Source organism: Solea senegalensis, linkage group LG15 (assembly GCF_019176455.1).
Source record: "Solea senegalensis isolate Sse05_10M linkage group LG15, IFAPA_SoseM_1, whole genome shotgun sequence".
NCBI lineage: Eukaryota > Metazoa > Chordata > Actinopteri > Pleuronectiformes > Soleidae > Solea > Solea senegalensis.
In genome coordinates this window covers 4234457-4306545 of record NC_058035.1, presented here as the reverse complement: position 1 = coordinate 4306545, position 72089 = coordinate 4234457, and the positions used below count along the sequence as shown (strand labels likewise).

Below are 72089 nucleotides of genomic sequence, written 5' to 3'. Positions count from 1 at the left end.
CTTTTCTGAGGTTTAATGGCGGTTGGCAAACAACGATTTGGTGCATTACCGCCACCATCTGGTATGGAGTGTGGCTCGAAACGTTAATCCAACTGAACTATTACTTAAAAGTGAAGAAAAATAAATAAATACATAATATATATATACATATATATGTATGCATATATATATATATATATATATATATATATATATATATATATATAGATATATATAGATATATATATATATATATACATATATATATATACACAGATATACACACTACTTTTCTGACATTCTCTCAGTCTCTCCATATACATCTAACCTGCCTACTGTATGTCACACCCAGACAACCAATTGACAAGCATTACAGAAATGAATGACACAATGAAAAGAAATAGTTACAAATAATATTACAAACATATGAATCACAGTCAAATTTACTTTTTTAATGAAAATAACTTATTTATTATTTATTCATTTGTTGAACAGATAAACTTATTTACAACCTAATGTTATTTTAGACCGGGCTACACTTATTTTATAATATTATCTATTTCTATATTTATTTTGTACTTGGTTTTTTGACTTATTTCACCTATTTCTGCTGTGAATTTGTTGTGCCTGCGCAACACTTTGGTCAACTGAGGTTGTTTTAAATGTGCTATATAAATAACGTTGACACTGACACTGACCATATATCTATCTATACAATATATAGATACATGTGAGTACTTTAAAACGTCGCCTGAGGTCACATGACTCACAATCAGTACACAAAAGTAAACACATGGACGAGACAAGAATATTTACAGAGTGTGGAGACCTCCGGCCAATAAACATTTCAAAAGGACAGGAATAAGAGATGCCACTTTCTCATCAACTCAACTCATAAACATCAAAAAGTCAGATGACCTAATTGAATTGCTCATGATCAAGCATTAGTTTAACTGGATTATCCTAACATCTGAGTGTGTGTCAAACCAGGTCAGTCGAGTGCACGAGTTAGACAGACTTCTCTTTTTTATATTTATTGAGCACAGCTATTTGTGGAAAAAAGAAGGTGATAGGGGCTGGGAGAGAGCTGGAGCAGATGGAGCGTGGAAACCTTACACCATGAGGATGACAGGACCTGTCCTGACCTGAGGTTTACAGCAGGACACAGTGAATGATCAACCTACTGTCTTTCAACTCACCAGAAAAACAAATGAGGGATTACCCCAATGTGATCTTTGACTCATGAATTATAGCTTAAAGTTGGAACTATGCAGGGGAAACCTCCTTTTAGAGTTTCACAAAAGAAGGAAGAGTAATGTTTGTTTTCATCCTGGATCACTCCCTCTCTCATAAACTCACAATTTCCATGTGAACACCGAATAACTTTTCCCTGACTGACGGACAGTCTCTGTTGCACAAACGTCTTCTGTAATCCACAGGGTCTTGTGTCACTAACTGGATGTTGTTTAGGTCATTCTCAGCATAACATACAGTAATGCAGTACAGTATATACTGTAAAAGTCATCTACAAAAACCAGCTGTGTCACAAGTCTGGAGCCCAGCCAGCACTGAATCATCGATAAAATAATGACAAAGGAAAACACAGAATAAAATCTGTAAACCTGTCACTGCTGTCATTAATCTATGATCGCACCATGGTAACTGTAAAGCCACGCTCATCAATATTTTTACAACAATTGCTCAGAATGTGCAAAGTGGAAGGTGGTGGCCAAAGCGATGAACTCACACAAACCTAGAATGGTGTTTCCAAGGATAACGCCCTATTTCACCATGTTTTTAAAAAGGGGGGAAATAAATTGGTTTAGAAGTTTTTGAGTAATCCTGATGAAAGACAACCAAATAGCAATGAAAGCATTACCTCCCCGAAATATTTTCTATTGGGGCTTTTCCTTTATGCAATTCTAGCACAACTTGACTCGATTCAAGAGATCGTACCTGGTGCTTTTTTTGGTACCTGCACTAGAACGTTTGGAAACACTGCTCTTACTCACTGGAGCCTGAATAGATAATATATGCTGTATTCATATGGCATTTGCTGTGGTCAACTTTCCATGTCATTATTAAAATTTCATGCATTCTAGTTGAACACATGAATAGACTCGCTGAAGGTGAAGCATCTGGTTTTCCTTCCACAGAATCTCTTCACCTCCTGGACTCTGGTTCTATTCCTGTTTACGGGCTGTTTTGTGAACAATTGTGATTCGGTCTGACGTGCTGGCGCTCCATCGTCGCATTTTCCACCTTTACTGAATAAAATAAAGAGTATTGATATGCATTCATCAGGTGCCCGTGTTGTTTTTGGCTTTTGTCCATTAAAAAAGGGACATGAACATGCACTTCTCTCACATTCTTTACCAGATCACCTGCCACATCAATGGTCTCAATGGTTGGCCGCCTTCCAAACTATGATGCATGGGAGTGAGTTTCCCCAAACGACCTGAAGATGAAATCCCCTGAATAGGAGGAAGCGCTCAGTAAATATTTAGGTAGAGCTAAATTACAGATATGCAAATATTACAAGGCAGATCGACTCATGTTTGAGCGTTAATCTCTCCAAACAGAAAGCACATGCAGCTGTCGACCATCAACTGCGTTCCACCTTTATGTTGCTATGGCTCCACTGTTTTAAGTGGTGAGACGATGGGAGAGCAGAGCAGAGACGGGCCATGTGACGCAGATTTGAAAGCACTTTGCGGCCACTTTTGGCAGCTGGAAACACCGCTATAGCGTCTATGGTATGCACCGGGGGGGGGGGGATAAAATAGAATGAGAGAAAGGAAGGAAATTGCTTGAAATGAAACACTTTTATGTTTTGAGAGCAGAGATGGTTCCGCGAGGGGCTCAGATTGGCGTGCACATATCTGCCATTCTTCCTCAGTGAAGGATATTAGAGGACAGGAAAAGCAGAACTGATGATCTCCCCCGCTGGAGGAGGTCAAACTGGGCGTGTGGTACTGTTGGAGAGCGATGGGAAAACATCAATTATGGCACTTTTTTATGGAAAGCCAATTTTACAAACAAATGCAAAACCCGAAATAAGACACAGCTGCACAGGCAATTCACATGTGAGGTTTTGCTCTATTAACACCAAGACCTCTTTTGTTTGTTTTTCACAAGAGTTATGATGAAAGGAAGCACAGGAGTTAGTGGGGAAAACACACACACACACTGAGTGAGTGAGTGACTGAGAGAGAGAGAGAGCAGTAATAGTGACTAATGCTGAAAACAGAAACTGGAGCTCAAAGCTCATAAAGCTCCTTCCTCCTACTCTCCTGACACCCAATTAATCTGTCCCCGACGCCCTGTTCTCTGCACAGGTCCACCCATGAACACAAGCCTTTTCACATCGCACCATTTGTGCACAGGTTATGCAACCGTGTGTTATTGCAGTCGGCCTGGATGTCATAAGCTGTCATTAGCTGACAAGAAGAAGTTCATTGTTATCCGCGTACTGACATCGGTGCGATTAACTGGCATAAAAGTGTTCATCCGAACACCCACAGCTACTGCCATTCATCTGTCGTTCTGGTGCAACGGATCGCATTAAAAACCAGTCACATTACCATAAATCCCTTTGTTGTGATTGAACTTAATTTCAGTGCTAACGAGCTGTATTTACATGTCATGTTTGCAAGATTAAATGCATCAATGCAGTGCTTTAAAATCCAGAGCTCGTACGCACATACCTGACATTACCGCGGACTGTTTTCCACACATTTTGTGGCCTCATCTCCTCCACATCTGCGCACAGATGTTGTCATAAGAGATACTCACCGACTCCACGTTGGCGCTGTGAGTAAATGTGACCTTGTTCGAGGTTGGCAAATCGTAACGCAAATGTTTCCCGATATTGTTTTCATCACCTGGCAAACGCAAACACAAACCAGGACTATTTTCGAATCTGCTGGCACGTTCATGTGCCTGTGGGAAAGTCTGACACCGCTGAGCCATCTGCTTTAACTTTAATGTTGACTTCTTTCTTTTTCTAAAAACACAATACTCACACGCCCATATTGGAGTTGTGGGTCTCTAAAGGCCACAGAGCAGTTGTGTAGAACTGTATCATAGTAGGTGATTGTGGACAAAGCTAAATAGATGTTTCTGTAGTAAAATTGTGACACAGAATTGAATCGAATAGCTTCTTAATAATTGATAAATATAATAAAATGTTTATATTTAGAGCCCAAGGACTCACGCAGTGGTACGAGGAAAAAGACATTTTCATTTTTGAGGTTCTAAACGTTGGTGAAAATGGACGTAAATTGGCACGTAAATCAGAACTGGTGACAAATTTTACAAAATAAGGAAAATACATAAAAGCGGCACAAAATGGCTCAGTAACGCCCCGCAAAGGGGAAACCTGTTAGGACAAAGCTGAAACCATGTTGCACCAAATTCCACGAAACTTGGTGGGAACATGTCACGGCCCAAGACAAACAAAAAAGTCTTGAGACGGGAAGATTTGCACATTTTGTAAATGAATGAACTCGTTAATTGCACCAACGTAAAGAATGTTTAAAAAAAGAATTTGTACTGGACACATCATAGGTGAAAGTTATGAAAAGGTCTCACAGATTCAAAAAGGCGTGGCCACGGCAACATTAACCGAATTTACCCACCATTTTGCCACGAAACAGGAAGTCACTTTGCAGTACATTATTGATCGATCTGCTTGAGACTTTGCATGTGATATGAGAGACCCAACCAGAAAACATGAAGCACATGAAAAACTGGGTCAGGGACACAGCAGGGGGCGGCTGCGAGGGGCCTGCACAATGCTCCTTGTTTTTCTGAGTTCCCTGGTGACAGGTGACACATCATTTTAAGATAAACATTAGGCTAAGTGTCTTAAATCATCAAAGCAAAAATCCTTGTCCTGCAGCTGTGCACAGAGTTTGCACCGATGTGTGTCACAAGCATCAAAGACAGCAGTCTCACTGCCAGTATGTCTGGAAGCCAGCTCTCTTGCTGCCTGCATGTGTTTTTTTGTCTCCGTGTCTGGCAGCAGTACCAGTAAATGAGCTGACTTGTATCTCACGCCTCATGCCAAGTTATGTTTTGCCTGCTGACTTTTTCTCCTGTTTCTCCTCCTCCTTATATCCCCTCCCTCCTCCTCCCTCCTCCCCCCCGCCGGAGTTTTCCTCTTTCATGTCATTGTTTGTTTACATTCGCAGCATGGGGAAATCACAGACACAGGAAGATGCAGCCAGGGACAAGGCTGCTCTCTCCTTCTTCTCCGGCCTTTCCTTCCCCTTTTCATTCCTCGCCGAAACACAGGCGGCGGGCCATGTTCGCTTGGGGTTTCAAACTTGCGTCTGTGTTGGGGGTCCCTGGAGTGCAACTGCGCCATAATAGCCGGGTGGAGTGGGCTGGCGAGTGCATGAATAGCATGCTATGGGGCTTTCCAAACCCAAACTCCTTACAAGGTCTTTGTAAACTACATTGTGCTGAATTTACCCAGATTTACTCCAGCTGACAAACCATGTAGCCTGTAATGAGGGACGAAAGTTGACAAAGGTTTTGTGGCACAAGTGGTAAAAACTTAGAGAGGAGGATCTGTTTGAATTTCAGCCATTTGTGTTTGATTGCTGCATTCTTGGTTCAGGCCTTGATTCAACTCTCCCTCCTATTTCACAACTCTTCTCTGTCTGGTTTCCTCTTTTCTCACAGACAGAAGTGGAAGCGGAGAGTGTGCACATCGATATGATGGAGTGGCTGTGGTATGTCTTCATGTCACTGCCTACAGTATGCATGTACAGTAAATGTCCTCTGTCCATGCTCCGGTATGGGGAGTGGTCCACGATAACGCCATGAACCTTCAAGGGAAGCTGATAAATCGGAGCACCGGTGACAGCTTGACTTCCTCCCCTCGGAGTGGACTTTGCTCCTTAACCTTGGGAGAGAACTGCCACGTGCTCCGGAGAGGAGACAACCGACAGCTCCGTGATGGGGAACAGAAAAGGCAGGAGAGACCCCTGATCTCTGCTACGTCCCCTTGCACTCCCCTCATCCCTTCATCTTACTGATTATGAGTGTATGTCAAAAAAAGGGGAGTGACTTTAAAAAAGAAAAAGAACAGGAGGAAACATCTAAATCATAGACAAGTATGAAGGGCATCAAATGACTCACTCAGTACGATACACAAACACAGACTGACTCCTACACACCGACTGCTCTGTTTGATCATTGGAAGGCGTACACACACACACACAAACAGTAAAGAACCAGGGCACTCACTTGAAAAGCACACACTGTGCAAACAGAGGAAGAGGCCTTTCTCTTTTGTCACAGACATGGAAATCTACAGGGAGGTAGAAATAACACACACCAGCCGTGTCTCTGCCGACACAAAGCGCTCTATTGTCCTCTCCGACTTTCTCATTTACTCATATCTTCATCATTGTACAATTATGCACTACATAATGACACCCACTGTTTGGACTTGTCCGTCCTGCAGAACTTCTACACAATGGCCGACTTAGCGTGGGTTTCTTTGAACCGACACACGGAGACTTTGATATTGTGCGATTTAAACCGAAGACAGACACGGCAGGGACGTAAATCTGCACTTGCATGTATGCAGTTATATATACATATACTGTATACATATATATATATATATATATATATATATATATATATACATATAAAGAACTTTGAAAAAACAATACGGTCAGCCCAAAGTGCTGCAAACACGAGTGCCATCGAATCACTTTATGCAAATCACGTCACATGTATGCATTTAAGCACGAACTGCACACAACCATCCAAAAAATTGAGGTTTTGGACAAAGTCATTCTCCGGTCCACCTCAACAACAGAGTCCAGTTATGAGAATAAGGGTTGCTAACCGTTCTGTAAAAATAAGGATTCGTTTCTAATTTGAAAGATAAAAGACGTGTTCTGGATTGACTCATTCAATACTATCCAACAGAAAACGGCCACTTTGTAGAATTAAATCAATTTTTAAAGTCATTTTTGGTTGATACACAGAAATATTATTGCACAACAGTGATAAACAAGCAATGTCTATACATAAGTGCAGGCGTTAGCACCATATTCAACATGCTCACAGTCGCAGATGTCAGTAGAACAGTGTTGTGCATGCAACCACTGAGTTTAAAAAAAACCCTGTAAAAATAACATCTTTCATCCCGATCATGCTCAGCACAGCCATTTTGAAATGGGAACTCACACTTCTTATAAATGGTAAGTTACATCCTTTACAACAGAAAAAAAAACCACCAATAAGATCCTTCCTTCCTCATTTTGTTTTTTATTTCTTTCTTTCTTTAAACAAACCTCATCTACTTTGCCATTCAGGGTTCTGCTTGACTGGGAAAAGTAGTTTGAATAGTTTGATTCTGAACCCAAGATTCTAATGTTCTCTCTTCCCAGCTAGATCAAACAGGACTATCTGTTGCCTCTCCTTGACAGAGACCCACAGCAGAGCAGCAACACTGGCTCACACAGATTAGTAATCTGTCAGTGCTTGGTGGGAACCTGAAACATTGAAAGCGGCCGCATCAAGAATATCTACTCCCACAGGATTTGATGGCATTCCAAGATCCTGTTTGTTCCTCCTCCCTTTAGATTTTGGAAAACACTAATCAAAGTGAATCACCGTGACGACTGTTGCCCTCATGATCGCTCTGGATTGGTTCTAATTGTCTTGCAGGAAAAAGGTGTTTTCCAATGAGCAGCAGGAGAAAACACCAACACGCGAGTCTGCCAATCGTTTAAAAACAGGCGTCCTCCTTCCTGTTCAAAATGCAGAACCAAAAATTTCATCTTTAGCTAATTTACATGATTTACAGTCCCCAATTACTCTGTGGCTGCCAGTAAATCTTTAGGCTGTTTTTGAAAAATGCATTGTGGGTTTGCCTCCTCCTTCCTTTGTGCCCAAAGTTTTACATTTATTTACAGTTACAGTATGAGATGTGTGAGAAGAAAAGGGGTTTTTATAACCTGCATGCTAAGTATAGCAGTTGTGTTGTGGGAAAACGCTCAAACCCTTTTGTAACATCTTTTTAACGTAACGTTAGGAAGCATTAACGTTTGCATTAAAGGGGAAAACCCAAATCCTTTTTAAATGATGTGTTGACATCGAAGAGCACGCTGCAGTTCCTGCAGACAAGTAAACTGCACGTATATTCAAATGTCGGCAGTTGTTTGTTGACGTCTCGGGACCTGATCTGAACCCAAGTGGCATTTTCATGTCCATCTGTTGTCTGCCCAGCACCTAATGTCTGTGGCGATAACATCTGCGACCGCTGCCTACTCGTCTGCCCGTGTTTACACATGCATAACCGCGGCAGGCGCCTTTCCTGTGTGCACCCACAGACCCAGCTGACGGGTGTTGGAGTTGATCTGAGGGACGTTCACGGTTATGATTACCTCTCTGATCGTGGAATCTACACAAGCTGCCGTACACACACTGTTGTGTGCAAGAAATGAGTTTAATAAGCCATGGGCATTTTTTTTATGTCAGTATAAACATGCAAACTGTATCTGTATATCTTTTATTTGTGCTGAATCAACAAAGAATCAACAAGTAGCACATCTCTTGGAAACTGTACCCGTACAAAACAGTATTCTCAGGTCCACATTTTCTCAAATAGAATGACATTTTTACAGATGTATTGATTTACAGATGTGCCATCAGCACAGTTGTGTTTTAACCACTTGTGGTACTTGTGGATGCATAATGTCCATTTCCTGGTTATGACTGGGGTTCGATTTAGTCACAAAAACGTAGGTAAAAGTCGAGAAAATAAAAAGAAAATACCTCATGCCTCAATATTTTCTCCTCAAGAACCACAGTGGATTAAGAAACACTGCGTTGCATCAGTGGATGTCATCATATTGGTGTGAAATGCCACCGTCCTCCTTCAGGGGAAGGGTTTTGCTCAAATACACGTGAATGGCATCACTTCTGTGATATTTCAAAAACAAACGTGATCCTGGGGAAAATAATATGTTCGAGAACAGTGTCTCTCGTCTCTTGTCTTCTTGGCGTTTTTCTGTCTGTCGTGGGTGGAGCCAGTCTCGTTTTTCGGTTCTTAACGTCACAGTTCCTCAAAGAGCATGTGCAGCCTTCAGGTGTTAAAAGTGTGATCATTGGAGTCCTCTTCACATGCTGTATCCACACAAATGTATTTCCACGCCAGCAGCCCGAGCTGATGATAATAAAACATTATCATACAAATGCACGGGAACAATGATTTTTGCTGATGTCAGTGACATTGTCACTGACGGGGGTCGTTTCACATCCATCACCCCCTTGGTGGTAGTCACACCAATTCTGCCTCTCTTGGCTGTGACCATGCAAGACCCCCCTAGAACCCCCTAGTACGTTTACAGCCAAGGTCAAAGGTATATGTTGGCAGGTGGCAGTTGTGCTGGCTGCAGAAACTCGGCGTAAGTAAATCACGACCGTGTCAGTCCAGTCCTGAGTCAACCCTGTCACATCAGAACGAGCTGGAGCTGGAAAACATGTTTCCGGGATTTAGACTGACTGGGCAGTGACCTCTGAGGACTTAAAAGCAGATTATAAATCAAGGCTTTTGCACAGAATAGTCATACGGATCTGTTTACTCTGCTCCGCCGTGATCCAGGGATTCTGTGTTCCACGTCGATTCCAATTTTATTGAGAGGGTTATTTGAGTTGCTGGAGTTGTGCAAGAGTAATTTGATATAGTTTTTTTGGGGGGGGTTTTCCCAGGCAGACCAGAGCCATATTTGTCGCAGAACAACTTGTTCATTTGTTTAAAGCTTCTCCCTGGAGGGAGCCGTTAATTGTTATATGCAGATATTTTTACGGAATCGATTTTCTGGTACACGGCTGACGTTGAGTCTCGACTCAGCCAGTGTGAATTCAGACCATGGAGAAAAGCACCCCAGGCCATACTAGTCGACCCAGATGTGACTGGAGTGACGGATGAATGTGAGCCAGCCGCTACAACAACATGTCTATTTCAGTCCTCTATTGTTTGGCACTCAGTCGTCGCTGTTGGCTTCGGTGTGTAGTGAGCCAACACACAGCCTCCCGTGCGTATACTACCGAGCTGACAAAAGAAAAAGAACTGAAAGGACAAAAAATAAGAGGGCATGTGTTTCCGGTGTTAGCGTGTGTCCTTCCACTGAATAAAACTGCTCTTCTCTCTCTTCTATTCTCTGATACACAGACTCTAGCACACCATGGACACACATTGAAACACTGTGGGTGGGTGGAAAAGCAATTCTTTTCCCTACATGCAAATAAAATATGTAGCAGCATATGCATTGCTGAATCGTTGGCGGCACCGTGGCACTCCTCCGTCCTGCAACACGTGAGCACTTGATCTGAATGAGCTGCTGTGAATTCTGCGCAGCACATCAACACCAAACAATGTTACCATCTGCTGCCCATAAACTCGGCCCAGATTTACGAGCTGCGCAACAACACGCAGTCTGGCTTTTCCAGGGGTTTATCTCGGTCGAGTCAACAACGTGTAACTACACAGGTGAAGTCCGTCAGGCTGCCTGTCATTGCCTCACTTTAGATTAACTGACAGCAGCTGACGACGGAGACCGCGTTTGGTTCATAACGTTGATGTGGATCCATGAAATGTGTTCACATTTGTTTGGTCAGTGCTGAGTGTACCGTGTGCAACCACAGTGAGCCGCCAGATCCAGTAACATGGAACCCAGACATGGAGCCTTGAACACTGAAAACATGGCCTTGGTTAGGATTTTAGCCACCCAATAAAATCTACATATCAGGAATATGTTTTTGACGCTTTATCTCACCTTAGACAACCCTTTTCGACTTGAAACTTAAAGCACCGCAGCAAATTCCATAGAGAAAATCAATGATTTTACACTAAGGCACACGGGAGTGAGTTCAAAACTGTCATTTTGTTTTGTTTGAAGTTTCAAATCCATGTTTAGATTGACCTAATTTTGTTTTATGACAAGGCAGCAGTAGACCATGAGTTCCTGTGTCCCCATGAGCTAAAAAATGATGATTTTCTCTATGGACTTTGGTGTAAGTGGAACATCAGTTTCCCGCTGTCAAAAAGCAAAAAATTCAAATATCATAGACTTAAGATAAGTGTAGATTTCATGAGGTGACCCCTTTGCTAAGTGGCTAAAATCAGTTTTCCTTGTGTCTCAGTTGGCAGCCATGTTTTCAGCAAGGCCCGACATTCGTGTCAGGCCGGTTCCTGGCGACTGCACAGCTAAGTCCGTGTTGATTATTCATCAGTGCCTAAACAATGGCTATTGTTCCACCTTCTTAAATTACTTCTTATAATCCTGGTGATTATTCAACGTATCTTTTTCATGCTAATTCCAGCAACAACAACAAAAAAAAGAACTATTTGCGTGATGTGGAGCGTAGCAGCTCAAACGCGCTGCGTCAGAGCGAAAGACGAGTAGACATGTGCTCCAGGGATTTCTGCATTACTCTTGGGTGGCTGGCAAACAACGAAACCAGTCATTACCGTGTATTATGAAGATGTAAATCACACTGGGATGCAGAGGTGGAGGGGAGGGCTCAGCATTCACGGAAACCAAGGTGACCAAAGTGTTGGGTTGCACTCTGTCACCTTTGCGTGGAGAACTAGTCAATCAGTGACATGTGACACTGCCGGCCACCTGTCCAACTATGATAGGTGTATCCTGACGCACGTATGCCCTTGCAAGCATACACGCAGACCCAGATAAACGCAGCTGTCCTGGACAGGATGATTAACTTGTTGAGCCTAGAGCACAACGTGTCCCTTCAGTAAACAGGAGGAGCAACTCTCAGCATTTTTGTCTCACAACTCTTTTAATAAAGGAGCAACGATGGCGTCACAAGGGTTTTCACTTTGGTTCATTCTGTTATATTCATAGTATACATTACTGTATATTAATATACTAATAATATTTTATTGTTTATTGTACGTGGAGTGGTGTCAGGGACAGGGGAAATAGTCTCAGACTTTTGGACTCCACTGTAAATACAGACTTCCCACATGATATTGGTTTGTTATTATATGACTGATGTATTATTAACAGGCTAAATGATTTCCACCTAATGAATTTGCCACTAATGAACGATGAGTTCTTTCTAATTTCCTCTGATAATTATTCATAGCTGCTGTTAGTGCTTTATTCCAACCGCTATAGCTGTGAGTCAGTGACATGGGTCTCAGGGGTACGACTGTAAATCTAGCGGAACCATTTTGAGCCTCCAAAAAACTCCACATTAGCCCTATTTCCACCAAGTCGCGTCCAATTCAACCCAAATTTATTTCTAGAGCACATCTGAAAAAGTGCTGTACATTGCATAACAGACAGAAAACAGGATATGAAACAATGTAGACTAAAAGCAAAACACAACAAGGCAATAAAACTGGAACCAATAGAAACAAAGTCAATAAGAAATATAAATATATGTATATAGAACACTAAGAGTGCCAGCTCCAAGGACAAGAAGTGGGTTTTTAGTCGAGATTTTAAAAACAGGCAGTGTGGGAGCAAGTTTAATGTCGGTGGGGGCAGTTTAGGAGCCACCACAGCAAAGGTTCTGCCTCCCCGGTGTTTTAATCTCGACCTACTGTAGGTACCACAAGAAGAGACCTTTCTGCAGACCTCAGTGATCGTGGCGGTGAATATGAGGTTAGATGGCCGGGGCGAGACATTTCAAGGCTTTAGAAGTAAAAAAAAAGTCCTGTCAGCAGACGTGCAGCAGCGTTCTGGACTAGTATGATCCAGTTTGGTACATTACGCTGTAAGTACAGGTACATAAAACGTGGAGCTAGCTTTAGTTTTTAGCAGAGTAATGTGAGCATGCAGCAGTGCTTTCAGTGTCATGTTCCTGTTTTTTTACTGTACCGTTTGATTTCACTGGCATAGAATTTAATGTAATGCTATCGAGCCCACAAACCCCATGATGGAAACACAGGCCAGATCCGGGTTTACCAATGTAAATCATTCCTTGCTGAGCCGCATGGTGGAAACAAGGTCGTTCGTCTGTGAATACTCTTGTAAGATGAGGGAGGAGAACGCCAACAACAGCAACTGTTGGCAAGTTAGGCAAAAACAATGTTGCTGACAGCAGCTTTAGCCACATGCAGGTGAAAACACATGACTAACCTACAGCACACAGTCAAGAGCCCAGTCGTGGAAATCACATGATCTAATGTAAAACATGTGTCTTTTTTATTATTATTGTTTTTTTCTCCAGCCTTCACATGCACAAAAACTCACAAAAGTTTAGACACACAGGGCCGGCCCAAGCTTTTATAGGGCCCTAAGCAGACCACCACCAAGGAGTTGCCAGTATGTGATAGAAATGGCCTCGTTTTAATTCAAAGTGAAGCAAAGTGTGGTGATGCTGAACATGAAATTGAACAGCGGACATTGCATTTGCTGCAAACTTGTTAACAAGTTTAACGGTTTTGGTTTTTTAAAAACTTGGAACTGGTGTGCAAATTTGCAATATATGTGCAATCTTCAGCAGCGTACGATAAACCTCGGCATATACAGTAGAACAGTATTTCTGATTTTCCTCCAAGCACTCGCGTACCACTGGTGGTACACGCACCCCAGTCTGAGAACCATGGGTGTACATCGGTTTGCAAAGTCAACAACCTTGTTTGAGAGCGTTTACCTCAAACACGGCGCAGTGTTTAAGATAAATGTTGAACAGGCGTTGATAAGCTGTCACCTGTGCTGGGGAATATTTGCATGGTGTGATTTGATTGGCCGATCCTTGGGAAGTTTTCACCAGTGAATGAGAGTCCAGTTATAACTGATATGAGAAGCCTTACTGTAAAATCTTGGTTGTGTATTTTTTGGCAGGTACTGTCATTTCTCTCTCTCTTCCTTCCTCCTTGGGCTGAATTACAGTCGACGTGTACATAGTGCCCTCCCTCTCCTGTTGTTTTGGAGTTGTTCTATTTTTGACGTGAAAATCTGCTCAACATTAACAAGAGCAAACGTCGTCAGCGTCACAAAAACACAAGCTGACGCGGAGGAGAAAAGGCCTCAGGCAGCATACTTCACAGGAGCATAACGTGACATTCTTCTCGTTTCTACGATGCATGATTCCCTCTCAGCTCAACATAAACACAACATTACATCGCATTAACCATCGCGGCCTCTGACCTCCTCTGAAGTTTTTCTCCGAGGACCGGTGAATAGATTTTGCCGATAGCGTGAAAACACGGCTCTCTTTGAAAACGCGGCCAATGTTTTCTCGCATGTCATCGAGGCCGAGCGGAGCGGGCCGCTGTAAATTTGTGTAAAGTTGCCTTTTCCTCTTTCCCTCTCTCCGCCGTCTGCATGTGCAACACAACTACAATGGTCCCTATTTATAGCACTTGTACCTCAGATATTAACTCTCTCCCCTGCTTAGCCCGCCACTTCCTGCCAGAGAGGAAACGCATGTGTGTGCTCGTGTGTGTCTGTGTGTGTGTGCTTTACTGACCTTTGGGAGCAGTGAGCAGCCAGATTACTGTTGATAGCAACGGGATTTTGTGTTTCCAGCCTTTTGTGTCACGTTAAAGGAGCGAGGTGTGAGCAGATGTCTCTCACCGGCTTGTGCCAGTTTTTGTTTTCCATCCTATAAAAATGTGAGCCGTCTGCCTTCGGTCGCCTCAGCTCGACCCTGTTTTTAAAAACATCAGAAAAATAAAGTGTCATTCAGTGGAAATGAGTGCGAGTTGCTAATCAAGATTTTCAGGCCAGGGGACAGGTTTTCTGCGTGTGAACACATACCACGCTCAGTTTGAAACTACATTTTCAGGGCCGGTAAATGGCGTGTGTGTGTGTGCTCAAACCACCACTGCGGGGCTGAGACGTCGGAGTTCACCTGCCTTCAAGGCTGTGATCGAAGGAAAAGCTGCAGCAGCCTGGAACATCCTGTTTTTGGACGTAAACACGGTCATGCAGCTTTCCTCTCAGTGTCGGGGGGGCGGGGACAACGACAATCTGTCCTGTCTTTTTATTGCAGCCTCCAACACGAGCATTTAAAAAGACAAGAGAACCCTGTGGAAGTCATTATTAGACAAAAGCGGCATGTGTTTTGTCAGACATAAGAGAGACACCAGAGGAAATCCCTGTGAGGGAAAAAAAAAACCGTGTTGACGTGTCTGTGTCTGCCTCGCACGTCTCTGGTCACTGCTGGGTTACTGACCAGGGATATTCCACATGTGGACTTCCTGCCATTTTGTGTGGGACTGAAGGGCAACGTGAGGACATGACAAAGACACTCGCCTAATTTACTGAACTCATCGAGCTGTAAAAGGTTTCAATGAAATGTGTTGCAGGAAGTGAGAGTGGGGGTGAGTACAACTTCTAAAGACTATCAGGAGACCTGTGATCTGACAATATGTCGCCACGGCAACTCAACTCAAAGTACAAAGCAATAACTCTCATTAATAAGCAGCAATTAAACCAGGCGTACGAGTGCAGGTTGTAAATTTATTTCATGTCCATTCCGTCAGAAGAAAGGCCTTGAATTCTTGCTCCTTCACAAACAGCTCATTAAAAAAAAACAGTTGCTTAGAAAAATATACACTGGTATTAGAACTGAAAAAAACGTGGAACAGATTCTTAGAAAAATATACACTGATTTTTAGAATTGAAAATCTTGAGATTCAGTGTTTAATTCAAATATACACTTTGCATATTAAGAAACTACAAAACGAGTCAGAAATTGTGGCCTTTCTTGACGACAACCCGGGGAGAAACACACATCCACAAAGAAGGCACTGTCAATTTACGGACTTCTCATAAAGCTTATTGAGTCTACATTCAGGAAAGAAAAGAAAAAAGAAAAGAAGAGATTTTCACGTGTGCACAAAAGCTGACGAGCAAGGTCAAGGTTAAGTCTGTGAGAAGACACTTCTTCTTCTGTTTACTCTTCCCTGATTGACCCAATTCCCTTGCCACTCAAACACAGGAGCGTCCAGCTACTGCTACAGTACTACAGACCTAAGGTTAGCCGACTTTGGAAAGGTCATCAGGTTGAAAACACAGTGAGGGCCGGGGGAGTTTTCTTAAGACTAACCTTCACTTCCCCACTCCTGAGTTAAGCTGAATATCCCCTCAGAAAAAAACAACAGAACAAAAAACTGTTGTTTTTTTTATATTATAACAGTAAGAATGCTCAAGGCAAACGCCATTAAGAAACCAGTCATCAGCAACATACTTTATCCTTTATCCTCACGGCATCTTTCCCTTTTACAAGACTTCCCCGCTCAACCCATCTTCTCGTACATCGTCAGTGTCCAATAACCTTCTACGACAGTCCAGACACAGTCTTTTATCGTCTCCTGCAAAGTGTTCAGTTTCTTTCAATCTGGTCAAGGTCCAGCTCTCCACCCAACTGGAAAATGTCCCTCTGTGTCACACATTCACCCTTCCAGAGGGTGCGTTTACTGCCAGTGACGCCAACGGGAGACCCGGGCCGCGAGTCCACGCTACACGCCGAATCGCTGTCCAGCTCTTCGTAGGAGGAATCCTCCTCCTCATCGTCATCGTCGTCGTCTCCCGCTACTTCCCGTGTTGACTCCAGTCCTAGTTTGGACACAGTGGTGAAGTCAGAATTTGGTTGGCTGGAGGAGGAGAGCAATAGGCTTGATGGGCAGCTGTCGGTGGGTGAGAATCCGGGGCAGCTCAAGCTCTGAAACGTCTGAAGTGTCTGAATGGAAAGAGACAAAAAGAAAGAAAGAGACAAATGCTGGTTGGTACCAAAGTTCAAGTTCACATTCTGGTAATAAAAGGAGGAGAATGTGTAAGATGGGAGTTGGAGTATCTATTTGAGATTGAGTTCTTGTGAACATGCACACACACACACACACACAGAAAATAAAACCCTTATCATTTGTTTGAGGCAAAAACACAAAACACTGAGATGAGCTGAAAACCGGAGGTATCTTGTTTCAAACTGTGCCCTGGGCCTACACACACACACACACACACACACACACACACACAGAGAGAGAGAGCCACAGGTAACTCTGTGCTGTGTAGTAGAGAAAAAGAGTTGTTTGGGAGTTTTCAAGTTCCGTACTCTCCGAGAGAACGCGCGATCGGCTACATGCGGCCGATTTTCCTGTTTTGACCTTATGGAGATTTAATTCACTAACAAGTTGTCTCCTGTTTTTGTTTCCGTGCTCTTTCCGTCCCGAATTCCTCTTCGCAACAAAGACGAGCAGCCATGCAGCGAATGCAGTGAAGGGGTTAATGATCTCTGCAGTGCCCCAGCAGCAGATGTTGGAGGCATGGAGGTGAATAGAGATGAGGGTTTTCACTATAGAGCCTCGGCTTTCATGATGGACAAGTCTAATGTTCCCTTGCCTGTGTTTGGACACTGCTTTTCCTGTTACAATGAGGTGGGAGTCTCCCTTTCCGAAGTCTCATTTTAGAGAGATGGCCGTGACTCAGCACGGTCTAAAAGAAAAACAGAACGAAGAGGTTTTGTCGGTGTGAGTTGAAGGTCTGCTCATTCTTGCTGGATTTTAAAATTTACATGCGAGATGCTCAAACACAGGTACGGCGTCTGCAAATGCTTGAGGTGATCACGTGGAGCAGGAGAGGGGAAAAAGGGGGATTTCTGAGCCTTTGCTTTCTCTGTTCAACCCCCCAGTATTACCCCACTACTAATTATCACAGCAGAGGAGGAGGAGGAGGAGGAGGAGGAGACGAAAGGAAGTGAGAGAGGAGGGGGGCAGAGGCAGTTTCTCCACAATATGCTTTCTATAAGCTCCACTGAGGCTGGCTGGGATTTGCATGGGTGTGGTGGTAGTTTGGGGGAAAGGGGGAAAGTTTCTGCTGTGTGCACGACTTCTATAAGCAAACCCCCACCATGACTTTGTCTGGGATACAATCGCCCAAACTAGGCATCGGAATAGAGAAGAAAGATGATTTAAATGACTTGGTTGTAGGTGCCAAACAGGCTGCACTGAGGATTTCACAAACTGCTGATCTACTGGGAATCGAACATGCTTTGTTGATGCCAGAGAGGTCAGAGTAAAAATGGCCAAACTGGTTTGAAACAACAGCCAGACATCAGTCGGTATGTTTGCACGACAGTGGAGGAAAAAAAACAACTAATTATTGTGTTAGTGGACTTTAAAAATACATGAAAACATGTTAGTCTGACCCAAAAAGTACTTCAGTTGGACCAGAGTGGCCCTGCACATGCGTCACCCCGACCAAAAACCTGGAAATAATAGAAGAAGCTGGTACGCAGAAGAATAACCTTGGTTGACATCAGATTCAAGGACTTTTCAAAGACTTTCCAGGACCAATTCCCTCAAAGGGCACTAAATATCAACTTTACTTCTTTCTTGCACACATTTCAAGCACTTTCAATGACCCAAGTCTGTTTAGGGTGATTTTTTAAAAGCTTTCAAGAGCCTTGATCAAACTTTTAAGGATTTCATGAGCCCAAGGGAACCCTGGCTAGTGCTTGTATACTGGGACAAGCGTGGCAGTCCAACAGAGTGGTGTATGGTGAATGGCTATCGTAGCCCACAAAACCAGCAGAGAAACTGCTTTTAGGTTCTATGCACCAAAACTTTGGACCACCTTACCCAACTACAGTATATCAAACATGCAAATTCTTTTTCAAATGCCTTTATTTGATTGTATTTGGGGACTTTAATTCATTTCTTGGAGAATCCCAAACTCTGTAAACACATCATTTGTATTCTAATAGACATTAGCCATTATTCCAGGGTGTACCCCACCTGTCGCCCTATGTCAGCTGAGATTGGCACAGCCCCCGCCCACGATCCTCATGTGGAGGATAACGTGGTTGACGATGGATGGACGGATTATCCATAATTCCCAATAGTGATTACCACATGATGCACTTGCCCCTACACTGTTTTTCAGTTTGATTGTATCAAAAGGCAGCTGCTCGGGGAGAAGCAGAAGTGCAAGTGCCTTGAGGTTAGACAAATATCCTCCTGATAATTAGGGCACGCGACAAACAACACCCTACAGAGCGCTTTGGCACGAATGTGCGCTCAAAAGCACAAATACACACATACAGTACAAGCCTGTATAGTGACAATCATGCATGTACTCTTCTATAAACTAAAATTGAGCTCGCTCAGTGCTGATATGGGGACAACACAGGAGATGCCAGAGGTGCACTCAGACGACAACAGTCAGACGACACTGGTGCACGCCTCACTGTGTTAACGCTTGATCTCTGCATTCGTCTGCCGGTCACTGTACCACAGAGAGATGCCTTGACGTAAGATGAAACAAAAAGATAAATACAGCGTGTAACCTTTGTGCAAAGGTTGCGCAAGAGCAGGTATTACGTGCGTCCGACCTTTGTGACGAGCCAAAACAAGTCGCGATATACATGGCAACTGCCGCACCTCGAGACACCCACCCAGGTGCTCCCACAGGCCCGTGGGGCTCGACACTCAGCTATGATCACCATGTCTGCCATCCCAGGAATGGACCGGCGTGGAAAGAGGAGGGGAAGAGCAGAGCAGCGGAAGATATTAATAGAGAGGAGTGAGGAGTTTCTCTGGCAGCTTCCCTTCAGAAATAATAGCCGCTTTCTTTACCCGTACATTTTTCTCTTGAAAGCACACACACACACACTCACATTTTCAAGACGCTATCTTTTCCCACCTCTAAACAAACAAAGCTTGTATTTATTTTCTTCAAAATGTGAAAAGAATCGAGTGAATTTGTCTGCTGAGGCTAAGAAGCCGAGCAGCCCACTCCCCATCGGCCGTTTCATCAAAAGCAAAGTGTGATCTGCGTCGGGAGTCAGGGTCCTAGGGGTGGAACAGTCCATTTGGGCATACTGTTCGATACATAGCGTAATGTCCCCACCAATGGAGATAATGTTTGGGACACGCGGACAGACAGATGAAATAGTAGTATAGATGGAGGCGTGGGGTGTTGAGTGCTGTGCGATCAGTTGTAGAAATGGTGAGTAAAGACATTTTAGAGGATGAGCCAGCATCATTGTTTGTTCTCTTTCATTTTTACCTATAAAGACACTAGAAACACAAACACTAGACATCCACCTGACAATTGACAGCACCAGGAGTCGAGTTAGTCGTTTATTTTAGTGACAAAAAACCTCGAAGGCAAACAGTTGTTAAGCTTTTTTTGCCAAATAAACAAGAAGCATGTTTAAATGCAGCAAAGTCTCTCTTCTTTCTGTTTAAAAAAAATAATAATCGCACATCGCTTTGATTTAAGATCCTTACAATGATGCGCCTAAACAAGCTGCCCCATTCTTTCAGATTTTGCAGGATTGCATGACATTAAGAATATCTGATAAAAAATTAAATCTGTACATGGTGGATTATTGCACTATAGATCTGATGCTGAATGAAAAAAAAAAAGCATGTCACTTGACAAATTAGGTCCATGCGCGGCGTGCAGGTGTGCAGGAAGTTGATTGCCTCCTCTACAGTTGTTGTTGTCGACACACACACACACAGCTAATCGCCGAGTTGTGACTTAAACAACCAAACAGGAAGTGAATGAAGCAAATGTGTAATCCCTTCCAAAGTTCTCCGTTTCTGCCCGTCCAGACGTCACCACATTTTTTTCACATGAAAAGAGCTGAGTAATGGCGTCAGACAAAGCCTTGCAAACGCTAATGTCAGCATATTGCGTGTTTATTTTTGATTTTTGTTGGTCGTCTACTGGAACAGGTCATGCCTTTCTATCAGTCTTTCTTCTGACAAGCCAACACAGGTTTTACAGTTACTTATATCACCATCTGCTCACTTGGCGTGATTTTAACAGCACTGAACAGTAGGTTTTATTTTTAAAACCGTGAGAGAAAAACCTCAGTTTCCAAAAATATCCACTTACGTGAGGACCAGGCGTAAAAATGCAGACTTGCAGTGTTTCAAACCGAAACAGAGCCAGCAGTGTCTTCAAACGCACTACATTGTCGGGGCTTTAAATGACGGGGTCGCGTGTATCGGCAGGCGTATCTCTTGCAGAATTTCTGCCTGAGAAATGTGGATGTAGCTCTAGAATGAAGAGATAACATTCCCAGCCTGACAGCTTATTATGCTGCTATGCAGTGGAAAAAAACAATGGATGGGGCCCAAGTGAAGCGGGCAGGTAGGTAAAAAAAACCTGAGGCAGTGAATAGAGTATGTGAAATGATATACATGGCTGACACTGAACAAGTGAAGGGGAGGGTAAATCCCATTGGTAGACTTGTTATAGCCGATTAGCATGACATGAATCCCAAGAATTGACACCATCCTTCACTGACGTGGTCAAGGAAGTCCCGGTGCCAGATTACACCGTGTTCCACTGACAACAAACACTGCAGCATTGTTGTGTGTAAACCCTCAGAATCCTATAGCACATTGATTGTGAATGTAAAATGTGTTCGCATTTACCTGGACGTCTAAAAATGACACTCCACTCATACTGTATATAAAATGGAGGAAGTGTGGTGGGTTGTGAGAAACTAAAGCTTAACTGACATCCTGAGGCAGGACTCGGACGGATATCTATTCAGCCTAAGAGTGTTGTGATGAGAGTAAGCCACTTCTTGAAAGAGTGGATTGTTAAATATCAAGTGTGCCCTAAAAGAACTTAAGTAAGATCATCAGGAGCCAGAAACGCGATACAATTCTGACATTTACAGCTGCAAATCACACAAAATCCCATGAGGGAAAGTCATACGTGTTCCCCTCCCTGGATATAATTCTCATGTTAAGTCCTCCACAGACCAGACACAAGTTGTAACCAGCCCCATGTTTCCACATCATCACATCCTTTTCCAAAAGCTTTGCCAGCTACGAGTTTTCCTCTCTTTCTCTAACGGAGACAAACCACCACATTAACCTTTGACAGCGATGTCTACCTTAGACTGGCTGACACGAGTTTCACTTCAGGGTACAGCGCCTTCGCTCTGCGAGTTACACACACCACCACTAAGTTGAGTTTTGTGAGACAGAGAAGCAAATGAGTGTGTCCAAAACGATGCTGTGTGCCGCGCATAACTTGTGCAATCGTGCATGTCCATTCATAAACAAACAAAACCACTGATAAAACTGAGATGACAAACAGTGGTGCTGCTGATTAACGGCCAAGAGCAGATACTTCGAACACAGTCATCTGCTCCCGCATCCAAACACTGGCGCAACTAGAGGTAATGTAAAACCGACCCCGTGTGTGTGTGTGTGTTTGTGTATCTGTGCGTGTATGTGTCATCATCGTGCTTGATTTTCCCCTCTTAGCAGCTGGCATGACTAGAGGAAACATGCTTGCTAGGCTCCATTACCAAAGCCTTGTTGATCCAACCCTGGCTAGGTCCTGAGGGTGAAAGGCTGGGAACACAAATCTTTGTGAAGAGGAAGGGAGGGCGGAGGGATGCACTGATGGTTCTTTCTAACAAGAGAAACAGCAAAAGGACAACATTTCCTGGACAGAAGGTATGCTGGAGGAAGAATTTAGCATGTCACATGGATGCTTTAATGTAATGGGAGCAGGAAAGCTCCGAGGACATGTTGGCTTCAGCGTCCGTGGCTGTTTTTGGTGAATTTCAAGAGCGCTCAACTGAATAATGAAGCAGGATGTAAAACAAGAATTAAAGCAGGATTTTTCTAGGCTCCATGAAAACAGCCAAGCGCTGCCAAACATCAAAATGGTACATTAAAATACTTCTAAGATTTGATTTTTTGTCCAGGATCATTTATACCCCCCCAACCTCATATAAGAACAACAACGTCTAAGAAGAAGACATTTTAGGATGCTAAAAACTGCCCGACAGCAGTAGAGTGAGTTCAAGGCTAAAATAAAGTGTCAGAGTTGCAGAGGGGAAGCAAGTGAAAGTGCAAGTGGTCGAACCTTTACATACAGAGTTCAGCAAATGAAGTGTAAGAGTAAATGAAATGACACACTGCAGTCAGGCTTGCTAGAATGTGGTGCGAGGCAGCGTGACCGAACATGAGGAATGCATGTTTAGTAAGCACCACTCCCTGAGCTGGAAGGAAGGAGACCTGCGATCACTTAGCCATGAAGCCACGGACCAGAAACCCAGAAAACTTAATTCAGCTCCAATCATTCCTGTTCCTGATCAGACTCAGGGAGAGAGAGAGAGGGAGAGAGAGAGGGAGAGAGAGAGAGAGAGAGAGAGAGAGGGGCTCATTTGCCTTTGGCCTAAGAACAGAAAGGTATTTGTTCGTGTGGTAAATACACAGGGTCCAGGATTTAACTAGACGTAATCGAGTCCATTTGGCGTCGGCAAAACTAAATTAGAAATAAGCTGATGCTGATTTATTTTTAATAAGTGCACACCAGTGATCCTTAACTCTGTGAAATGAGTCAAATTCGCATGAATGCCAGTGTGCGTTGCTTGGCTGTGTGTGAGTGTGTGTGTCAATATGTGGTCAACATTTCCAGCTAACCTGAGTCATCTTTGCCAGGTCCAGGGACGGCCGCTGCTCCTGGGCATCTTCTGGCCTCCTGCGCTTCATACCAATCTTTTTGTCATTAAGCACACACGGCTGGGACCTGCTCCGAGACAGACATCCTGTGCCCCCCGATCTCTGGCCAGCTCGCCGCCCCAGTTCTGGGGTGGAGTCGGGAGAGCTGGCCTCTGATGTTGTCTCTTCCCTCTGCAGCTCTGGCAGGCTGATCTGCTCGTGGGAGAGCGAGAGAGGCCGGAGGAGGTGGTGATGATGAAAGGAGTGGTGATGATGTGAAGATGGAGAGGTGGGGGAGACTGGAGAGGCAGTGAACTGAGGGTGCAGGGGCAGTCGCTGATTGAAGAAAGGCAAGTCCAGGGCGCCGTCTGAGTGAATGCTGGAGCACGAGGGAAAACTGAAGCTGGAGCTACGCTGAATGGGAGGAAAATGACCACCAGAGTAACCCCCTCCTCCGCCTCGAACATTCCCACCGCTGTGGCACCTTCGTTTCTCCACTGCCGTCCACACTCGGGAGCCCTGAGGCCTCCAGGACGAGCGGAACCCGCTTAATTCGTCGGAGAACGACAGGGAGCGACACTGGCGTTTGCTCGGGGGTGCAGTGGGAGCGTGGCTGGTGGCTGAAGTGGTGTAGTGGGCAGTGGTGGGCGTGGCGCTGGTCATGCTGCAGTTGGCGAGGTTGAGATCTCTAATCAGACTTGTGATCGCAATGGCGCTGCCCGGCTCCTTGGCCCAGTGCTGGCCTCCGGGCTCAGGACCCACATCCCGCAGACTGGCACTGGACTGGCAGGGAGCTCTCTGCTGGATGGCACAGCTTCGCCCCAGGTCCAGCCACCTGTCTGCCTCTGAAATGTTCAAAACATATATTCTCACAACCCAACAGCAACTCTTTCTCTTTCTATATTGCATGCAGTGAGGTGATTAGAGCATAATGTATTTCTTAAGATAGAATACACTATATGACACTATAATCACAATAATGCACCGCTCTCTCAATCAAAACAATCACAAAAGACCTAGTTTGGCTGCAGGTCACTGCCTTGGTTAATCGCATTTCAAAATAAAAGCACAGTAGCATTTCTGCTCAGTTTGTGAAATATTTGCATGGTCAGCAGATGCATGGTCAGCCTCACACTGAAGATTTAAAGCGTTTAAACGCACATTATTTATGGTGATTTTCAAAGGCAAACCCTATGTTAAACAACATCAGCTCCACAAAGCAGAAGATGTCATTATCAGGTCCCTATCATTTGTTTTGTTGGAAACAAAATAAAGAACATTAGCCTAGATATTCCAAATAGTTCAAAGTGAGGGACATTAGGGTTCTTAACTGACAAACATGAAATTAGCCTATGAGCATATAAGTTCTTTCAAAAAGGACGCTTTCTTAGGTTTAATTATGAAACAACCGATACATAACACACATGTGAGGTCATTTAAGGCAGGTACAGACTGCCGTGCATAAAAAGCACAGAGATCTCCTGAGCTTGGCAGTTCACAGCAGTTAAAACAAAGTTGTCATCACTCATCTGTTTCAGGATGAATGACAACACTAAGCTGGGAGGAATTTACACTGCAGCTCCAGTGCAGTTCAAACCGGTGCAGCTCATCTGCAACTTTGTTGAAAGCTGAAAAACTAGAAATATAATTTTGAAAAAAAAAGAAAGAAGGCGAGTTACTTTCTTCCAAGGAAAATGGATACGCATCAGAGAGTATTGTGACTACTGCCAGCTGCTTCACAAAAGAATCTATAAAACACCTACAGTAAAGTGCCACAGCAGCTGGAGCTACAAAGCAAAGAGGTTTAGTTGCGATTCTATTGAAGCTTTTGTCAGAAAAGGACCCTTGCTGATCTAAATCCCATCCCTTTTGGATGCCTGTCTCTAATTCTGGCATGCTCGCTCACAAACTGGTGGACGGAAATCATTGTTTTGGGCGGACAAACAATGCACGGGGGCTACAGTGACGACCTGCCTGGAATGTTAGGAAAACAGCTTGACAAAGGGATGAACTTCAAAACGGCCACCCTTTGGAAGCAGCAGACAAAGTGCCAGTTGAACTAACAAGACATGCGAGACAATGTCAAAGTCAACATTAAACAGCAAGAGTGGAAAACAGCGCGCCACGCTCCTCCCCCTGATGTCACCGCATCTCAGCCGTAAAAAGAAAACGGGGACAGTATTTACAGAAGCCAGTCTTTTAACACGGGGAGGGTAATTATTGCAACACCAGCAGAGCCACAGGGACATTGTTGACATAGACAACAGCATATTCAATTACTGTTCACTCCCATGAGAATGGTGTGCAATGCAGTGTGGAGGCAGGTGCACCCTGATCATGAGAGGGGGATGAGTGACAGATGGGAGAAAAGGGAGAAGTGAAAGACCGAGGGGACAAACAATGAGGTGGTTATGGTGGGGTTGGCTGACTCTGGTGGTCCAGTCCTATTACAGTCGTCCTATTACACTTGTGAAATTTTGTTAGAAGCTCTGTCCAGAGCTCGACTAAATGCAAAAACAGTTGAGACCGGTTGTTGTGAGAAAGGGGAAGCAAAAACAGAGAGGGGCAAACAGACAAACAAAGCTAAAGATAACTCACCCACAGGTCCACAGGAGAAGAGGGTGGTCCCTTTGCTCATGGTGTGGAGCTCACGCTGTGAAGAAAACAAAGACAGAGGGGTCTTAAGTCAGGGAGATGAAGAATAATCAAATAAGAAATGAAAATATACGGTTAATAGCCCCACAGAGCTGAAACAGTGCTTATTTCCTTTTCATCCAACAAGTCTACTGCATTCTGTTTAAAATGTATGTGCACTTTGTTTCTCCACTCCACAGGATAATTAATAATCAACAGTTTAAAAACCAGTGATGAGTATAAAAACTCTTATACAGGGTATATATATATAAATACACCATATACTGCCCTGCCCAATGCTGCACATTAACCTCCAGCCTCTAAATTAAAGGCCTCTGCATACTTTCCACATCCCACGTCTCCAGAGAGTCACGCACATGTTATCTACAGTTGAAGTCATAGTAAAAATCAGGATATGCTTTGGTCTGGTGTTTCCATGTGGGCATACAGTGATCTCACAGTTTGATAAAGTGCAAACAGTATGATGTGTATATTCTGCACGTATCTGCACGTGGTCTGTGTGTCCTGTCCTGGACATCAGTGGAGTAATGGACCTCTGAGGACACTATGAATCTGCCTTAATAACAAAATAGTATAAAATGACTATGTTTCATGGTGAACCGGTGAAACGAGGAAAAAACCTTCAAACCAATTAAGCAAAATAGTTACTTTACTTTCATCTGGATTTGTTATGTTTTCTTCATCCTTCTGCTTTTATTCTTCTGTGACTTTAACGACTCGACAGGTAAATATGAAATTACACAACCAGATAATCCGATTGTGGTCTGACGCGCTCTGTTGAATTGAGAAACTAAATATACATGATGACTATCTGTGGTTATGCACTAATGTAATATAATCGCTGGCCCTATTCACTTTGCAGGCAGATCCGTGCGCAGGTCACAACCAACCGGTTCGCTTTGTGCGAGACTCGAAAAAGGTTACGTTTCGCTCACCAGCCGTCTCTCGACGTTCTCGGGCCTTACATCATTGACACCCTTCTTCTTTTCCAGTGTTTTGGATAAAATGATCACCATGGTAGCACGCGGCTCTGCTGCAGTCTGTTTAGGTGCAGAAGGAGGCCACAGGCGGCCATCTTAGATGAGGGCGGAGGGCAGAAAGTAGGCGACCGGTTGGTGACCTCCCATCTGCCGAGCAGACTTCAAGTGCTGAGGATGGTTGGTGGAGGTAGGAGGATGTCTCGCACTTCAGATCCCTGTGTCAAACGGAAGAACAGAAGAAATCAGAAGTTTTATTTTGCGTTTAGGACACTGACAGACATTTTCCACCCAAGTACAGCTTCCGTGTTCAGCAGTATGACACGGCTCGTCATAAATCTAGACAACAATCTGGTGTAACTAAGCCTATAAATTCAACTTTGTGTCATCCACAACCGGCCAAATATGAAAGGAAGCGTACAGAGCAGCCACTGAGCCTCGTCCTGAGCCAGTTCTGCTTGAAACAGACCAGATGAATGTTATAATGTGCCTCATTTAAACGCCCCCGCCCTCCCCGCACACACACACACACATACCACCACCACTCAAAAATGCCCCTTGCTTATTGTTACTTTTCTTGAAAGTTTTCAGTTTCACTGCGTGGGATAATATTTGTGCAGAGTTTAAGTCCCGGTTTAAGGCGTGCACATACGAGCAGGATATTTGCAACATTACAACTAGTTTGGAAGCCCGTGGTGATTCAGAAAGTGATTTCCACAAGTATAATGTGGAAACATGAGCACATCCTCTGCAAAGAGACTTTTCTCTGACGTTAAGGCATCTTGGGTTAGCCAGTGATACTTATGGCAATTTACAGCTTCAGCTTAAAACATTTGTTTCTCAAAAAGAAAATTGTAGTAGTTACTGTACACAGCAGTTCCTTCATTCATCCACATGTTGTGTGGTGACATAAAGTATCTACTGAAGCAGCCCTGTTAGTCCACACTGGCCGTTTTCAGACATCAAATCCAGATATTTGCCCAAGAAATCAGGTCCAGACATTGTCCAGGGTTTAGCATTCACATAATGACAAACACAGCTGGAGCGATGCCTTCACAGCAGCAGGAGAATCTCCAGAGTTGATCAAGTTGATGAGGTGGCAGCAGGTTTAAGCATGCTGTGAGTTCACTCGCTGTGGAATTATCCAGCGTTTCTCCTGCTGTGTTCTCACATGGGCTCACTTAGACAGTGAGCGAGCAGGAGAATGTCCAGACAATGTAAGAGTCACTCCTGTGGACAGACACGTGTTCACGAACAGCCACTGGAGAATATCCGGACCTCAGTGCACTCATTAGAAACGGAGTTTACTCATTAGAAACAAACATTCCCATGAGGAAAATCACTGACCACACTTATATAACCCATTCTCAATGGTCAAAAAACCCTGTTAATTATCGTTTTCTGCTAGTTGGTTTGGGAAAACTGAGTGTCTATCCCTGTAAACATCAGGACACGATGCACGTCAACATATTCCACAGCTCCGGCAGAAAGCCATCTCCAGCTAATCTTGGAAACGTCATCACTCACATCAAATGACTGCGCATATGGCTGAGAAACATGAGCAGAAAGGGACATAATATATACTGTATGGCGCTGCGGTCGCCTCATTCACCGCCTGCACATTCGCAGATGGCAACGCGCAGACTGTTCCCGCTGCAGTAAATAAACACCAACTCCTAAAATGCTTTGAGGAAGTAATATGCGAGGCAGATGGTCCATGTGCTTTGTTTTCTGAACAAACATGTTCTGTCATGTCCGCTCCACTCAGCCCTTCTGATGCTGCTTGATGCATGGGAAAGATGTTGCTAAAGGACGGGCAGGTTCAGTTCATGCCGTCTTTACCCCTAATGTGAAGGGTAAAGGCTGGAACCACTGCAGTGACCTTGGACCTCTGGAGTCTCTTTCCTTCATTAGCCAACCACCAAACACACTGACACATTGAATTAGAGCGTATGAGCATGGTTCAGCTCCCCCCCAGTCATTTTTTGCCTAATGACAGCTTTCTGCTGTGGAGCAACACATGAAGGTAATGGATCTTCCAGACCTTCCTATGTTATTCGGCCTGTTTAACATGTGGTTTCACAGTAAGTGTGGGCTGATGCACTTATACAACAGGCTTTAGAGAGAAGGATGAAAGCGTCCCATGGGTTTTCTTGGGCCTAGTTTGGATTTGTAAGCACATCTGATCAGAATCTGATCTTCCTGACTGACTGTTGACATTATATGTTGCAAGTGATCAGATCCAATCTGCATGTGTCCATATTGACACCGTCTAGTCTAGTCTTCCACATGGATTTCTATAGTTACAGGCCACGCCCCATAAAAACAAGTAATCTAAACGAAATAAACAAAATGGATGACAGAAATCCGTGCCTGTTTCGGTATGAGATAATTAGATTAAAACTAAATAAAAAAAAAAATCTTTTAAACTATTGTCTTTCCCTGCGTCTATCATTGAACAAGACATTCAGATTGAAACCGCCTCCGTATGTGGTTTGAATCAGCTTTGGAAAAATGGGATCTCATGAGTTTTATAGCTGTCCAGACTGCCAAAATCAAGCTGCATACAATCTGGATATGCTTAAAAATCTGATTTGGGGGGACGGCAGTCTAAACAAGTCCTTGGACACAATGGAAGGGGACACATAAAAGAAAGGATGTTGATGGGGTGTTGTTCACACAGATTTGATTTAGCAGTTTTATATCCAGCCTGGTCACATCTTGTTATTTCACTATGTCATCTGTATGCCTTCCCTCTTCTGCAGCCCCATGACTACATGAGGACTATAAATGTTTCATGTAGGCCTGCCTCAAACCAACTGCTAGCATATGACTCCCATTACCTCCATTTATCCCAGAGAGTCACTGGAGCACAACTGGGCCTCCTCAGGCAAGAGGGGCTGGTGTCGGCAGTGGGAGTCAGTGGAGAAGAGAACGTTCTTCTTGATCAGTTTTGAAGATTACTTCACTGATTAGGACTGACACTGAGTAATGGTTGTGGTGTGTGTGCGTGTGGGTGTGTGAAACCGTGTGTCTATATGTGTGTGTGTGTGTTCAGAGTGGGAGTAGAGCAGCATAACAGTTAGTGCATGTGTCAAGGTTGTTACGCTGATGCATTGAGGAAGTGTGACGTGTTCCACCAGGGCTAAAACAGCACCTCAGCAGTCAGTGAGAACAAGAGGGTGTGTATCTGTATCTGTGTGTGTGTGTGTCTGTACATGTACTGTATGTCTGTGTTTATGCAAACCTGCACTTGTTTGTGTGTGTGTGTGTGTGTGTGTGGTGACTGGCAAGTGGGGTCATGGGAGAGGGCAGAGCGAGTGTGAATTCAGCCTTGAACCCATGCTTACTTAATGAACCGACTTCTCTTGATGGAGAAACCGGAGCGTAATGTGCTCAAGAGTCTCTACTGATTAGATAAGATTTGTTTCTGCTTAAATGAGGCTACATCCATACTGCTACACTTACACACAAACAAAACTATCTGTGTCCAGATGAGCTTTTAAACACATTGTCTGCGTACCATTTACAACACCACATAACTCTCATACTGCCCATTCTTTTCACATGCTGCAAATCTTTTATTTCTTCTCTGTTCATAACACATGGTCTTAATTTTATTACTCCGATTTTAAAGCGGCATTGTAAGTGGTCAAGTAGTGTCGGGGGGGGGAGAGGAATTTCATTGCAGAGATAAAACAATATTTATGCCATATCGTTATGGAAGTGGCCATGAAGGAATAAACATGGTCAGCAACAATTCTCAGTTGCTTTCAGACATGCACTTGACTCTCTGGAGATTCTAAGGAGATCCTCCACAGAGGCCGTATGTGAGAATGCAAATGTCTACAGAACTATCCACAGAGATTTCCGTCAAATCTGCAGTTGTGAGCTCGTGTGAGAACACAGCAGGCGAAAATCCCGAGAGCGTGCTGCTTTCTGCGTCCACAAACCCGGCATCACCTCCTGCGGCTGTGGACAAGCTTCACCCAGAGAAGCTCCCGCTACGAGTTCGTGTCAGAAGTTTCTGCAGGACAATAAAGCCTTTGAATCCCTTGAATAACTAACACACTTAACAACGTACATCATGTGACCATTCAGGTGCACTGACTGGGCATGCTCGTGCCAGTGTTAAAAACAAGTCGCTTCCCTCCTCCGTACTGCGAGTATTACTGTGTTACTGACAAGAAAACAAATGGTGGATTTCTTTGATTAGACCGATGAAGAAACAGTAAGCGAGTGTTCACGAGTCACAGTCGAGAACAACAAATTGGGAAGGGAGCGTGAGTAACAGTGACATCTTTTCCAAAGGGTCTCAGTTTTTGCCCGCTCAGACTGTAACGCAGTCTTTTTCAGATTAAAATGGAGTCAGGAGTGTTTTTTTAACTTCTCAGTTTATGGGGCTCTAAAACCCTGAGGTAGTGTGGATGACAGGAATATCCGGAGCAGAATTTATGCATTTACTGAACGAAAATGGAACAGTATGGTCTCCTTTGTTGCCTATACCACCACACTGTAATTAAAACGTTTAACTATACAAAACTGACATTTCTTGGACAGCTGCTATGATGTGACAGTTTCAAGTTGTGATCCAGAGTAAAACAATATCTACTCCCAGTGATGACTGCTCAGCCTTTCCAGGCAGGATGCAGTTGTATAACTTTTGATTTGAACACAAAAATGAGGGAAACTGCCGTCACTAAATGTACACCATGCCATTGTTTGGGCAAAAATAACATTGTAGGTTCTTGTAACTGAAGCTGACCCCTCCGTCGACTAATGCCTAATGGTAATTCTGGTCAGATTTGTGTATGCAGTGGTGCAGACAGCAGCTCTTGCTTCACAATAGGCTACGACTCAGGAGGGCACTCGAAAGGGCAGCTAAGATAATGTGGCTCGTTGCCCAGACTGTGATTTGTACAGGCAGATGAATAGGAGCCTATTTGGGGCCCCCTAAAGTTCTGTGACGGGGTGTTTGGTGTCCATCACCAATTGGCTCTGGTTGCTGCATACTTGTGCAGAGCGCGTCTGGTGTCAAGACTTTGATCTGTGGCTGCAGCTGAAAGAAAGCAACTCATTACATACTAATGAAACGACGAGGACCAAACAAACACAATTCTGCATGTGTGACACAAGAGAAAACAGACATCTATTTAGATTTTCTTCCTTATCTTTTTGTAACCAGACTGACATTCTAAGATGCAGGATGCTAGACATCCGAGTTACGTAGTCGGCTTAGCCATGGGAAACAAAAGTAAAAGATCAAAAGGTTTTGCACACTCAGTTTTTTTTTTGTAGGTGGGGGTGAGTAAAAGTAAAAGTTATTCTTTTGTGAAAGTGGATTGTTAATTCAGGGTGAACACACAGCCACCCCTCTTTCTTATAATGCAACTGAGGTCGTAAAAATGGTCCTAGAGAGGTCAAGACATACCAGTGACTCCTCTGGCCATCACCCTAGTACCCACTGGCAGGGGAACACTGGCCAAAAACAACACGCCATCACACCACTCGATCCTCAGATGTGCATAAACACTGAAGTGCACATTCAGTCAAACTTTATGTGTCGTCAGTTGTCAGGTTCTGGCCTCTTCCTGCAGATTCCCCTGAACGTTACTCTAACGACAGTGACCATCGACCTTTGTATAAATACAGCCGGCACTCGGAGTACCTGCTAAATGAGCAATTTAAAAAGATCATTCGCTTTATTTTGACTGTCACCCATAACAACACCACTGCAGTGAAAACAGAGATGGGAATCGTGACTCAAACAACTACCGTACTTGAGTGCGCTGACAGAGCAGTTCACACTGCTCTTCTTCTCATTGCTTAGCAGGCCCGAAGACACACGAACACAACGCCCGTATGAAAGCACACTTCCCTTTGCAGTATATGGGTGCCGCTTCCCTTGTGGTCACAGGCTGCTGCTGCCGCTGAGCAGGGCGTGGAACATACAGATTTTATTACCAAATTCATGCAGAAAGAAAAGCACAAGTGATCTCTGCAAAGCATTGTGACACAGTGTCGACTTCACACGTACAGCCTCGCTGACCCCTCCAAGGAGGAAAAAAACACAATAAACTAGTGCAACAAACATCAGTGCACAATAACATGTGCTGAGGTAAACTGTCATCGAGTCAGTGGTGAATTTGCTTGACCTAGTAAGAGGATTGTTGACTTAAAAAGGTACAGAGTGTAACATTTAGCAATATTTATTGATGAAGTTGCATGTCGCAGGTGAATATCCCTCACTCAAATGTGTTGTAAAACCTAAGTAGCCCTTCTGCCTTAGAAATAAAAACTCAAAATATGTTAAGTTTTTCCCTTTTAAAAACAAAGTGGTCCATAATGACAAAACTAATGAAAAATAGCAATTTATACAATCAGGTAATTAGGTAAAGTTTTATTGTTTTACCCTAAATGTTTGCCAAATGAACATAATTTCACCTATATTTTATATACTAAACATTTAAATGTAATTGCTTCAAGATGAGGCTTAAATTAGACCTTAATTAACTTTCTTTGTTCTGTGGACATTAATCGGAGTTTGGTCTATGGAGAATTCAGGTGAGGAAGTGGCATCTGGCTTAAGCATGCAGGAGGCACGACACTCACCCATTCACTCACTGAGGATTATCCGGAGTCTCTGTCCTCACATGAGCACACTTGGTCATTATTTGGAGACTAGGAAACTGGTAGGAGAATGTCTAAAGAATTTGCCTCTTCACTTCCAGCCTGCACCACCTCTGGATAACCTGCTGTCTGTCTGAAAGCAGCTATAGTCACACCAACCAAGTGTTACAACATCTTGTTCAGTTAGGGTTTTCATAGATATTACTGGCGTCCGGTTTCTCTTTGACTTACTTCATAAAGCAGTTGCCAAGTTAGACACTCTTTCAAAGTAGCCATAGCAACCAAACACAAAACAACACATAACAGTGTCAAATCTCTCCCCCTCTCTATGTTTGCATATACACTTACCAGAATCTTTTTCTTTAAAGGTTCACCTGTTCACCTGCATGTTAGCACAAATATTTAATCAGCCAATCACAGTGCAGTAACTCAATGCATATGATCAAGATTCAAAACCAACCAGTGATCCAAACTTGTGAACTCTTGAAGACATGTCACCTCCCATTGAAGAGGCCTCCTTAGTTCTGTGAGGTGAAACATCTTCAAGAGAAATCTCAAGTCCAGTTTCTACCGACTCAATGTGTTTTGGATAACGATGACCTGGATGAAAGCATCTACACGGACATTGTGATTTGAGTGACTTTGAATGTGTCACGGTTGGTGCCAGACCAACTGGTTTGAACATTTCAGAAAGAAGGTTTTACAGAGAATTGTCAGAAGGAAGAAGCCTTGTTGACACCAGAGGTCAGAGGAGAGTGGCCAGAAAGGCAACCGTAACTCAAATAAGCACTTTTCACAACCAAAGTATGCTGAAGACCATCTCTGAATACACAACACGTCTCTGCAGGTGGGTTACAGCAGCAGAAGACCACACAGTCTGCCATTCCTGTCACTTTCGTATGTGTCCTGTGTACCTAATAAAGTAGCCGGTGAGTATAATACACACCCCTGTTTCTCAGAGCAGGACCTCTGGTCGAAAAAGCTTGACAAGTTGGACAAGCGTAGCATCAGGTGTTTCAGTTTGACTGGAGGAACCTATGGGGGCCTCTTGCCCCCCTGGAGTGACCCTTGCATGCCAAGACTCTGCATATATCAGGTACCCCTCTAATTACACTACCACCCCCACATCAATCCTTGCCTTTCCGCCTGTGGTTTCTACTGTTATCCATGAGTGCCTGTTCTGTGCTGTGCACACTAACCAGAGCCCTAATCCATCAGGGATACATTACATGGGAGCCTCCAGCGCTGCGAGCAAGCCGCTTGCAATTGCCCAGCTCAGCTCAATTAGAGAGACCCGCTCGTACATTGTGTAAGCAAGCGATATTATACAATTGCTTCAACCAATACACCAATAAAGGGACATTTGTGCAGTTATGTAATACCAAGTTGGGAGGCGAAGTACGCATGGTAGAACGTGAGAAAGAAAACTACCCGCAGAATTCCTTGGATGATTGATTAATTAATGAATGCTAAGCTCACGACATGGACCCTCTGACTGTTCAGTGTAGGGTGTAGCAGGGTGCAAAACATCAATGCAACATTTCTAAGTCAAGATAAGGTGTGTCATGTTTCTGTGCCCTCACACAACCACAGCTACATGGCTAAAAATAGTAATAGAAATGTGTTTTTGAACATTGCATTCAGCAGAGCTGCACAGGAAGAAATGACATTCATAGTGCTTTCTATGTTATATCTGTACATGCCACATCTAATTCACCAGATAAAGATGAAGTCTTCCAAACTTTGGTTATTAAACTCAAAAGTCTTACATTTTACACACAGGTGGATTCTATTGAAGAATAAAACGATAAAAAAAATGATTAAGAAACAATTTGGTAAAAAGGTAAACACAGCAATGCTTTTCTATGCATTAGCATTAGGCCCTTGACCCAATTTAAATACAGCATGGATTCTGACGCACAACCAACTTGCCAAATGTAATATGAAAGTTATTTCAGTTTCCCAGAATTACAAACAGATGATAGATGATGAGACCACCAGTGAGATCAATTCAAATCAAATTGCGGGCACAGAATATCATTTGCTCTACATCACTGCAGAAAGGCTCCAAAGAAACCAAACCGTTGTAGGACTGAACCTTTTTACGTTGCCACTGTGTTGTTTTCTGGCCCATCTTGACTTTTACCAGAGTGACAAGCTGCTGTTCACAGAATTTCCCTATTTTGATCTCTGTAAAAATGTCCCAGAGTGTAAGCTCAAACCAGATGGGGCCCCCCCACCCCCATCTTCCATAGATTCTCCTGCTTTTGTGAGCACGTCTAACTCAGAAAATCTCCTGCTGCGTTCATCATGCGTGAACAGCCAACTCAGGAGAACGCTCAAACTCGCTTCTCCATACATGAGTTCATGTTGGAAACCTGCTTAAGTTGGAGTAGGGATAGAAATGTCTAAAACCGTCAGATAAGAGCAATTAAATCTTAATCTTAAATGTACTGTCTGCCAATCATTGTCTGCAGGTGTATGTAAAACATGCTGACATAATCAAATCCCATGCCAGAGAAGCAATATACAACCGCGCGTTACACCAAGGACTTATGACGTATATAATAAAAATAAACAACCTACTTTGTGCAGACAGGATTGTCAAGAAGACACAGCGTTTCACTTCATGAGCCTGGACTTGCACAAAGAACCAGTTATGTCAGATCTAACACATTATGCGTCATGTTGGCATAAGGAAAAGATTTTGGTAGTAAAGCATTGCAGTCACCTGTAACTCCTATACGTTGGAGGGGAAACTTAATGGTGGTCCAAACTACGGGAACACGGTTCTAAAAATACATTAAATTGGCCTGTTGATGTAAAACACAACGGAGACTCAATGGAGTGGTAGTAACCCACAATGTGGTGGCAGACATTTTGAGAAGAAGCCAATGCACAGCAGGTGAGAAAAATACTGTAAATTGAAGAATGCCAGCCACTGTTATTTAAAAACAGAAGTATTATGATAACAGAACTTTACCTCACTTTACCGCAACATTTATGCCACATTCACACTATGTTTTCATTTAAGAATGCATCAATTCTACTGCGGGTATGCCTGCTGTGAAGGGCTGCAGCGATTATTCGAGTCATCGATTTATTTTAATGTTGTTGGGGTTTTTTTATAATTAACACAAGCTTTTGGATTTTTCGCCTCCATAAATGTGAATAATGCCTGTTTTTTTTTGCTCCGTATAACAAAGAAATCGTAAAAACTGAAACATTTTGAGCTGTGGACAAAACAAGACACTAGAGAACATCATTATTTACAGGTTTTGTAAACACAGGACTACATTTTTCTTCATTTTATGGACCAAACAAGTACTCAATTGACCATCTAATAGATTATAAAACAGTAGGTGGCGTCATGACAAACAAGGGCATATCAGTGGCAGGAGACATTTACCTAAATATCCATTTTTCTTTCTTGTACAAAATTCAAGCACTTTCAATGACTTATTTGTATTGGAAGCGATTTTCAAATACTTTCAAGGGTCTTGAAAAATGTTTCAGTCTCAGTTTCAACCGTGTCTCATAACAGAAACTCTGTTAATTTTCACCCTTGTAGTTTCACGATAGTAGTATTTCCTGAAACTAAGCAAACAGCGGTCATGTGATATACATTTTCAGATGCAGATTACATCAGATGCAAAACTTAAACGCTCGTCCTGATCCGGATCTGAAAAAGCTGTGTGGATGTAGCAATTTAGCCTTATCAAGGCTATGCAGAAAATCTGCATAACAAATCTATGCGAGTGAAATATAAAGCACTAAGACCCCAAACCAAATACAAACAAACAAGCAAACAAAAAGTTAAGCTAATTCCTCACTATCACCACCCAAAAACATCACAGTGGGACGTGTTGATGGGAGTTTTCCCATTGCATCCCAGAATGCCTTTCATCTCTAAGTGGATTCTGGTGCCTGTCTTGGGGGTTGGGGGAGTGCTTCTCTGGTGTATGTGAGAATGCCTCTTTTCTTTTCATTCTCCAGGTCTTTGGCTCTGTGGGAGTCAAGACACCAGACCTACAAATCTATCATGTTAATGAGGAAGGAATATACAAAATGAGGAATATGCTGTGAAATAAAAGTGCAGGGCCGTGCTTCTTTCACTGCCTGGGGCCAAGTTGCACGAGTTTCAGTGCGTTCTGGGGCAGCAGCTGTTATGACTGCAGGTCACACAGAAGATTCTGAAATGAATAGAGTAGCATGGAGGCAGAGGCAGGCATGGCTAACAATCCTTTTCTGACAGCTTTGCATAATGCCCCGGGCCCACAGGGCCAGTGAAAGAAAGAGAGCCACAGTATTAGAGGAACAGAAAGACAAACAACGAGGAAAAGCAAGACAAAATTTAGACTGAAACCTACAGAAGGCAGCGTGTGTGCCAGTGCAGAGTAAAGAGTTGTGCACACGGTCGGGGAATGGCTCAGTAGCTCGCTCAGCACACAGCTGCGCACCGACAGAATGGAGCTCTAACAGGGCCTTTGCCTGCAACACAAAGACACTGCGAATGTGTGCGTCTTAAGCACATACTGAAGCGCAGAGTGATCCCCCTTTAAAACCCAGCTGCCTAAATAGCATCCATAAATTATGTCCATAGCATGTCCAAAACAAGCGTGTAGACCAACAATGCCAAGGCTGCTGCTGCTGCTGCTAAGTAGCAAACTAGGAAAACCAAAGTGATTTCCAGTGAATCTTATGAGAAAGTTTTTTTTTTTTGCTTCTTCCTGTTTACTCAGTTACTGAATATTTATATTTGTACTATGATGGTATTACACGCTAATGCATTAGAGATCCAAGGCATGGTGGATTTTGTGAAATACAAAATAAAACCCTAACCCGTTTTGTTGAAGGAAAAAACTAAATATGTCAAAAATAAAGTGGATTCAGTTGTGATATTTATTTCAGTCAAACACGTCATGAAAAATAGGGCTGCAACTAACGATCATTGTCACTATCAATCAATCAAAAAAGTACTTGTTTGGTCCAGAAAATGTCAGAAAATGTTGAAAAATGGTGATCAGTGTTTACCAAACCTGGAAATGATGATGTTCTCAAATGTCAGGATTTGCCAAAATGATTCAGTTTTAATGATTTCTTTGTTGTTGTTGTTTTGGAGCAAAGAAACCAGAGAATATTCACATTTAAGAAGCTGAAAAAAACCCAGAAAGCTTGTTTTAATTATTGAAAATCTAATTGTATTGTGTTGCTTGAAAACGTATAATTTGATTAATTTGTTGTTCGTGTTTGCATTCGTATTGTTTGCACAACACAGAGGTTGGTTGCAAAGGTGCCACTACAAATAAACTGTCACTACAGTAACTTAACCTGGCCATAGTGTGATAAACACAACACCAACAGTTAACGCCAAACTTTGCTGACTCACACGATACAATGTGATCCTTTTAATTGCTTGTTCACACCAAGCTGTGACATTCCAGTACTGGTCTATTTTAGAAATCAAAGCGACGTATCGACATCGCAATCTTCTCAAAAACTAGACCAGCATCCGATTCAAAATGTCTCCTCAGTCTGAACCTGGCCCGGCATTTGAGAGGCACCCTTATCAACATCCCCTTTGTAATTAGATACCAGGCCTGACATGTAGTGAAATCTTAATACCCAGCCTTTGACTTCCATTCCCAACCTGTAATTCAGCAGCACTTTGCATCGGAGAGGGTGATTCCAGAGAAGGAATCTTGAGTACAACAACTTCTGACATTTCCTGTTTAGTGGACCAAACCAGCCATCTGCACAGCGTGAGAGCCAAGGACAGCCGCTGCTATGGTGGCAGCAGAAAACATTTGCAGGTATTTTCCAATTATGTTGCCCTGGTATCAAACCAGTTCTGCGTGGCACTGTTTACGGTGTCCACAAAGATCAACCGACTGCCGTGCAATATTAGAAAGGGCAAGCACCCACAGTTAACCTCAAGAGAAATGAAACGCTGACAAAATAAGCAGCTTCATAGTCACAGTGCCCCATTTTCAGAGTGACTAACTGGTTTTCATTTTCGAACCAGCGGGCCATTAGGTGGTTGCAAAATGAGTGTGAACCATGATTGAAACACCCACTGACAAATACAGAGATATACAAGTTGTAAATCACCTGTATTCACTCGGCAATAAAACATTTGTAGACTTATCGTGGGCAGACTCTCCTGCATGCCTGCATGAGACAAGTTCAATTTATAGATGCTCTTATCAGTTCTTATCATTGCGGGTGAGGTCCGTTGACTGCATGACTGCAAAAATACCATTAATTCAGTGCAAATGACTCTCTGTGGCATTGGCATAATAACAATTAAAAAAACACTTATACTATCACCAGACTCATAAGCAGACACTCTTATGTATTTGCTGTGGCAACAGAAACTTTGAAATTGAGGAAGAAGAAAGTGGATTATGCTTTGAACCAAGTGCAGCTCTCAACATTCAAAGAGGAAACAACAAAACCCTAAACGTGTGGTAGAGACTAATAAGACATGTGCCTTAAAACCCGGGTCTTGGGGGGGGGTCTTTGATTCCACATAGCCCAACATTTTCCATTCCACTAGGTGGCACGGTCATTTTTTGGGTCAAAGGAGACAAAAAAGAAGATGGTACCCATGGAAACTTGCTTGAGGTCATATATGAAACTCTGCCACTACCCACACATGTATAAGTCAGCTCTCATAGAAAAAAAGGACTTACAAAAGAGGACGATTTCCTGGTGAGAAATGTCTAGTGCAACAGTGGACTGATGCGTAGCGTCATTTAAGTATGAATTGAACTGCAGGCTTGTATGCACATTCTGAGGTTTTGGAAAACACCACTGGATAGTTTCCAACATTTTATGCATAGTTAAATGATTGATTGATCCATAAAATTCAAAAAACAACCAATTAAATGTTAAAATAACAGTGTGTCCAAAAGAGTCTACAAGTACAAGTACTGCAACAACTAGTTGATTAGTAGTGACATTTTGGTTGGTTTGCAATAGAAATATAAACAGAGGTTCTTGCCTAAATATATATATACACATACGATGAGGGTTATTTTAAAGCTATGACAACACTACACTTAGATTAACATATGTATGGTTAGTGGACACACTATAACTTTTAAATATAAATTTAAATTCATTGATTTTGATGACAGAAACAACTTCAATAAACTTTTTCACCACTGACCAAACAAGGAATAATAACAGATCAATAGATAATAATCAAAAGCCAGAGCTTTATCAGTATGACTGACATATACATGTAGATGTTGACTCTCTCTCACACACACACACACACACACACACACACACACACGGGTTCACACTGCTATCCTTTTAAAGACTCTCATTGACTTCCATTCATATGGAAAAGCCTAACCAAAGCTTTGTCCCTAACCTTAACCATAACCAGTTAATGCCTAACCCTAACCACAATTCAAATCTTAGCCTTAAGCTTTGGTCTGGTACCCAAGAGGACTACCGGTCCTAACAAGTTCAGTGTTTATGCCAGAGAAATGAGGCAACACACTCACACACACACACACATGCTGGTTACTATCCTTTGTGTGCCTAACTCTAACCTTTAACGTGACCCTAACCCTTAAAAAGCAGGTCTTAACCCTCAACAACCCTGGTAAAGTTATGTGAACCAGGCAAACATGTCTTCACAAAGATAGGACTGTTTGACAAATGGTCCTCACAGCTTATTCAAGGCATGTACACACACACACACATAGAGGGTTTATGTTCACCCTCTTCTACAGCAGGTTTATTAGGCAGAACAATTTAATACAGCAACAGGTTGGTCAGGCTGGACGAGCAAACACTGCACATTTTCTCATATTCACACACACTAGTACACTACACTTCACAAACGCAGCTGTTGTGGTGTAATACCTAAGCTGGAGTAAATAATTTACAGTCACATTTACACAGTGTGTGTTTCTGCTAAATGCCTCTGAGCTGCACTTCTTAATCACAGTCTGATTTATTGCCAAGTGGGAATTCACTTCTGTAATCTGCCTTTTAAAGGCAGCACAGATTGACAGACAACTTCTTCCAGTAATGCTGAGGCAAAAAGAAGAAGAAGAAGAAGAAGAAGAAGAAGGAAGATGAGAAGAAGAAAGATGATGCATGTGAGAGCACAGTTAATAATAAAAGACTACGTATGTGAACAAATGTCTTACTACCTGACCAGCAGAGGCTCTTTCGAAGTTAGGTCATCTTCGGCAAAAAGTGTGTGTTTGGGGAGGGGGGACGGTGACTCGTAAGAGTGAAAATAAAAATAAAAAAGTGACAGTAGCAGCAGCCGCCAGCACACGACTGCACTGGACTGGACTGCGAGCAGCTGCGAGCTCGCTGCTACTCCTCCAGCACTGATTGTAACAATATCCGCGTTCGGACGAACCACGTTCACCGGCACAGGGGGTGGCGCTAGTGGGGAGGACAACAAGGAAACTGAGTTGTTTCCCAAAAAAGGAAACCAGCGTACTCCTTATTCAACTTATATAAGAATATTTATTCACAGTTAAACAACAACGTTGTTCAGAGTGTTACTATTTCATTCAGGTTGAAGTTTGACTTACAAGTAACACCCCTGTTGAGTTGGTACGCTCCGCTTTGGTTCCTCCCTCCAGGCATTTACAATACTCGTGCCTCCTGTGTTTTTCATAGTATGATTTCCATTGATGTCCATAGTGCAAATTACAGTTGACGTCCCACTACAACAAGGAAACACCTTTGTTACTCTAAATCAGAGGTCTCAAACCTGCGGCCCGAGGACCAGTTGTGGCCCCTCTACTTCATATACAAGTTATAACGAAGTATTTACAGATGAATTTTGCTTCATTTTTATCAAAGGAAACGCTTTTCGTGTGAAATTAAATGAAATATTAATGACATCTAACCCCTGCTCTAAATGAACCAGCTACCAAGTAAATATGCCAATAATCAATTCAATTCAAACAATGGGAATATTATTACACATCATTAATGGAGTACACTTCATATGAAAGCTATCTCATCAGTGCTTTTCTACCTACACTGAAGCAAAATGGTTCACGTTTTGTTTTTGTAAGTATGGTTGTATAAGGTATTAACACTCCTGTGTTTTGACAAAAATGGAACATACCATTAAGCAAAAACAATGGGTGAGCCTATTAATAAGTGGCTAAAATCTGTTCTTCATGTTATTTTAGACCATATGTATGGTGGACCATAAATTACATTATAATAATAATAAGAATAAATGAAAGTCAGCCATCAAAGAAACCATTGATAAATAAATGTTTCAAGGATTTATTCATTTATTCTTTTACTTATTTGTTTGTTCTTTCATTTATCTATACATTCCTGTATTATTTATTTTATTTATGTGTACTACTGTGTAATGTGTAATACTTCACAATAAAATCACACTTCACACAATCAACTATCACTCTAATGACCCAGTAAGAAATTTAAATGTATTTGTTTAACCGTTATTTACCAGGGAGTCCAATGGATTTAAAAATCTGGCCAAAGTAGCTGTAAAATAATCTGAAACACTGTGACGAAATATTGAATGAGTCAGTAAACTTTAGTGTGTTAGGGGAATTTATATAGTATAAAATAAACTTTTGTATTACTCATACATGTACAGCATATTCTGCTATAATGCAAAAGCAGTTGTAACTGCTGAAATAAGGCAAAGTGAAAAGGTGAAAAGTGTTGAAGCAGTAGGCGTCGTTCCCATGTCCACATTGGCACCCGTGCCATGGAAAACTCCACTGCTACATGGTGGAGTAATTCACTCAAACAAAAATCCCATTAGGAGACCTTCAAATGTGTTTCCAGGGCAATGGAGTGAAAAAAAAAAGAAATATATAAATATTTGCAGTATCACACTTGAGAGGTTAAAATGAAAGTGTGGTAGTCATGCTGCTCGGGCAAACTAGTGGGATATGGCAGCGAGTCTGAAACCATAGGTTAACATTATGAGTGGAATAAAAAGTGCAGCTTCAAGCATGAAACTGCTGACGGCTCAGTTCAACCAGCCAGATGCATGGGTTTTTTGTTTAATTTGTCTTCGTGGTGGACAGCAATAAAATATGTTATTTGTATGAAACCATTCCAACTTCCTTTTTTTCATATATATAGAAATGGGTCCTTTTTTTTCAGTAGGACAGAAAGTTTTGATTTCCTGAATGATTCTACAGTCAAAGTCAGTGTTGGACACAGATCAAGGTTTCATCCGTCTTCTACCACTTTATCCTCTACACGAGGGTCACAGGGGGGCACTGGTGCAAATCCAAGCGGACATAGGGCAAAAAGGCGGGATACAATGTGGACAGGTCGCCGGTCCATCACAGTGCCACACATAGACACAAACAACCATCCTCTCCCGCACTCACACCTACGGTCAATTTAGAGTGTCCAATTTGACTAATCCCCAAATACATGTTTTTGGACTGTGGGAGGAAACCAGACAACCCGGAGAGAACACCCCCCACCACACACACACACACGTGGCGAATGTGCAAACTCCACTCAAAAAGGACCCTTGTCCTGACCGGGTCGCTTAGCCGGGTCTTCTTGCTGCAAAGGCAAAGAGTGCTAACCACTACAGAGATCAAGGTTCCGAGTTAAACATGGAATGCAGAGTTAAAGACATATTAAGAGCTGAACCTACCTCGAGTGTTCCGTCTATACAAGGGCCATCTGTGTGTCTCTGAGTCTGTCCAACGGGTCACTTGACATGGCTTCAAATCTCCTAAGGGCACCAATGTGTGCACTGCTGACTTTTGCCGTTGTTTTTTTAAATACAGAATGTAAGAGAATAGGTACAGATATTGCACTAGTTTGACCACAGCTTTCCAAAAGCGTAATTATTGTGTTTTTAATCTCACGGCCTCAAGGTCTGATGATGATATTGTCCAGACTAAGGGCCATGTCATACCTTCCCAAGTGAGCTGCTTTGCATTTACACAAGTGCGTACATGCATGCTCTACAAAATGTTAAGAAAGAGTGGAAGCTGTTGTAGCTGCAAAAGGGGGACCAACTCCATATTAAAGTTCTGTATTTGTAATTTAAATACGTCATTTTTGTCCCTGTTGATTTAATGGTCAAGGGCCCGCATACTTGTGTCCATTTACTGTACATTCACCCGGTCATATTTGACCGCAAACCCTGCAATAAGAGTTTGTGGAACCCTGGAGAAAAGTCAGTGACTTTGTAAGCTCTTCATGGACAAAACCTTGGGGGGTTTTTTTTGTATGAGTGCAGGATCCACGATTACAATTCATGGAAAACCTGACCGAAATGAACGTGTTGACTGAGGTAAACAGGAGTGTGGTGTAGTCCGTTTCTTAGCAACAGCCCCAGTGTAGTGGAAAGGAGCGGACCACAGCACATTCAGGACGGTGACTTTTCATACATATTAAAAATGCAATGACACCGTGGCTCTCGTAGAAGTACCCAATGACATGATGATAGTGAAAGTGGACACATGTGAAGGAGGAGGGGGTATTTGTCTGCCGTGGAGGGGATTTCACTTCATGGGAAAATCTCTGTGAGAGTTGTATAAGTCGGGCATATTCTGCACATCCAGGCAGGATATCCAGCGCCTTGTAAAATTCCAGGCAGTAATTCTTGTAAAGCTTGCATGTGTTTACTCAACAGCATGCTCAACATCGAAGGCTCCCATTGGGCCACTGGCCCAGCCTGCAATTAGGATCCAGGGCTTGGCAGTTATTAATGATGCCATTGAGAGAGGAAATGGCAGACAAGCTCCTCTGCTCACAGATGCCATGGCCTCTTGTTTATTCATTATGTCAGAAGCTCTTAATCATGGTCCTTGGGACCCCAGGCTCTGCTGGATTCCAGTTTAGCCAATTAGGTCGGCGCTATTTTTCACATGATGTGAAAGATGGATGCAATTAAGGACGTGGTTGGACAGAAGAGTGGGTGTCAGATGTGTGGGTCAGAGCACCCGGCAGGGTCCTTACAAAGTCATTCAAGAGGGTTTGCCATGATTTATGAACTGGGGAAATGTGTTCAGCGCAATTTTTGTTTTGCTTGTTAAATAATCAGCTTAAAGAAACAAAGCCAAGGATCGTTGCCGTCTGGCTTGTTAACACAAATATCCTGAGGAAAGCCGTGTTATAGTCAAGCAAGTGTCAATGGGTGCACAGAGACGATGATGAGTTCACGTATTTAGAGGCCTTTAATGCCACAGGCATGGGAACCTATAGATTACATCAAAGGCCAGGGAGAACGCTTGGTAATCAGAGATAAACAGTTTTATGTGAAAGCTTCTCTCGTTAATCCAAAATCGAATTTTTCAAGTGACCAAAGTATCAGCTGTTTTGTTTGCGTCGTTCATCTTTCTCGACTAATTCCCCTGATGCACTTTTTAAAACACATCCAATGTGAGATCAATAAACAACTTTTGAAAACAAGTCTTTGTTGCCAGAAAAAGAGTTGACAAAGTTTTCAATAAAGTCCAACACACAGAAGCACGTTTTTTGCACAAAAACAACCTTGAAACTGGATTCAACAATTCTGCACAGATGTGTTAAACATCTTGATTACAGTGAGTCAGTATTAAATCAGTATGACACCAAAATGATTTATACATTTTTCTTTTAAAAGAGGACATTCTCTCACGCAATTCTTTTCTTTTACCTCTACTAGATAACCTAGCTGTGATTAAGACATTTGTGCTGCTGCATTTACAACCACGTTACAACCAGCCATTAAAAACACAGAATGCTCCAACTGTGTGGCAGATATTTGTCACCTGTGATCATCTCGCTTTACTTTCACTTTATTTTGCCAGTTTACTGAAGCTTTCATCTTGCATTTAGTTTTTACAGATTGTACCAGATTTTACTTTTTCATATTCCTGTATGACCACTATCAAAACATGGACACCTGATGCGAGCCTGTTGCGCCCTGGTTGGGGTTCAGTTAGATCATTCCAAGTTCTTTTAGTAAAACACGTGACAAACGGTGAATCTTCCCCCAACAAATATTCCTTTGTTGTATTTCTCAATCACTTTATTGGAATGAGGGAAACGTTTATTTCAGAAGAAAAGAAAAAACTGCTTCAACAGGTTTAAGCGTCAAGTATTTAGTGTGACTTACACTGGAAATATAGCACAACCATCACTCTCTTAAACCTGATGTGGAACTCTGTGTTAAGTAAAATCATATCGAAAAATACCTGCTGTGGAAAAACACCAGGTTTATTAAAGACATGCTCGAGTGTTACGTGAACATGCTGTGCGACTTAAACTCGTTGACCAACGTCCAGTCACATGATTCTGATCTAGATGCCACTGACCACAGACGTGAGACTTTGCACAGTTAAAAAAAAAAAGGCAGCGATAACAAGAAGACGCTGATAAGTGACTGGCCTAATGTTTCTGATTAGAGCTGGGGTTTACTATTTACAATGGCACATTGAACACAACACACGGACATCTCAAGCATGATGGTTGGATTATGTAAACAGTTATCAGAGGTTACAGTTCGCCAAGAGTTAATAAAGGACTGATAATGACCGTTAATGGTGACATCTTGCTGGTGATAACTCAGAAGGTGTGTAACCTGTGTGTATCTGTGCCTACATCTTTGTTGGTTCTATCAATAACTTTTGTCATTTGACGTAACCTAACCTCACTATCAAGGCTAAAACCACCGTGACAGTCAGGAAGGAGTACATTTTTTGCTCATTTTAACTGTTTAAAGGGTTCGGTCAATATTCTCACAGGTGAGCTGGGTTTAGATAGGAGGATTTTTTTTATTTGTGCCATTTTCTACACACATAATTCCTTAGCTTCACTCCAATCACACACCCTGGTAAATACAGAGGAACAGCATTTCTGATTTTCTTCCAAGTACCACAGTTTGAGAACCATGGCTCTAGAGAATGTGTGGACGTCTGCCTCATTACTCCACTCCAAGAGCTTGTGTAAAAAATCTACAGAGATAGTAAAAGAAAAAACGGTGGGACAACAGAAGAGAATCGTCCGTCCTCTGGGGACATGAAAATCATTTTACTCGCTTGAAGATGAGCGCTGACACACTGTTGCCCGTCTTGCCTCCAAATTGGAAACTGGGTGTTGGCAACTCCTGCACAAACTGAAATCCTGAGTGGCAACACAGAGTGGAAAAAAAGGGTGCAGGTTAAGACATGTGCATTATACCAGCAGAACACATCAACACACTCTCTCGAACACAGATTCCTTCAGTCCCGTCTCGTGGACTATGGCTACAGAGCACTGAGGAGAAGAACTTTAATTGAAGAACTATCAATCCACCATCTGTGCTGCTTCCCGGGGCCTTGAAAAGACAGGCTGTCAGGGTGACAGATGAGACCTCACAGCCCTTTGGCCCCCTGCAGGCTCTCTGGAGCGACTACACTGGGATGAGTTACAACAAATGGAAGCTCGCCCAAAAAAACTCTACAAGTGACTTTACAAGGCTGCTGTTGAACTTGCCAGGTAACTGTCATGCTTGTGGAGTTGCCTGTGTTTTCATTGATGGTCAGACAACAAAAACACACAGAGACAACTCACAGAGACAAAGTATAAATCACAGTGACTGATGTTTTCCTCAAGTGTTTCAACCAAATTACAACAATCAACACAACTTAACGACTTAAACAAACAGACCATATATTTAGGTTTTGGATAAAAGCAGAATCCAATATGCATTAAAAACTCATGTAATCTCAATTAACATATTGATGTCTAATTACAGTGACACATCAGTGGGTTTAAAGTAGGGCTGCAAGTAACGATTATGAACATAATCGATTCATCGAGTACTTGTTTGGTCAGAAAATGTCAATCAGCGTTTACCAAACCTGGAAATGATGATGTTCTTGAATGCTGTGTTTTGTTGTTTTTAATGTTTTCTTTGTTACATGGAGCAAAGAAACAACAAAAGGAAAATGTGAAAACTTAAAAAAACACTCAAACCAATTAATAAATTATCAAAAGATTAATTTAGTAATCAAATAATCATTGCAGCCCTAGTTCAAAGCGAAGTGCACACACTGACAAAAAGCTTCCACTTCAGAATAAAAGATGAATTTTCAGACCAGTTTTCCCTCACCTTCACTGAATCTGTTTAGCAGCTGCTCTTTTGTCCAGTTACAGGAAGTGATAGCAAAGATTCCTTGGTCCTTGAGAGCATCTTTTAAAGCTTGGATGTAGAGTCTTTTGCACTCTTCGGCCTTGTCAGGGTTTAGGCTTATTGCATCAAATGTCCCCTTGTCAATGCAGACATCAAAATCCTTTAGCTCCCCGTGACAGTTTAAGAAATCCATCTCCTTGAATCAAAGGGAAGAAAAAAAAGTCAAAAGTCAAAAGAAATAATGGATAAGCTCCAAATCACTTAAAACATGGCATGGAGTGTTCAGTTTCCTGAAGGGGAAGCTACATGGTTACCTGGGCAAAACTGTCTTTCAGCATCAGCCAATATTAAAGTGTGTTATACCTCAGTGGTTCGCCTTTAAAAACTAAATTCCAGCTGTCGACATGACAGCGTTTGATTCTGAGAAAGTTGCTTGGCCTTATCGCCAGTGAAAGGAGCCCTTCATCGGGACAAGAGGGCAGAACACCAGACCTCTGGGGTGAGCTCAAGAGCCACAAACTCACAAATCACGGGTCACTAAATTTATGAGGGGGGGGATTAACAGTGATTCACTGGAGACAGATATGTTGATATATTGAAGCAGCTGACCTGGGGTTCAATTTGAGTGTGACCCCTAAAAAAATAATAAAAAAAATGGGAAGATGTCAGGGGAACGTAAAAAGGGAAAGTGTCAGACCAGAAGTAGGTAGTGACGAATGGAAACTTGGCATAAACTTGAGACCAAAGAATGACCTCTGAGGTAAAAGCCCGATGGGGGGAAACCTTTTATATTATGTGGCTACGTGGGCACACAGACACAAGCACACTCGCACAAATCATTTTTGACATTCTGAAGAGCTGGAAAAAAGAAAACGTGCCAACACACCAGCTCTTTCTCACACACAAATGCACTCTCTGCTCCCGCTGTCCGGCTAAGGTCAATATTGACTTCGATGGCAGGATTTCTACCCAAGCAAAACACACACCATCATAGGAGTGTTATGCATATAACATACATGCAACTGCCTCAAGCACACAGGAAAGGAAAAGTCACTCATCACATCCATAATGGAACAGCCAGCATTTATGACCCATTTTTCTATATATACACACACACACATATATATATGTATGTGTATGTATCCTGCCACCTCAGTCGGGATTTGTGGAGGGTTAATCTAAAAGGTCGGCCCACTTCCAAACTCTTTCAGGGCCTTCTTACTATCCAACTCTCCCACATGGTAAACACACACTGGGGAGTTTCCTCCAACCTTCCAAGACCCAGGGAGACTCACTCACTCACTCACAGCACGCTGAAAGCATTATTGTGTCACTAACACTCATTCATTTCAGTTTTAATGTTTGATGATACACGACTCACCAGATGCATTAAAAGATTACTTTTCAAAAATATGATGATTTGTCAATAAAAGTTAAGAGACCATTATCAGTCTACTCTTGGGCACTTACAAGTCCAGTGTGTAACATTTAGCAGCGCTTATTGGCAGATAATTGATACTAGCCATGAGTTTGTTTGTATAAGTGTATACTCGCTTTAAATTAAACACCGTTTAGGTTTGTAGCCTTGGAATAAGACTTTTTTATATGTGCTTTTGGCAAGGGCTTACAGTTGCAAAGGACTGGAACGTTCTCTGTACATTTCCAGAAACATTCTATGCAAGCTTAAGTTACGGAGATTTTTGACATTCCATGGGAATTCGTGAGAATTGACATTGAATAATTTAAAGACACCGTGTCATATACATTTTGTTTCGTCACAGGCAGACATACATGCAAATAAAATTATATTTTAGCCAAGATTTTGCAACAAAATGTGAGAAAATGTTGATCAGTGTTTCTCAAAAGCAAAATTGTTTAGTTTTAATGATTTCTTTGTCAAATGGAAAGATCAGTCATCAGTCAGTCATCATCTACCGCTTTATCCTCCACCAGAGGGTCGCGGGGGTGCTGTGCCAATGTCAGCTACATCGGGCGATAGGCGGGGTACACCCTGGACAGTTCGCCAGTCCATCGCAGGGCCACACACAGCTAGAGACAAACAACCATTCACTCTCACACTCACTCCTATGGTCAATTTAGAGTGTCCAATTTACCTATTCCCCACATTGCATGTTTTAGGACTGTGGAAGGAAGCCGGAGAACCCGGAGAGAACCCAAGCGCACATGGGTAGAACATGCAAACTCCATGCAGAAAGGCCCTTGTTCCAACCGGGGGTCGAACCCGGGCCCCAAATGGAAAGATGAAACCAGAAAATATTCACATTTAAGAAGCTGAAAAATCAGAATTGATTATCAAAATGGTTGATGATTAATTTAGTAATTTAGTAAGCATCCTTTCTGGTGTGTGAAGGCCACCATAGTTATCCGACAGGCTTTGGAAAGGGAGAGGTGAGCACTGTCCTCTGTGCTCTTGCACTCTGCAGTCTCACCATTAGATGTCACCATTTCTGACACACTAGACTTTTCAACATGTTAGTGACATACCTTGACAGTCTTACAGCCCAACAAACCCCATAAACCTTCAAATAAGTTAGAAAATATGGCTAGTACACATTAACTACTGTCTGTCACTTCCTACCACAATACACCTGTAAACCTTTCAGTCCTGTGGATGCTAAAGGTGTTGTAATTATGTAATTATGTTGTAACACAACAATACTGCAGTTTAATCACAGAAAATGTCTGAACCCACCTTCACAGTGACATCTGTCAAACCCTCTGCCTGCAGCACATTTCTGGCCAATTCTACAGATGCAGGAGAATAATCTATTCCCATCAGATTCTTGTATCCGTGTCTTGCCTTGCAGAAAGAAGAGAGCAAGTGAGAAAATAAATGAAGTAGATCACCACAGCTGACTGTCAGTAGCACAAACATATTTCCACTAAACCCCCAGGTTTAGTCATGCACATAGGATTTGGCAAAGTTTATAAATTGCTAAGATTTCTGCTCACCTCTGAGGCTACAGGCATTCAAATTGTACCAGGACTAAAACTATTGATTATTTTCTTTACAACTGATTAGTTGTTTGGTCCAGAAACAAAATTCTGATTTATTTTTCTTCTGGTTATGGTTTGGAGAGAAAAGACGGTAGAATGTATCCACATTTAAGAGAATAAATCAGATATTGTGAATACTTTTACCATACCGTTTCTTTGCACGATACAACAACATTTTATGGACCAAACAAGATTAATCAATTATGAACATAATCGTTAGTTGCAGCCTAAATCATAGTATAAAGTACCTAAATCAAATCTAATTTACTTACCAGTTCAACTAAAAAGGCTCCATTTCCTGTGCCGATGTCTAGTATTGAAGCTTTTACTGGGATCTTCACTTTGTCCATCCATCGCAGCACACGTGTCATGCTTTCCTCACCAAACCTTGTGAAGAAGATGGAAACACACAGACTTATGTCACAAAACAGGACAAATAATCATGTAAACAGTGAAAAGGTTTGGTTAATTTTGCCAGTGAGCACATCAGTAAACTGTACTAACCATATCTCACCAACATCTCCAATGTCTTTGAATGTCTCGAGCTCTTTTTGGTACGTGTCTTCCCAACTGCAGAGGACAGTCACTGACAGTTAGATGTATACAAACGTTAAAAACTGGGTTGCCAGGTTTGTAGTTTTCTGGTGAAATTGGGCTACTTTTGCAGTGAGAGATCCCAAAGCTGTTTGTATATCATATGCATTTACAAAATCTTATTTCAGCTGATATAACGTATATAAATTCACAAAATTTTCATTGTCGTGGCTCATCTGTGTACAGTAAATGCATGTGACATAAACAGCACATTCATGTCATTCAGACAGGGTTTGAACAGAGTTTGTCTAGGATTATACAGTAGTTAATGACCCTAATTTTGGTAGTGATGCAGATACAGATTCATAACTTATTTAAAACAATGAACAACCTTGCAAGACCATTATTTATATAAACAGTACATATTATGTTGGGAGGACATCGGTTTACTATGTACACAAATCTGGTATTCTGTTCCAGAATTCACATTGCATCTTTTTTAATCTCTCTCACAGAAATACTGTACAGTAGAACATGTACCAAAGTTTGAGAACCATAGGTTTAGGGTAAAGTGCTTTAATGCTACTTTATTTATTTAAACATTTAAAACTGGCATTGTGCTGCTGTTGGACTTAGAGACAGTTTGGCAGGTGCACTGAACATTTTTAGTGGTAACAGTGGTTAATTTTGGTAGGGCTGACTACGTCACGCAGATCTGGCAACCCGGCTTACTCTTCATGACAGTGCAGTAAAAAATAAACACACACGTTGCTTAACTTTTAGAGTCAACAGGACATTTACTGCTGCACAACATACAGCCAGGTGGACAACACTCCAACACAAAAGGCGGCTTTAGGAAACATGGTCTTCACATTTATAAAAAGTGTAAATTCTGACTGTCACTCGTGGCTGTGGAGCTTGACAGGAAACACGCGGACATTATGAGTTCACGTCAACAGCGGCGGGTCGAAATGCTTACTATTGTTTGGTTCCCAGCTTTGAAGGTCCAACATCGTTGTCTGAGCAGTTGTCTTCCTCCTGGTCTGAGATGTTTTCACAGACATGGGGGTCGTCTGTGGTGTCATCCATGCTGCTACATTCAAGCCTTCGTCTACGCTTCTTCTTCGTCTCGGAATGAATCTGGCATATTGGTGCATTACCGCCACCTACTGGTATGGAGTGCATCTATCTGTCTGTCTGTCTATCTATCTATCTATCTATCTATCTATCTATCTATCTATCTATCTATCTATATATATATCTATATATGTTAAATATGGTTTGTATGTAGTGTTCAATGTATTTTACAAAAACAAGAAATATAGCTTTTGCTACGTCCTTTCGGTCTTCGCCTACACTTCCCAGCAGCCCCCGCGCTCAAGGAGCGTGCTGTTTGCGCTGGCAACCGCAGGGGGCATCGGGATTGATAGGGATGTTTCCATCATGGCGGCTTACATTTCAGGCTATACTTTTAGTTCTGTGTGTTATCACAGCGCCAACAGCAACTCAGATCACGTGAGTGTTCGAAATTGTGCTGACGAACTCTTGAATTCGGTGTTTGAAGTGAACGTGTGCGGAGCGCGGCGGTGTTCGCCCGTTCACCGGCGTCATGAGTTTGTGTTGTTTTCCAGTGTCATCATCTTCATCATCATCCTGTTGCTGGCTAGTTAGCATTGGCCCCCGTCTGTCTACCGGCGACGAGCGTTTAATGCACCTGTAAAGACACGTGAGGGTATATTAAGATAATTTCGCGTTACTCGGCTCACACGGGCGTAAAATGTCAAGTTATAACCTCTTATTCCATGAGCTTCAGGAAATAGTCAGGTGTTAGCCACTTAGCATACTGGCTAAGCTACCAAGTCAAGTTACTTCCGTGTGTCGGTGCTGACCTGATTACAACCGATAGCAGTTCAGTCTCAACAAACCAGGAAGCACTGACCCTCTTTATTTTTGCGATGTGAGTCGATCTGAGTTTAATAAGTCGGTACATTTTTACGAAGTCACTGGTAAACGTGTGTGTAAATGTTGACTTTATTTTAGTTGTTGTGTAGACGCAAGAAAATGTCAAGTAACCAAAGGGAGTGAAACGCAATCTTGTGGCAAGTCTTTTTAACATTTAATTGCTAAATTTGACGGTCTGGAATTAGCATTACAGATATCTGTGACGTCATTTTGACTATTCATGTGTATGGGGTTTGTCATTGTCGATATCTAGTCAAGTTCGAGATATCTACAACTTAATTCTGAATATCTGATATTTAGTCTTCTATTGAGGACAATTAAAGATATCTTGAACTTAAATTGTGACTAGTCATCAAATCATGTTGTTATTGTAGATATCTGACACTGGATATATCTACCCTTCGCAACTAAATTGCAGATATCTACAATTACTAACTGTAGAAAGACGTTGCAGAAGTCAGTAGTGAAGATCCTGTCTACTATTAAATGTTAAAACTGCTTGCCATAAACGCAAGCCTCATTGAAACCAAGCTGTTTACATCTGTTTTAGTTTAGAGTTGTTGCTTGAAGTGGGGGATAAAACAAATGCCAATTCTCCCCTTATCCATATGAAGCATGCATGTCTCTGTGTCACTAAGTCATTTAAGTTATGAAAATCTTCAGTAAGTAAAAGATAACACAAGAGGTTTGTGATTTTCATAACATCTGTTTAACTGAATATTTAGTTTTTATTAAAATGGCTAAAAAAACTGGACTCATGTTTAACATTTTGCCAACTTGTATATTTAGATTATCTTTTACATTTCCAACAATTATTTAAACTTCTAGAACACAGTCCAATTCATTTGGTGTCCTGTCCTCCATGACACAAATGTGGCAAGACGTCAGTGAATATAAACATTAATGAAAAATTTTCAACACTTTTAGAAGATATTGTCCTCCTTCTTTCGGCTTCTCCCTTTGTGAGCCACCATAGTGAATCATCTGCCTGATAGATATTGTTCTTGTATAACAATAAAAAATAAAAACTCTAGCCACTAGAAACAAATGCATGAATATCATCGTATGACTCAGAAAAATTATTATTCTGAGCCATAATAATGAATTGCCATAAACAGAGTGCTGGTATGCAAATAAAAGTGCCGGTGCTTAAAATAGTCAAATTAAAAATTGCCGTTAATGTGTGCCAGACAGTAGCTGCCCACTTCAAGCTTGTTTCCATTTATGAAGTGAATAACGCTCATATCATTAGCTGTCTGACAGGCCGGTAATCTGTGTCATTTCACATTATATTAATCTATGACAAATTATACATTATTGTAAATCCACAAAAGAGTTTTCAAATTAATTAAAATGTGTCAGAATTTCCTAGGTGAGACATCTGTCTTCACTTTGTCATCACTTTGTAACTATGCCTGCAACGGTGCTTTATATTATACAATTATTATTATTACTACTAGTAGTAGTAGTATTGTTAGTGTGAGTGTTATCTTCAAAGCTTTTTTATTTGTTTCATAATATTTTCATTATGTTGACTGTTTACTTGACTCATTGTCTGTGCTGTACAATAATGACAGCTTTGTTTTGTTTTTGAAAATGTGTTTGCACAGGAGGGCTTCCTGTTTGGAGAAGTAAGACAAGAAGAGACTGTCAGCATCAGTGACGCACAGATAAGCAGTTCAGAACTGCTCCAGGTCGTAGGTAAGCCCTGAAACAGACCAAAGAAAAGAATCTGTGGCATCTTTACCATGAAGTTACAGCTGGATTCTGTCAGTCTGTGACAGCAGCCTGGAGAGATAGACGTGTCAGTAGTTCAAATTTTCTGTGGTTTCTTTCTCTGAGAAACATTTTTGTCATGGCAATGCTAGAAAAGCACAGGTATCAGCAATAAAAAATAATGATGACTGAATTCCATTTAGCAACACTGCATTTGTTAGTGTTCTAACAAAACACCAGTTTTTGTCTTATAATATAAGAGAATAAAAAAATAACATTTAGTCTGTGTGTGGGGAAAAAGAGACAACAAATACAAATACAAAAACAAAACATTTCAAACAAGGCGAGACAAAGTACTTGAAACAAACATGTTAAAAATAAATCACATGCACTTTCATCTGCCATACAAAGTTAATTTGGTGTTTCCCAAACCTCAATGGTCCACTAACCAATCCTTTTAAATTTTTAATGATTTATTTATTTATTTTATTCAAATGTAGCAATAAAACCAAAAAAGATTCATATTTAAGAAGCTTAAAGCTTGTTTTCATTATTTAAAATAAAAAAACCAACTCTGAAAACTGATTAAAACATGATTAGCAATGGATTATTAGTTGAATAATCATTGGCACCCTAAAGGCAATCAACACAAAATATTAATACTTATTAATACTAAATTTGTCTTTGTCTAGTCAGTATCAGGAGAATCTGAACGTGAACTATAACTTTGAAAGTGATTTGCTGAGCATTTATTCCTCACTTTGAGTTTACTGCCACAGAAGTCTGCAGATTTGTTTTGATAACCTCTTTTCTAAATGCTTACTGGGAGCAAAAGTCTGCATGGTGTGAAGCGTTGTGTTGTAAGTTAAGACAACTGAAATTTAAAGCCATTGAAACATGAACAGTTAGGTTCTTAAGCCAATTACTGTAAATTACAGTTGACTTAATGGTTATTGAAGTTTATAAAGCTGTGTAAGTGAAACATGTCACGATTTCTTTCCTACAGAAATCCATAATCATGACCCGTGTGCACAGTTGTTTAGGTAAGATATGGGCTTTTCGTTCTGAAACGGCTTATTTAATTGACAGTTATCATTAGTGCATGTGGTGTGATGTGTCTTAAGTCTCCTTCTGTGCAGTATCTGTCGAACAAAAGATGCTATTGGAGATTTAAAAATGTCAGCCAATGAAATTTGTTGTGTGAGCAAGGAAATCCTGACTTAATAATTGTATAATGCTTGGCGAGGCAAGGGAGAATAAAGTGGCACGTTATGAGGGTTAATAAAATCTTTAAGCATCTATCATACAGTAAAAGGAGTATCTCTGCTGAGTTGAAAGAATTTAAATGGATAATGTCAGTTATCTTTATGTCTATTTTAGCACAGACTGCATTAGATTAACATTGGACAGTAGATGGCTCCATCTGACAAGACTGGGTAGGAACATGGGGGGGTAGAACATAATGAATGAGTTTGATTTCCTTTGTTTCTTTTCTCTCGTCAACAGCTTTTATGACTATGCAGGCAAAGTCAGTGAAGAAAATCTCAACAGCATTCTCAAAGATAGACGGAAAGTGAGTCATTTCTTTTTCTTTTAGCAAACATGCAGCGACAACCTCTTGGTCTATTTTAATTTCAGGTGTAGTACTACATTTTTAATTGACCGGTGTGTTTTGAATGTAAGTGTAAAGTTTAACCTTGTAAAACATGACGTACCATTGCATTTCAATTAATACTTAATTAATACCCTTTCTAGTTGAAGCACTAATAGTTTCACAGTTATAAAGAATTTTCCTCCTGTAATGTATATTGATTTTCAGGGAGTAGTGTCCTCAATTGTTATTTGTCCTGAATTAGGTTGGATTATCCATACTTCATTTGTTTTTTAAAAATTTGTCTCTTGCACTCGTCTTGTAGAACATCATTGGTTGGTACCGGTTTAGGCGGAACTCACAGCAACAGATGTCGTTCAGGGAACAGATCATCCACAAACAGCTGATTCAGCTGCTCGGTGTACCCGACCTCGTCTTCCTTCTTTTCAGCTTCATCTCCACCGCGAACAGCTCCACACACGCAATGGAGTATGTGCTCTTCAAACCCAACCGCAGGTAATAACACATTCACACATGTCAGATTACTACAATTAGTTTGCTTTTTTTGGGACAGACAATGACTTCATTAAGATCATAATTTTTTTTTACCAAGAACCACAATTAGCAGTTGTCTAAAACTTTCTGTCTGTGTTGAGATGAAGAAGAATTGATTTCTGAAAAAGGAAAATTATTGTTTCAGGTGCCATATACTTTTTTTTGGGTCACCCAATAAATTAGCTGAATGTTTTATCCAGCCTTTTAAGTAAGAGTTAGTTAATATCTCATGAATGACATGGAGTTGTGATTAATTAATCAAACATAAATCTCTTGGAAATTGTTTATTTATCCTAAATTATAGTATGTCATACGGAAATTGTAGTAAAAGTTGTGACAAACATAAAATGGACAAATTTGTCAATTAGGTCACAATGGATTAACATCTTTAAAAAGTGGGCACTCATTTAAAAAAACTCTTAAAAAGCCAGTTATGTGCATGACAAGCACTGTAAATAAAGAATTAATCAGTCAATCATTTAATTTATGTACATTTTATATGAAGTGTTTTTTTACTAAGTGTGCTTGAGATAAAAGCAAAAATCAAATATTAGAAAGCAAACTGTAGAACAAAAAAAACACAATAAATAATAATTAAAAAATATAAAGCTTTTGAAAACACATATGTATTAGGTTTGCTTTTAAAAGAAGACACAATGGCAGCACATCACTCTGCATGAGGCACAGAGTTCCAGAGAGTTGGACCATAGTGGCTGAAGTCACCATAAGCTGATTTACAATTTATTCCTGGAATGTTAATGAGACTATTGTTTGATCTCACTTGCTGAGTATGTCAGTAATGTAGAATGGAGCCCTGATCATTCAAAGATTTAAAAACAATGGCAAGTATTTAAAAAAAAAAAAAAAAAATCCTTCATTGTGTCAGGAGCCAGTGAAAAAAGGCCAAAAACACAGTAAAACTCTGTCTCACTAATTAAGTGCTAAGTAATAAGACAAAGGATTAAACATGTGTGTTACAAAAAGTTTGTAGTAGTAGGAGTAAACCGTATTTGTCATTTCCACACAGTAGGTACAACCAGAGGATCACCCTCACAATCCCAAACCTTGGCAACACAAGCCAGCAGGAATACAAAGTCTCCTCAGTGCCCAACACCTCAGTCAACTATGCCAAGGTCATCAAAGAGCATGGGTAAGGTTTTGAACTCTCAACTTTTGTTTTCATTTCTGAACCCCGTATCGTTGCGCCTCTCCCATTTCAGCTCAAAGTTGTTTTAGACGGCCTCGTGTATCCCCTCATTTGTGTGGATTTGTTGTAGCCACCTGTTTTCATCCTACAGCGTTCTATAGCTTCACTTTGAGGGGGTAGCACATGCAATTCCCTTTCCATTACCCATGGTGGTGCCTCTACTAAGTAGTTGATTCCCTGCCTCAAACACTTGAAAGGATGCTCTGCTGGTGGGGATTTAACCTTAGTGGCTGTGCTGGTGTGCAGCAGCGAGCCCTGGCACTCAGGACATTCAGTGCTTGTCCTCGTGCTCTTCTGTGTCCTTGTGTCTAAACATACACTCAGTGTTTTTGTCTTAGACAAGTTAAATACTCTTCTCTAGTGTAATTTAGACTGCAGGCCTATGTGACAGCCTTCTTCAAGTGATCAGTATCAGACTGATTCCCTTATATGCACCTCATCTAAATTCTGTTTCCAATCAGAAATTTGTCCTCTGTGATGGGAGACTTTGTCTTATAAAAAGACAGTTCAGAGAGAGAGTCTTCTGTCGTGGTGACTGCAAAACCGCACTTCGCCTCATTTTCAGACGGATTCAAACAGCAGTAATGCTGTACATCTGTCTTTTAAGCCTCACTAAGTCAACACAAGGAAAGTCCTTCACTATATTTACAAGTGCACTCCTGTTGGCTTTCTGCTACACATTCATATCCCTTTAGTGTATTTAAAGGACTGCACACACTACAAAGTGACCTAGAAAGGGTAAAAAAAAAAGAAGAAGAAAGAAAGATAGTTGGACAATAAATGCAACAAAATGCATGTCAAACTGGTCAGAACACTTCAGGAAAGGAAAGATTACCACTCATCACCTGTCACTTTAGAAATGTGTGTGTCTGTCTCTAGCATTCATGTCTGCTGTACCTGTTTATAAAAAAAAAAAAAAAGCAAACTGGGTGAGCTTGTACTGTGTGATGTGATTTATTCCACATTAACACAGTAATGTTAAATGTCTCCAGGGCTGAATTCTTTGACAAAGACGGTGTGATGAAGGATATCCGAACAATATTCCAAGTCTACAGCGCACTACAAGATAAAGTACAGGTGAGCCAGAGGACAGGTAGCTGATGGATTTTACTTGAAGAAATGTAGTGAGATTAATTTGAGGTTTGTGTTTTCCCCCCTTTTTTACTTGCGTCATCTTTTTTTTTTTTCCTTATAGGCCGTGTGTGGTGAAGTAGAACAAAGTGAACGTGTGAAGGAGAAGATTCAAGACGATGTAAACAAACTCAAACAACAAATTGCTCTCAGGAAACGCAAGACGGCAGAAGAGGAGAGGAGTACGTACCTGCTGTGCATTCTATAAACTGGAGTTGTGCAATAAAATTAAATCACAAAGATCAATATCAAGATTGATGCCAAACAAGAACTGTTAAGCTTATATTACAATAATAATAATTCAGACTTTTAGAATGCCTTTCAAGGTACCCAAAATCATTTTACTAAGCCACTATGCATCCATTTTTCTTCTTTCCAAATGTGGTTGTAAATATTTGATCACAAAACATTTTGACTCTTTTTGTTCTCTGTACTCTATAGTGCTCCGTGAAGCCCAGGATGCAGACTCCCATTCCACTCCAGAAGAAAACACAGAGCCGTCTGAGGCTTCCCTTTTGTCCAGGATGGCGTTCCATACACCCTCTGCTCCTGAGAGACCCAGTACCTCACCTAACCCACCGCCGTATGCTGACCTCTTGACGCAGGACGACTCTTTGCCCTCCTCTTCCTCCCCACCCACCAGTGCTGCTCTGCTGCCTCGGCCACAGGCTGTGGGCTCACCCGGGCACCCGACGCCTGGCCCTCTGGGAATGGTTCTGGGCCTTGGTCTGGGTCTCAGCGCCAGCTCCAATCCCATCTCCACTCCCAGCACCCCGTACCTCGGCAATGGTGACGGCTCGAGCTCTGACTCATTAGACAGACAAGCAGCAGGGCAGGAGGACGATGCAGATGACGATGACGAAGATGAAGACAGTAGCGAGTATGAGAACTTAGTGAGTGAAGCAGCTCACCTGCCAATGGTCACTGCCAGCGTTTTAGCTCAAGGCCGACCAGCTGCCCTCAGTCCCGACGGGGACGCCCGTGGCTCACAGACGACATAGAGGCTTTGTCACAGGGTGTGGCAGGGACACAGTGACGCACCTTGAGAGGTGGGCATCTCAAGCAATCAAAGATAATACAAATATAGACAAAAAGAAGTGCCAGTCCTGGAAGTGAAAGGCATGTGCAGGTGGTTTCCCACTGTGTGTATTTCTTCTTGTCTTAGTCTGATCTCCAGATTATGGGGAAACCTTGCCAGGCTTTGTAGGCTTAACAGGTGTGGGGGAAAAAATCATGTTTTCATCATTTTCTTTTTTGAATGGGGGTTTGTCTGTGTCCTTCAGTGCGGATTGTCTGATTCAGGGTCATAAATGGTTATGACAACACAATGTATGCCAACTGGTTGGCAAATCGGCTCCCTGTAACACAGAGCCTGCTCCACTTTTGCTGTTTCTTTATGTTTTGCATCACCCACTCTTGCATTTTTACCTCTTGCACTATTTTTTGCCACCTTTAAAACAAACCTTCCAAGAAAAGCAATGGGAAAGTATTCTCCGCCCTTTGTGTTATTTTATTTTATTTTACTAAATTAAGTCGTCAGATGGTTCACTGATTATTTTATGATGCAAAGAAAAAAATATATATTTGACTTTTTTTTGGAATTATGTTTTGTTTAGAACTTTGTTTTCTTCAGTCTAAACATACAGTTGCCTGTTTAAATTATGAAATTAATAGATTTCAAACAATTGTCACTTCTGTAATCGGTGCTACATATTATTAACACTTAATTGAATTCATTTGACAAGAATGTCATTGTTTAGTTTTTCTTGGACAGCACTGAAATTGTATGCGCTTTGCTGCTCTGAACAAAAATGTAAGATTTCTTTATAATTTTTGTTGCTATACCAATGCTGTCATGTTGTGCCACTTGACTTAGTCCTCATTGACCACGCTGAGCCAAACTCAGCTCAGCTTTTGTGCGTTGTACAAGGTTCACAGGGCAAACAGAACAAAAATGTACTATAGCTTTACTAACCAGATGCTTAAGGTTCCCTTCTTCTTCTTCTGCTGCCGCTGCTGCAACAACACGAGCTACCACTAAAAAAATAGCTGCATCCTTCTGATGTTCGTACAAAAACCTGGCTGCTACTTTCACTTCAGAGTGCTGGTTGTCTCTAATACTACTGACCGTTATCATCATGACCACTTCAAGCACACTCACATGTCTTGTTCTCTATTAAAGTCACAACAAAAAGGCTGACACCCCCCTGTAGTGTGTCTGTGTGCATTGTAACTTTGGGATAACGGAGCAGGCACAGAGCAGCTTCCTGTCTCGGTGTAGTTGACAGCAGACCTCATGTATACTGACCTGGTTGGGTTAGTGTTGTGTGTGTGGACCTGGATAATGTGACAGCGTTATGACCTTGCTTTGGTACACGGTGCCTTCCACTCAGGGCAGTTTTCTGTCTGAAAAGGTAACAGGAACTGTGTTGTGTTTGCAGTAACTGCTTATGTCTTCCCTCCCTGAAACCATTTCTCCTGCTTTTTAAACGTACGGTTTCCTTTTTTTAAATTTTCATAGCTTCATATTGGACTTGAATCTCACGGTTGCAGCTGGGTTATTTTTTACTGGAATTGTGAGTAAAGTAAGAGGTAATTTGACTACATCCATACTGCTTTGTTTCCATTTAGAAATCTGTAGATTCTGCCCAAAATACACCTGCTATGCACATTATCTTAGCATGTTTGAGCCCCAAAAACTACAAGGTTAAAAGAATCTCTTTCTGCTGGGGCTGTTAAAGAAAAACACTAAAAATTGAGATGCGGAGCCATGACAACATCGTTTTCCCATAGGGTAAATTAGCCAGTTCTGTATGGATAAAAAGTGGATATGATACAACACTTTTGCTAATTCTCCTAAATTTGCTCTTGTGTATGTGGGTCTGATACTAATACATTTGAAAAACAATGACCCAATTACTTGCTTTCACTTCGGATTGTTTTCTTAGCAGCCACAACCCTCTATCAGCTGTGAAGAGAAAATGCCATTTTCAAAGGATAACACGTAGTATGGATGTAGCATTGGTTCAGTGACCGAACACCCTTTGAACAAGAGGGCAGGCAAGACGGGCAATAGTCTGCAACCCTGAGTTATTTTAGGGGGGCCCTGATGTCAGTCCACAGCAATGACAATTGACCGTAAGCACAGTCTCTTCCTGGTTTTCAATAAACCAGCCCGTCTATTTCTGGTAAGCTGTCAGCCAACGGAGCAGAGATGTTCTACAGACGGTGTCTGAAGAAGTCACCAAGAGTGTTCAGTGACAAATTATAGAATTTTGCAGAGGCTGTGCTCAGAACGACACAGCAGTGTGGCACTTTTTTTCTATGCTTCAATTTAAATGCCATTTTCATTTTAAGGCCATTTCGAAACCCCTCAGGACTAACTACTAATACAGCTACTAAAAGACGGATGTAAGTAAATGAGCTGGCTTATATTTTAGTGGAAAAAGTACAGTAAGTGGTGCTCCATATATAGTCAATTGTGCAGCAAATGTCCTCAAATTTTATGACCAACTAAGTACAGGGGACAGAAAATAACTGAAGTGAAGATTGATCAATTGCTGGATGTTGGAAACAACACCCTCCTTGCATGAACTGGTCAGTTCCTGTCCAGACAAGTTGGTATTCTGCATGGACAGATGTTTGCACCGCAGCTGAGGTGTATCTAACATAGTGTGCATCAGCATTTTGTTATGAGAGACTTGATGAACAGGCTCTGCTTTATTTACACAGTTTGTTTGTATGTCATGCTTTTTTTGTTTTTTGCCTATAAGGTTTAATTTCAATGGCCCTGATGTGTAACGCGTCACTGATTGGGAACTGGCACTCAGACATGTCACTTAATAATAATCGCAGAGAGAATAACACAGTCACACCATGTTAATGAAATGACAACATCGGTGTGCAAGGATTTCCTTCGAGTACTGGAATATAATAATGAATGTATAGTAGATAAGGTGTGGGGGTAGCATTTAAACAGCACTTACTGTATAGGCTTGTCTCAGTCAAGTGTTGTGGTGTAAAGCAGCAGTTCTTAGTGACAATGCTGAGGATGTCTGGTATGTGAGAGGAGGACTGCCATATCCCTATCAAGTTCCAGCATCATACAAATATACACTTGTGCTGAATGGGGTGACCCTTCCGTTTTTCCGTGCCCCACATGGACTTGAGCAACATCAACACCTCCCTGAAGCATCAAGTCCAGTGCGAGGCTGAGGTCCTCTCAGCTTTCACCTGGATTTATATACTTGACGAAAGTTGACAAGGGACTTTGGTTGGACAATCTCAAGAGGATGTGGTTCTAAAACTGGGGGATAATAAACGAGACATGCATATGTGGTATGATGTGCTTCTGTTTTATTAGTGCTCTACACTCACATTAAGGTCCCAAACTAAAGTTATAATGAGTTATTTATGTATGTTTTTTTAACTAAGATTAATTGTATATATTGTTCCATAGCCACACAAATTTTAGCTTTTATTTTGAAATACTGTGGAATATCATCAGAAATATTGTTATTGCTATATCATGATGGAATATTGTCGTATAATTTTAAGCTCACGTCGCCCACTCCCTACTGAACAGTTGCTTTTTCCCAGAAAGTTGGACTCTTTTTTTTTTCCCCACTTGACCGGCACCATCCTGACCAGACTAGATGCTCAGTGGCCCCCAGGACATTTTAAGTTTGAGGCCCCTGCTTTTAAACATGGCTGGGACCCATAGATAAATAAATTAGCAGTAAAATCTTCCAGGACTTTTACTCAAGATTCTTGTATATACATAATGAATGACTTGCTAAAATGTTGTGAGTCATTTATAGAATAAATAATAGTGTTTGGGTGTAACTGGAATGGCAGAAAAAGACACAGAAACGTTTAACTAGCTCTTTTCGTGATTTATTTTGGGAATTGCATCAAAGAATTTTATTCTTTTAAAACTAGATAGATATCCCTCAACATAAGGAAACTGCAACTGTGACTCATGCATTGATTTTGTGTGTATATGTCTATGAGTCAAACCCAGTGGTGCTTGTGTTGGTGACATCATCAGTATCGTACGACTGCCTTTCTATTCAATGAGGATGGACATTTCTTGGTGAACAAATTATGTTCTAGGGTAGTGGTTCTCAAACCTTTTTATATCAAGTACCAGCTGAGAAAATATTGAGCTCTTAAAGTGACGCCATTATCGCCAATGTTAAAATACAGTGTGTTAAACAGACCGAGCAAAGTGAACTATGGACTTTTCACTATTCCTCACATATATACTTCAGACACTGGCATAGTGAAATTAGATTAAGAATTGTTTAATTTTCTCTGGTCAAAATTCCTCATACCCTAGTATATATAGTAGAACAGTATTTCTGATTTTCCAGAAGAAGCTTGTGTACTACTGCTGGTACATGTACCACAATTTGAGAACCAGTGTTCTAGAGCATTAATTTAGCACAAATTCAGTTTAGATGACAGACTGTGTAGCTGCACAATAATAATAATACTAATGAAAGTTATAATGTGCCTCTGTTTTCTTACTGCCCTAATCGTAATTTTCATGCTTTAAAAGAGTTTTTGAAATTTTTTTTTTTTTAACTAGATAGAGGCATAAATCGATATTTACTTCATTTAGGAAATTCCAAAAAATGTGAAAATACCTCCAGCATTTGTGGTTGTGTGTATCTCTGTAATGTTGGTGACGTCACAGCATAGTGGGACGGACTTCTACTAAATGAGCGCTGCAAAGATGCATAACAAAATCCACGATAATCAAATTATATAGTAACCTTCATTCGGATCGAGTTAAAATTCTGTGTACAAATATCCATAAATTATAATAAAATGCTGTCATGTTAATTGTACAATGTTGGCTTTAAACTGTGGCTCCAGCTGTCATGTATTACTGCAGACTGCTTGCTGCAGTATTTTTACGATGACATCATCCCCTTTGAAAAGACACCACGTGGTCACCGGCCAGAGATGCAATAAATTACGAATTTCGAATCCCGAAGTGACGCGTCATTTCGTGATCGAGTGCGCTTCCCGAGATCCAGAGATAATCGTCTTTTTTTTAAAAAAAAAATCTAATTCCAGTGTGACTTTCGGGTCTGTTTTGGTTCCACGGAGCCTTTTAACAGTGACAACGTGAGACGTGGAATCTGATTGGTCGCCGTCGGGGGATAAACAAAAAACAACCAATCAGGTCGGTGAACAGATTCAGGTGGTAAATTCTGACCCCGCCCCTCTGAACAGTAACGGCCCCGGAGCTCTGTGCACTCTCGCCCTCTCGTAGTGTGTTTTCTTGCCTCCCCCTCGGCTGCTTCTCTTCCCACAGCTCCGCCATTAAAGCCCGTCAGCTCGGTGTTTGGGAACCGGGGAAGAAGAAGAAGGAGCGAAAATGGTTTAAAGCGTCAAAGGAAGACGGCCGAGGGACGGGACTTTGGGGTGGGGGGGAATGTACGGACGGACCTTCGACTGGCGACTAATATGCGGCTTGTTTTGGCCAAGTGAGAGAAGCCTGAGTTCGAATTGGAGTGGGTTTCTCTGGCCGGGGGGGCGGGGGAGCTCCGGGGAAGCTCCGTTTGTTTTGGCCGCCGTGTGAAAGTAAGGAGTGTAAACACAGCAGAGCTAAGGTAAGGATTTCACCGACCGTACGGTAGACTTGTTACGGGCCTGTGCACATCTACGGTTGGGCAAACATTATCCCCGTCTGGGTAGCGTTCAGCCACAGCTAGCTTGTCTGTAATTTTCTGGCTGACAACCGAACGAACCGAGTTGTCGTGAAACATAAGTCACTGTCGTTACAGCTCGTCCTGTTTACACAGGATACAGCGCTAGTATGCTAGTATGTTGGTATTACTTGTTTGTTTGTGTCACAGGGGCGTCGCTAGAAATCATGGGCACCATCACAGAATAATGCTCCCCCCAACAATATTTGACAAAAGAAAATGTGCATCTGCATGTGTGTTTCCATCGAATGGCTCAAAAAGTTTTTTTGTATGACAATTGTATGATGTATGATGTACGAAGTGTATGATAAGTTTGACCGTACACCCCCACTAGGCAGCACACATCAAAAACTTTGGAGCAGCAGTTTCATTACTTTAAGTAGTGTAATTATTCTTTGTGGTCGGCATTATTTTCTTTGTGCTGCTCTTATTTCTGTTTTTAGTAGGCGTTAATTGCCTTAATGTATGTACTTTGGGAGTTACTGTATTTACAGCTCTGAGTTACTTAACTTTTGTAAAAAGCAGTGACGCTGTATGTAGGCCCTGTGGCTTTTATATTGGTTACACACACATATATATGTATATATATATGTATATATATATATGTATATATATATGTATATATATATATGTATATATATATGTATATATATATATATATATATATATATATATATATGTATATATATATATATATATATATATATATATATATATATATTCGATCTAACACACATATATATGTGTGTGTAGGGTTAGATCGAATGCTGTGATTGATGTGTGATTATAGACGTATAAATGTATTTTCCATCTGGCAACACTGAGATGGTGCAACCACAGGTGTGTTCCATTTACATCAGAGTGATGTCACCTCAGAGGAAAACATGGACTAACACATATCTTGGGCTAGGCATTGTAAGCAATATCATTAAAAAAAAAGAAAAAAAAAAACCTGCTGTAAAAACGTCCCCTCAACTCAGAAATTCCGACTTTCAAGGATAACTGGAACACAACATACATATCAAAAATGAAAAACGTCAGTAGCTATTGATTCATGCTGGCGTTTCATTGCATTATATTGTAGTAATTTACTTCTCCCCTTGTCTGCCAATTTTGCCATTTATAAAATGTTGCCAGTGCAGCGGACGTGGAAGGATATATCAGTCTAGTGATTTCTAAATCACTTAAAATCTTCTTCTGTTGAACTAATTTCCATCTAGAATTTTAGTGTCCCCAACTTTTCCCTCCTTCCTGAAGTTAAAAACTTGAAATACAAACCTGTTTTTTTTGTGTTTCCATTGAGGTGTTTATAAAAAGGCGTTATAGACTTCAACCTAGCAGCTGATTCAAGATTCAAGATTCAAAGTGTTTATTGTCATATGCACAGTAAAGAAACACGTTTCCCTGTACAATGAAATTCTTACTTTGCTGTCCACTCAAAAACACCAGCATAAAGTAAAAAGTAAAAAAGAGATGCTTTTGTAAAAAAAGTATAAATATACATAAGAAAAATATAAATATTACAAAGAGACTAAAATAACATATATGCATAAAATAAGTATAAAAATAAGAACTGTACCTGGTGGTGTCATGTTAATGATTTTACCTGTTATTGTAGTAATATTTTGTTTTTCTCATCAGGCCACACACTTTTTTCTCAATGCAGCAAAATGCAGATGTTTCAGGTGTGATTTCTTAATGCCCTTGTTTGTTTGCTGAAACGTCTTCCTTTTAATTGATAAGCCAGTATTCCTTCGTACCACAGTCATAAAAATGTAAGTGCAATATTTCAAGACTTTTAAGGATTTTCTAACCCTAACCCAACACTCATGAAAACAGGCTGATAGTTGCTGACTTTAGTTATTATTATAGAAATATCAAAAATGTTTTCAAAACATTGTCTTAAATTCAATATACACTCACCCAGCACTGTATCAGAATCTGTTTCTGTTGCTCTCATTTGCTTTTAATGCTATACAAACATTTCGATCTCCCTCAAGTATAAAAACGCATGATACATATAAATATTAAAAATGCATAAAAATAGGCTGCTTGAAACCAACGTAGGTCTGAGCATGAACTATGGTGGATAACGAGGTTATGTTGAGACTAATTTCACATATATTTGAATTGTGTGGATGAAATAGTGATTTGTCACAAGTCTATAAACAGGTTGAATGTGTCTGCACTAGCCGACACCTACTGCTCCCTCACAAATGTGTTGAATTTTTCACAGTGTGTTAGTAAACTTTGAGGCGTGGTGTAAACACAGCAGAGCCAAATACTTTCTGAGCTTCTCCCCGGGCTAACAATAACCTGATCTTTTTTATCTTTTGTTAAATAATACAACATGAGCACATTAAGTCTTGACTCTTTACTTTCATACAAAGGTAAAAGGCTTTGGGACAAATTCAATTTCAGTGCATTAGGAAGTGTCTTAACCAGTCACGCACCTCCCTGCTTGGTGTCTTGTTTCATCTGCCCTTGTCTCCTGTTACCTAGCAAGGCTGTAGGGCACACTTGCCCACTGTATATGTTTAAAGCCAGTGGGTCTTTACAGGTTCATTGTTGTGCTCATTGCCTTGGCACTGTATGATCGTCCTTTTGAGTTTATGCATAGTTAAGTGCCAGACCAAGAGCCACAGCACTGTAGATTATTGCAAGTGTCAGACCGTGAATGGCCCAACTGCTGAATGGCACAGATGGCCGTAATAAAGGCTGCTTTGTTTGTATTTTATGTAACAATGGATTATCTGAGAGTTTTACTTCTAAAAAACCTTTCAAAGTTAAGAACTGTCTCTGGGGCATAATATATTTTGGGATGACATTTTTGTATTTGTTTATTTGGTGTAACATTTAAGCATTTTGCTAAAACATCCTTTTTTTCCCCTATCTTTGTCAACTAGTGCTGTGTGATCTCCTTGAGAGTGGATCCGCCGTGCTGAGTGCCCCTCTGAACGGCAGGAAGCCTCCTTCAGCGGCGGTGCGACGATGACCGAGCTGGTTGCCAAGTGGGCCTGTGAATACTGCACATACGAGAACTGGCCGTCAGCCATCAAGTGCACCATGTGCCGCGCTCAGAGGCCCAGCGGGGGTGCCATCATTACTGAGGAGCCCTTCAAGAGCAGCCCTGCACTGGATGCTAGTCTGCACCAGTGGGACCCTGCAGGCCTTAGCAACAGTCCACCCCAGGGAGGCTCCAGCTTACTTATTTGTCCAGACTCCAGTGCCCGACCCCGTGTTCGCATTGCTGATGTACCTGAGACCAGTAGCAAGTGGTCGTGCCATATGTGTACCTACTTGAACTGGCCTCGGGCCATCCGTTGCACCCAGTGCCTGTGCCACAGGCAGCACGCTCAACAACAGCAGCATGGGCAGCATGCTACACATCAAGGACATCACACCCACCAGCCACGCAGCCCCACTGAGTCACCCCAGACCTCAGGCTCTGGATGTCGCCCTGCTCCCCTGGCCACCACTACAGACCCGTGTGAGGAATATAATGATCGAAACAGGCTTAACACTCACGCACAGCACTGGACCTGTGCTGCCTGCACTTATGAGAACTGGGCAAAGGCACAAAAGTGTGTGGTGTGTGACCACCCCAGACCCAATAGTCTGCTAACGGAACCCATCGAACTGGCCTCAGAGCCTGAGAGTCAGCAACCTTCCTCAAAACTAAATGAACAGGACAGAGACAACAGGAGAGGTGTGGTTGGGCAAGTAGTTGGGAATGTGGTAGGTAGTGTAGGGGGTTGTAGCAGCAGCCAACGGAGGTCTCCTCCGATATCAAAACGGGAATCGGAGCTGAACATGGACTTTCAGAGAATTGAATTGGCTTCAGGAGCTGGAATTGGGAGTAAAGAGGAGCTGGAGGTGGATTTCAAAAAACTGAAGCAGATTAAAAACAGGATGAGAAGGACTGACTGGCTCTTCCTCAATGCCTGTGTTGGTGAGTCTCAAGAATATACAACTTCATGAAGCATATTAAACACTTTCCTTGATTATTGCTGTATTATGCGCAGAGGGGGTGATGAGTAAACTTGGCAATTTAAGATGCATCAACCAGGAACTGGGTTTTCCCCAAATTTGTAAGGATGGTTATTATCGTTTTACTAACTACGAAGTTGGTGTTGCAATCCACTAATCAGCACCAAGTGCAGTTATTCAGAAACACATCCCGCTGATGCTGATTTACTATGTGAGCTTAGAAATTCTCATCACTCAGTGCCAGTGGGTGTAAAATCACCGTACACATGCAGCAACTGTCCTGCCTCCCACACTGTAGACTGGTGAATGTGGAGTGGGAGGAAAGATGGACGTTTTAAGAAAAGCTAGTGATTGCCTTGCCATCTCACTCTATCTCACTCTTTTTTCCTTTGCCATGTCTATGTAGAGTGTATTCTGTGCACCCACTCGTCCTCCTAGCTGCTTTTCACATAAGATTATTCTCTGTTGCACCAACAACACTAATTTGACAGCCACACATCTATTTGATATTTTAAGCTAAGCCCTTGTATTCATCGGTAAATGACAGTTACAGGGTTTTTCATGCAACATCATTCCTCACACTGAGGCCCGTGTCTTAATGTCCAAGAAATATCACAGGAGCTAAGTCCCTTACTGCATGTAACATGGTGAACTCCCTCATGTCTGCGCTGTTTATCCCCTCGAGCCCAAGTCTAATCTGGTTAGATTTTTATGATCTGGGTTTTATTTATTTTTGGCCATTGAAATATTTACTCTCCATATATGCGCTCCATTGTTCCCTGAAGGAAATCCTTTTCCGAGCCACTGCTGATATCATCCTATCCCTATTTGCCACCAAATGTATTATGTCCACTTAATAATAATTTA

At 41.7% G+C, this 72089-nt stretch overlaps 4 protein-coding genes across 5 annotated transcripts in view; 2 read left to right on the top strand and 2 right to left on the bottom strand.

Annotated features, from left to right (window-relative positions):
- Positions 1–15435: 15435 nt before the first annotated feature.
- On the bottom strand, positions 15436–41926 carry LOC122781900 (protein FAM53B-like). The gene is made up of 5 exons (XM_044045985.1): positions 41862–41926; positions 27013–27272; positions 26021–26075; positions 23405–24267; positions 15436–16677 (listed from the first exon to the last, which is right to left on the bottom strand). Exons 2-5 carry the CDS (start codon positions 27091–27093, stop codon positions 16321–16323), a joined length of 1356 nt encoding a protein of 451 aa, XP_043901920.1. The 5' UTR covers positions 27094–27272; positions 41862–41926; the 3' UTR covers positions 15436–16320.
- A 4738-nt stretch (positions 41927–46664) lies between these two features.
- Positions 46665–53496, bottom strand: eef1akmt2 (EEF1A lysine methyltransferase 2). 2 transcript variants are annotated; one of them, XM_044046611.1, is made up of 6 exons: positions 53328–53496; positions 52319–52384; positions 52087–52201; positions 51510–51617; positions 48776–48992; positions 46665–47805 (listed from the first exon to the last, which is right to left on the bottom strand). In XM_044046611.1, exons 1-6 carry the CDS (start codon positions 53435–53437, stop codon positions 47708–47710), a joined length of 714 nt encoding a protein of 237 aa, XP_043902546.1. In that variant the 5' UTR covers positions 53438–53496; the 3' UTR covers positions 46665–47707. The 2 variants fall into 2 exon arrangements, with proteins under 2 accessions (XP_043902546.1, XP_043902547.1); XM_044046612.1 differs by lacking the exon at positions 52319–52384.
- Positions 53497–53770: 274 nt separating this feature from the next.
- abraxas2 (abraxas 2, BRISC complex subunit) lies at positions 53771–64851 on the top strand. Its single transcript, XM_044046131.1, has 9 exons — positions 53771–53863; positions 55921–56011; positions 57033–57069; positions 57533–57599; positions 57943–58133; positions 59200–59322; positions 60372–60456; positions 60575–60692; positions 60952–64851. Exons 1-9 carry the CDS (start codon positions 53792–53794, stop codon positions 61509–61511), a joined length of 1344 nt encoding a protein of 447 aa, XP_043902066.1. The 5' UTR covers positions 53771–53791; the 3' UTR covers positions 61512–64851.
- A 1905-nt stretch (positions 64852–66756) lies between these two features.
- The window catches only part of zranb1b (zinc finger, RAN-binding domain containing 1b), a 20639-nt gene continuing 15306 nt past the window's right edge, over positions 66757–72089 (top strand). Inside the window, exons 1-2 of the mRNA XM_044046050.1 lie at positions 66757–67136; positions 70139–71184. Coding sequence (XP_043901985.1) covers positions 70224–71184 — 961 coding nt within the window. The 5' untranslated portion in view covers positions 66757–67136; positions 70139–70223. The remainder of the gene's footprint in view (positions 67137–70138; positions 71185–72089) is intronic.

Excerpts from the sequence above, each read along its gene's own strand:
- LOC122781900 (XM_044045985.1), bottom strand. The coding sequence starts at position 27,093 with ATGGTGATCATTTTATCCAAAACACTGGAAAAGAAGAAGGGTGTCAAT. Across the intron at positions 26,076-27,012 it reads AGAACGTCGAGAGACGGCTG|CGTGAGCTCCACACCATGAG; the intron begins GTGAGCGAAACG and ends TTTTCTTCACAG. Across the intron at positions 16,678-23,404 it reads ACCTGGCAAAGATGACTCAG|ACACTTCAGACGTTTCAGAG; the intron begins GTTAGCTGGAAA and ends CTTTCCATTCAG.
- eef1akmt2 (XM_044046611.1), bottom strand. The coding sequence starts at position 53,437 with ATGGATGACACCACAGACGACCCCCATGTCTGTGAAAACATCTCAGAC. Across the intron at positions 51,618-52,086 it reads GAGCCTTTTTAGTTGAACTG|GCAAGACACGGATACAAGAA; the intron begins GTAAGTAAATTA and ends TCTTTCTGCAAG. Across the intron at positions 47,806-48,775 it reads GCTAAACAGATTCAGTGAAG|GATTTCAGTTTGTGCAGGAG; the intron begins GTGAGGGAAAAC and ends GTTGCCACTCAG.
- abraxas2 (XM_044046131.1), top strand. The coding sequence starts at position 53,792 with ATGGCGGCTTACATTTCAGGCTATACTTTTAGTTCTGTGTGTTATCAC. Across the intron at positions 57,600-57,942 it reads TTCTCAAAGATAGACGGAAA|AACATCATTGGTTGGTACCG; the intron begins GTGAGTCATTTC and ends CTCGTCTTGTAG. Across the intron at positions 60,457-60,574 it reads CACTACAAGATAAAGTACAG|GCCGTGTGTGGTGAAGTAGA; the intron begins GTGAGCCAGAGG and ends TTTTCCTTATAG.